Genomic DNA, 52900 nt, shown 5'->3' with positions numbered 1-52900 from the left:
AGACGGCGCGGTGGTTTCCAGGCACTCGGTCCCGGGCTGGCCGGTTAAGTGGCGGCCGATAGCCAGAGCAGACCCCGCGCGGGGCCCTGGGTGCTGCCTGCTGGCAGCGGGGCTCCTTCCAGACCCTTCTGAGGCGCGTGGTCCCTGCAGCGCTGGGGGTCTGAGTGCTCACGGGAGCCCAAAAAGGCTTCCTGCCCTGAATCCAAAGCCCCACAGCTGCGTCTTCCAGAACACTCTGCAGGGATGATGCAGGCAGTCGGGCCTTCCCCCAGGCTTGTTGCTCGCGGGTCTAGTGGGTTCCTTCTCCTCAGAGCCCACGCATCCACCAACGCCCCCGCCCCTGCGATGTCCAGACTCTCGGTGACTCCCGGCTGGCCCCACTGTGGGAGTCTGCCGATCCGGAACTTCCTGCGCTGAAGGGGCAGTTTCTTCTACAGTAAGTCCCCTACATGCCAACCTTCAAGTTGTGAACGTTCAAAGATGCGAACGTGTGTTCCCATGTCCAATCACGCAAGTGAGTCATGTGTCTGGCATACGTTGTCACGTGTGTGCATCCTCTGCCAGTGGTTGTGCTTTTGTGTACTTTACTGTACAGTACTGTATAGAGTACGGTAGTAAAGTGTCTTTATCTCAAGCCCAGGATGTCCAGAAGCAAGAGTAAAAGCAGCAGTGATGTAGCTGGTACTACTGTACTTTTCAAGGTACTGTACTGTAAGATTTTAAAAGTTTTCTTTATTTTTTGTTTGTTTTTTACGTATTATATGTGTGAAAAGTATAAACCTATTACAGTACAGTACTATATAGCCGATTGTGTTAGTTGGGTACCTAGGCTCACTTTGTTGGACGTACGAATAAATTGGACTTACGAACACGCTCTCGGAACAGAACTTGTTCATACGTAGGGGACTTACTATACTGTGTCTTTGAGACAAATTTCCCTGCGTCTTATTCTTTCTGGAAGTACCAGCAGTTTATTGCGAACCCGTGTGCTTGTCTGGTTTCCTCTGTTTTTTCTCCTTTGCATCTCGTCTTGGATACCATGCTCCACCCGGGCTGGCATCTTTGCTCTACCCCTTGACATGTCTGGTGCTGAGGACTGTGCCTGGCACACGAGAGTCACCGATTGTTTTGACTGTCTTTTCTTCTTTTTTTAAAAAATAAATTTATTTATTTGTTTTTGGCTGCGTTGGGTCTTCGTTGCTGCACACTGGCTTTCTCTAGTTGCAGCGAGTGGGGGCTACTCTTCGTTGCTGTGCGCGGGCTTCTCATGGCAGTGGCTTCTCTTGTTGCAGAGCATGGGCTCTAGGCACACGGGCTTCCGTAGTTGTGGCACGTGGGCTCTGTAGTTGTGGCACGTGGGCTCTGTAGTTGTGGCTCATGGGCTTAGTTGCTCCACGGCATGTGGGATCTTCCCGGAACAGGGATCGAACCCGTGTCCCCTGCATTGCCAGGTGGATTCTTAACCACTGCATCACCAGGGAAGTCCTTGACTGTCTTTTCTTGATGGTGTCTTTTGAAGAACAAAGGTTTTTCATTTTGATGAAGCATAATTTATTTTTCCTTTGGTTGTTTGTGCTTCAGGTGTCAAAGCTAAGAAATCATTGCCTAAATCCACGGTCACAAAATTTATACCTAAGATTCCTTTTATAGTTTTATAGTTTTAGTTTTATGTTTGGGTCTTTGATCTGTTTGGACCTAATCTTTGTATACGGTGTGAGGTGGGAACCAAGTTCTCTCTTCTGCACGTGGACGTCCATTCGTCTCGGCACCGTCTGTAAAGACACTGCTCTTTCCTCTAGCAAATGGTTTGGGCGCCCTTGTCAAAGATCAGTTGACCATAAATGTGAGGGTTCATTTCTGAACTATCAATAATGTTCCATTGGTTTCTATGTCTATTCTTATGCCAGTGACACACTGTCTTGATTCCTGTAGATTTGTAATAATTTTTGAAATTGATAAGTGTGAGTTCTCCCACTTAGTGCCTCTTTTATAAGGTTATTTTGGTTATCTGGGGCCCTTTGCAAATCCATATGAATTTTAAGATCAGCCTTTCCATTTCTGGAGGGGAAAAAAAAGCGGCTGGAATTTTGATAGGGATTGTAATGAATATGTAGATGAATTTGGGGAATGTTTCCATCTTAACAATACTAACTCTCCCAATCAATGAATGTGAGATGTCTGTATGTCTTCTTTAATTTCTTCCAGCAACGTTCTATAGTTTTCAGTGTATGACTCTTATACTTCTTTGCTTAAATTGATGCCTAAGTTTTTTATCCTTTTTGATGCTATTGTGAATAGAATTGTTTTCTTCATTTCACTTTCAGATTGTTTCTTGCTAGTGTATAGAAATACAACTGATTTTTGTGTATTGATCTTATATCTGCAATCTTGCTAAGCTCATTTATTAGCTCCAATATTTTTTGTACGGATTTATTTTGATTTTATATACAAAATCATGTCATCTGCAAACAGAGATAGTTTTACTTCTACTTTGTCAACCGGTTGCCTTTTGTTTCATTTTCTTGCCTAATTTTCCTGGCTAGAACCTCCAACACAATGTTGAATAGAAGTAACAGGAGTGGGCAACCTTGTCTTGTTCCTAATTTTAGGGGGAAAGCTTTCCTTTTTCTTTTCTTGCAATGACTTTATCTAGTTTTGGTATCAGGGTAATACTAGCCCTGTAGAATGAGTTGGGAAGTGTTCCCTCTTCTATTTTTTCAGAAGATTTAGAGAAGGATTGGTGTTAATTCTCCTTTAAATATTTTGTGAAATTCACTGGTGAAGCCATACGATCCTGGACTTTTCTTTATGGTAAGTTTTTTTTATTACTAATTCAATCTCTTTATTATAGGTCTATTCAGATTTTCTATTTCTTCTTCAGTCAGCATTGGTAGTTTGTGTCTTTCTAGGAATTTATCCATTTCATGTAGGTTATCTAATTTATTGGCATACTGTTGTTCATAGGATTCTCTTATAATTCTTTTTTATTTCTGAAAGGTCATTAGTAATGTCTCCTATTTCACTCCTGATTTTAGTAATTTGAATCTCCTCTTTTTTTTTTCTTGGTCTAGCTGGTCAATTTTCTTGATCTTTTCAAAGAACCAACTTTTGTTTTCATTGATTTTTCTCAATTTTTGAAATTCTCCATTTCATGTATTTCTGCTCTAATATTTATTTCCTTCTGCTTGATTTGGATTTAGTTTGCTCTCCTTTTTCTAGTTTCTTTAGGTGGACGGTTGGGTTACTGATTTGAGATCTTTTATTTATTTCCCTCTAAGTACTGCTTTGCTTCATCCCATAAGTTTGCATATGTTGTGTTTTCATTTTCATTTATCTCAAAAGTATTTTCTTAATTATAATGTGATTTTTTTCTTTGACCTATTGGTTACTAAGGAGTATAAGGTTTAATTTCAATGTATTTTTTAATTTCCCAAATGTCTTCCTGTTACTGATTTTTAATTTCATTCCGTTGTGGTGAGAGAACGTATTTTGCATGATCTCAATCATTTTAAGTTTACAGAGACATCTTGTCACGTGGTCTATTCTGGAGATGTTCCATGTGCTGAAGAGCACTGCTGTTGGGTGGCGTGTTCTCAGACGCCTGCTGGGCCGAGTCTACACTGGGTCTACAGAGTAGCTCACGTCCTGTGTTTCCTTTTGATCTGCTGTCTTGTTGCTTTATCCGTCATTGAAAACAGGCTATTGAAAGTTGACAGTCCCCAATGATTATTGTTGAATTGTCCATTTCACCCTTCATTTGTCTAGTTTGCTTCACGCATTTTGGGACTCTACTGTGAGATGCATATACTTTATAACGGTTATATCTTCTTGATGGATTCACCTGCTATCATTATAAAACGCCCTTCTCTGTCTCTTGTAACCATATGTGTCCTGAAGCCTCTTTTGCCTCATATGGTAGAGTCACTCTCACTTGCTTTTGTTTACCGTTTGGTTCATCTGGTTCATCCTTTTACTTCCACCTCTTTCTGTCTTTGAATGGAATGTCGGTCTTTTGCAGACAGCATGTAGTAAGATCAGGTTTTATTTTTGTCCACTCTGCCATTCACTGTCAGTTAATTGATATTTAATTCACATTGAATCTTTAATTGTAAGGTAGGCTCTGCCATTTGCTACTTGTTTTCACCTGTATTATATCTTTTTTGTTCCTCTATGCTGCCTCCCTTTGTGTTAAAGGGATATTTTCTAGTGTCTCATTTTAATTCACTTGTTGTTTCTTTTCTTTTTAAATTTTATTTATTTATTTATTTATTTATTTATTTATTTTTCGCTGCGTTGGGTCGTCATTGCTGCGCGTGGGCTTTCTCTAGTTGTGGCGAGCGGGGGCTACTCTTCGTTGCAGTGACCACTGGACAGGTCAAATAATGACAAGTTTCTGGGGACACTGCTTTGAAAGTGCTCGGCTCCATTCTGATCGCCCCAGTGGCGCTGGGTTGTTGGTTTTCACCATGAATCTGGGTTGTCAATTTTCAAGGCTACTACAGAGCTGGAGGGTGGGGCATGGGCCTAGGGCAAATTAAAACACCTCACAGCTTGGAGAGGATGCGGGGAACCTGGAACCCTTGTGCACTGTCAACAGGAATGTGAAATGGCGCAGCAGCTGTGGAAAACAATGTGGCTGTCCCTCAAAACATTAAAAACAGAGCTACCAACTATACTTCAACAAAAAAAATTTTTTAAAAAGAATTTCCATATGATTCAGCAATTCTACTTCTACCCAAAAGACTTGAAAGCAGGGTCCCGAAGAGATATTTGTGCCACCTTGTTCGGCAGCATTAGTCACAATAGCTAAGATGTGGACGTGTCCATTGTCAGATGAATGAATAAGCAAAATGTGGTAAATACGTACAGTGGATTATTATTCAGCCTTAAAAAGGAAGGGAATTCTATGAAGGAAGTCAAACACCAACAGTACCTTATGTGACTATTTGTATCAAGCATAAAAAGAGGCAAAAATAACTGATAAAGTTGGAAATTAGGCCAGTGTTCACTTTGGGGATGGTAGTGACTGGACGGTAACAAAAGAGGAGGCTTCATGTGTTCTTAAATTTCTGTTCCTTGATCCAATCACTGATTACATGAATGCCTTCCATTTCTGAAAATCCACTGAGCTACATGCAAGGAAAAATATCATTTTCTTTATGTACATTACACTTTGTAAACATTGACTTACAAGAAAAAAGAAAATTACAGGGATGTTAAAAAAACAAAGGAAGGAAATTCTGACACCTGCTACAACATGGATGAACCTAAGAACATTATGCTGAGTAAATAAGCCAGATAGATACAAAAGGACAAACACTGTATGATTCCACTCAGATCATGTCCCTAGAGTCGTCAAAATGACAGAGACAAAAAGTAGAGTGAGGGTTTCCGGGGCTGAGAGGAGGGGACAGGGAGCTATTGCTGGAAAGGGGCAGAGTTTCAGATTCAGAAGATGAACAGTCCTGTGGACGGATGGTGGTGACGGCGGCACAACGACGTGAACGTGCCTCATGCCACTGAGCTGTCGCTGAAAAATGGTTAAGATGGTAAAAAACAAAAACCTCAAAGCTGCTCTTCCAAGATTCAGCTAATTTTCTTGATTGAAAAACAGAAAACAAAAAACAGCTCTCCAAGGACTGCTGCAAGCTTCTGGTTAATTTCCAGAGTACAGAAAAAGTCGGTTCTGACCGTTTTTGCCTATTTTCTCGTTGCTGTTACAACGGACAGTGTTTTCAGAGGTCCGCACTCCGCCGTTTTTGCTGAGGTCCTGGCATCTTAACTGGGATGGAGACACAGCAAATTTTGCTGCACAGACAGTCCTGTGTTTCTGGAAGCCGGGCTGCTGAGCAGAGGAGGGAACGGTCATGTTTACAGCCAGATGGAGGCATATCTCCCCCCAGGCCTGTGGTCGGCGGCCACGGAGGCCTCCTCCATGAAGGTGAGGTTGGCGAGAGCCCTGGCTCCCCTGGCCCTTCTGCAAGCCAGGCTTGCTCGCAGGGGTGACACCCACAGAGGCCGAGCCAGTGGCAAGGCCCCCCACTGGGCCTCCCTGCACGAGCGCGGGGAGCCGGGTGCTGTTGGGGGGCTCAGCTCGCCCAGCACCCATCCTAGCACCTCCCGGACCCAGGGTTCCCTGACCTGACTCAGGCCCCACCAATCAGAAGTGCTAAGAGACCTGAACCCAGGATGGAGTGAGGTGGGAAGGGGGGAGGGAGGGAGGTCTCCGGGCAGGTGGGCAGCAGCTCACAGCTGCATTCCTCAGACTCTGGGCTGCAGGACTCCCGGGGCAAATCCCTGTCTGCTCGGGCAGACTTATTTCTCTGCAGGAGCCAAGACTGTAAACAAGGCAGGGCCGACCAGGCCTTCCGGGGGCCCTGTCAGGAGGGTCTCTCCCTGAGACCCAAGACGGGAAGAGGCCGGCCTGGAAAGAGCTCTCCAGATAGAGGGAGCCGCAGTGCAAAGGCCCTGGGGTACACGGGGAGGAGGTGCTGGGACAGGAGGGCAGGCGGGCGGGCAAGGGGCCAGCAGGGCGCTGAGAGGGCTCAGCCTCGGGGATGGGAAGCCCCTGTGTGCGGGCTGTGGCGTCTGGCAGGAACTTGGCCCTCGGTCAACGTCTGGTGAGGGGACAGACCAGCAAACAAACGCGTGCCTGTCAGCCGACCAGCCCCTGAGGAGCCAGACTCCACGCCAGGTCTGGGTGCTCCCAAGGAGACGGGCGTCCCCACGCCCAGGGCCCCACCTGAAAGAGCCCTTGTTACCCCGGCCCCAAGAGCCCTTTGGCCAGAATACAAATGGAAGGTCCCGCTGGAGCCCAATGCCCCTCGGGCCCCTTGGGTTCTGGGCCGTGGCAGGGCCCCAGCCCGGGGCACGGACATGACCACTGCGTCCCCGGCATCCCGTGTGCCTGGCCCGTCCTCAGCGGCTCACACAGGGACTCCTGCTAACTCCACGCCCCACCGGGGCCAGTTGGGGCAGCCCAGACCCCGCCCCAAGTCCCCCAGGACCAACACTCCGCTAGAAGACGCCTTTTAGAGCCGCCAGCCCCTGGGAGGACAGTGCCAGCGGCTCGTCCTGCGCTGTGCACTCATTTGAGCTACAGCGGCCCTGGGGCGGGGGTCTGGGGTCGGGGTGCCCGCTGCAGCCATCGGAGTCGTGGGTGGGCAGGGGATGCAGGCAGGCCTGTCAAGCGGGGCTTGGACAGGGCTCTGCCACTGGGGCAAGCGGGGAGGGGCAGCAGTCAGCGAGCGTGGCGTCTGCAGAGGCCTGGCCACGGCACAGCCCTGAGCCTCAGTCCCCCGAAGCCACCTCGGGGTGACTGACCATAGACTGACTTACGGGAGGGGACCCTGGCCTCAGTGTCGGCCAAAGAACCAAGCAGTCGCCGAAGAACAGAATTCCACCCACAAATGCACCCAGGTCCCCAGCCCCACAGCCTCGGGGAGCAGGGCTTCTGTCCGTTGGGGTCACTCCCATGTTCCCGGCGCTGAGACCCGGGAGGTGCTGGACATGTGTTTGCAAACGGATGACTTTACCCGGCGGGGGCACCTGTGTGCAGAGGAGCCTGCTGTCTGCAAGGCTGTCAAGTGCTGCCCAGATGCCACCTCACCTGGTGCCTGTGAGGGACGGGGCACCGCATCCTGGTTGGTGGAGGAGCCCGAGGGTCAGAGTGGTTTGCAGTGCGCCCGGGGCTCAGAGTGTAAGCTGACCCCCCGACTGGCCAGGCTGCCCCGCTGGAGACCCAGCCCAGGCCAAGGGGCCACAGGCTGCCGGCTCCCAAGCCTCCCTCCGCATCCCTCTCTGAGCAGGGCACCCCCTGCCCCGCTGTGTCCCAAGGACTCCTCAGGCATGCTCTCAGGGTCACTCCACCACCAAAGGAAGTGCTTCCCTGTTCACCCTCCCCCCGGCCCCTCCCAGGGGAGCCCTGAGCAAACAGAAGGTCCAGCCTTCAGTCCCCACTGGCCGCACGTCGAGTGGGGCCCCGGGAGGGCAGAGCTGTGGGTGTGAGGGGCTAGGAGGGGAGCCTCCTATAAAATGGGGCGAGCCCTGAGGCCACCCGCGGCCGCCGGACGGCGGGCCAGGGCTGCCCAAGCACGTCCTCACTTCCCGGCACGAAACGGCCCAGGCCCACCTCCCACTTTCTCTCCTCAAACCCGGATCAGCCACTTCTCCAAGGACAGGGTGTGAGCAAAGACACCCCTGCCCGTTCTGCACCCGCTTGCGAGGGTGTGGGGACGTCCCCAGAGGCCACGTGGCACATCCACGCGTGACGAGCCTTCTGAGCTCCAGCTGCGTCCCTGCACGGCTGGCCTCCTCGGAGCGACGGAGCACGACACGCACCTCGGAGCGACCACGGGGTGGCAGTGACCGTCCCATGTCTCCCAGGAAGCCAGACAGAAAGAGATCTGCACTCCCCGCTTTTTTCACAAAGGTTTTCTTTTTGAAAAAGAGTTGTTTTTCATAAAGCATTGCTATTTATGTAAATGTGCAATAGGTTTATTTTTGTTATTTTTAAGTGAATTGATAAGTATTCTGAACATTTCCATTAGGATCTCAAACATGGTGAGATCGATGGATGTCACCCACACAAACAGAAGCTCCTTGTGGGTCTCCGTGACTTTTCAGAGTGTAAGCGGTCCCGAGACCAAAGTGTTTGAGAACCACCGCGTTGGGCTCTGTCTGGAGCCTGAGGATCCGCAGTCTGAACGCGGTGTTTGCAGCCATTTCCCCGCGGTTGTGTTGTTTACTTGAAATACAGGTTAGATCATTTGTTTTTGTTTGCGTTCTATTCTTGTGGATTCTGTTTATTTTTCTTTTTTTTGGAATATGTAAAACATTAACATGGTTTCAAACATCAGAATGCTTCCTTTTAAGCTTTAAAGCTCCCTGGGCAGTTCTTACAAGCCAGACCACCCCACTGTCCTTGTCTTTCCCGGCTTCCAGACCCCGTGATGAGGGTTCTGGAAATGTTCTCCTGACAGTGAACAGAGATAAGAATCTGCTGGCATTTTCTTCCGTATGCCAGGCATCCTTGGAGCTCTTCCCCATGGAGGGAAGTTGGGGGGCCCGGGGTCACCTCCTGGCCCTTGGGGAAGGCGGCCTCATGGTTCCGACGCCCCTCGGGGGGACGGTCCAGATGCCCTGGCCACGGTGTGGACAGCACGGCTGCTCCATGCAGCTCTGTACGCGGGAAGAAGGCAGCTGTGTCCGCTGAACCCAGGGCCCCTGCTTCCCCGCCCGTTCCCAGCACTCGGATAGACGGACAGACGGACAGACGTCAGGCCGGACCATGGCCCCCACGTCCCACCCTGCCCTGAGGGCAGTGCACGCTGGCGGCCCTGGCCCAGCTCTCTTCCCAGCCGCTGGCTTTGGCACCCCCTCCGGGGAGACACCAGGGAAGGCCTGATGGGAAAGGAGAGAACTGGGGGGAGAGGGGGGTGGGCGGGAGGAAAAGACAAAGGAAGGGGTGCGGCGAGTGGCCGGCACCCGAGGGAGGAGTGACCTCAGCGCTGGAGCAGTGTCTGCTTGGCGTCAGAGCAGGCGGGCGGCCAGGCCAGCTCCAGCACTGAGGTCCCTTTCTCTCCCTCTCCCCCCCGCGTCCCATCTGCCGCTCGCTCTCCGGCGGCCGCGGTGGAGGACCTGGGGCCTCATTGGCCGGCTGGGTGCCGTCTGCAGCATAAATTGGAGCTCTGGGCTCTTGCTGGGACCTTCGGCTGCCCACAGCCTCCGGTTGCTCTTGCTGGGTGAGTACTGCGTGCACTGGCCCTGGCCCCGCAGCCGCGCTGGCCTCCTGGCGCTGCCCCCGCCCAGAAACCCGCAGCACCCCAAGAGGGGCAGCACCCCAAGAGGGAGGCCCATCTAGTCCGGGGCACGGCGACCCTCCTGGTTCCCGGGGTTCCCTCAGACGGCAGCGCCAGAGGTGTGTCCCTCGGGAAAGCTGCAGGGTGCTGAGCTGGCTGTGAGCTCCATGCCAGGTGTAACCGGCCAGGCACCCTGGGCTCCTGTAACCCAACCCAGTTTGGCTTTCCAGCCATGGGGTCAGGCCCAGCCGGAGCCTGGAGGGGGAACGTGGAGGGAGGTGCCCGGCGTCCTCGGGGGCCTGTAACCAGGGGCCGTGCGCAGGGCATCGGGGACCAGCGGTGCAGCATGTGGCCCCCCCTTCTTGTAGGTGATGGGAACCCTGAGATCGGCTGCCGCCTGGGGTGGAGCCCTCTGGGCCCTCCTCCTGGCCACACTTGGCTGCTCGGCCGGCCAGCCGCTGGGGGGAGAGCCCACGTGCACGGCCCAGCCCCTGGCCAAGTACAGCATCACCTTCACGGGCAAGTGGAGCCAGGCATCCTTCCCCAAGCAGTACCCGATGTTCCGCCCACCCGCGCAGTGGTCATCCCTGCTGGGTGAGTGCAGCCCCTGCCGTCCCGTGCCCGGCGGGCCTGGCGGTGACCCCCAGTGCTCGGGAGCGGACGGTCACCCGACCGTGGCCCCGCACTTCACAGTGTGGAGGGGACCTCACCCAATTCACTTCGGTGCAAGAGGTACTGGCTGAGTGCCTACTGTGTGCCAGCAGCAGTGTCCTGGGCTTCGGGGACGTGGCAGGGCAGGGTGGCCTGGGTCACGGGAAGGGCCGGCCGGTTGCCCGTCCTACCAGCGAGGCGCCGGGCAGTGTGAGGCACTGTGGGACATCCCGCCCGGCCCCACGAGGGGCGGGACGGCGTCCAGGCGTGGTGCTCACATGGGCGGGTGGTGCCCAGGGGCAGCACACAGCCCCGACTACAGCCTGTGGAGGAAGGGCCAGTATGTGAGCAATGGGCTGAGGGACTTCGCGGAGCGCGGCGAGGCCTGGGCGCTGATGCGGGAGATGGAAGCTGCCGGGGAGAAGCTGCAGAGCGTCCACGGCGTGTTCTCGGGCCCAGCCGTGCCCAGCGGCACCGGGCAGACGTCCGCGGAGTTTGAGGCCCACTCCAGGCACTCGCTCGTGAGTGGGGCGGCGTGGATGGTGGGCGGGCGGGCAGGAGCGGGGCGCGGGGGCTGCCGCTGAGCCCTCGGCCCCCAGGTGTCCTTCGTGGTCCGCATCGTCCCCAGCCCCGACTGGTTCGTGGGCGTCAACAGCCTGGACCTGTGTGACGGGGGCCGCTGGAGGGAGCAGGTGGCGGTGGACCTCCACCCTTACGATGCCGGGACCGACAGCGGCTTCACCTTCTCATCCCCCAAGTTCGCGACCGTCCCGCAGGACACGGTGACCGAGGTGAGGGGATGGCAGCTCTCTGGGCGGCGGCGCTCCCCGGGAGGGCAGCCGAGGCCTGGGGGCGGGGCTGGCCCTTCCTGACCCGTCTCCGGGCCGGGCCCCTCCTCCAGATCACGGCCTCCTCTCCCAGCCACCCCGCGAACTCCTTCTACTACCCGCGGCTTAAGTCCTTGCCTCCCATCGCTACGGTGACCCTGGCGCGGCTCCCGCAAAGCCCCAGGGCCTTCCCGCCCGCCCCGGGCCTGGGGGGCGGGGGCAACGAGGTCGCCGACAGCCTGCCAGGTGAGCCCAGCTCGCACCCCTCCGTAGCGCCCACGGCCACCCCCCACCCCCGCTTCACACGCGTGATCCTGGGTTGCAGGCGCTCGGGCTGGCGGGCAGCCGCGACATGCACCACTGGCTGCGTCGTAGCAGAAGCAGCACTTGGGTTTGGATGTCAGTCGGGGACTTGCTCAGACGTCACCTGGTCCCGAGCTCCCGCTCCAGCTCTTCCCTCTCACCCTTAGAATAACCCTCGAAAGTCAGTGCCCGCCCCAGAGGGAACGCCTGTGAAGTGACACCCACTGCCTTTACAGAGGCAACCCCGCCCCCGCGTGCGCCCCGCCCCCAGGGGCCATGGTCCAGGGCTGAGCCCTGCACCGCCGGCCCGCCCCACGCAGAGCACCCGTCGCCAGGCCACACAGCTGGGTTGGGTGGCCGCCTGGGGTGTGAGGACGGGTCAAACCGGGAGAGGCCGCTGGTGCTCAGAGGACGGGGCAGCGCCGTCGGGGCTGCGTGAACCCGCGTCTCTGAGCGACTTTAAAAGCAGGATGGGAGCATTTGGTTGGGGATGCTGGTTCTGAGAGATTTGGGATTTGGTTCATTCAACTCCAGACTGAAGAGTTAACTCTTGCCCAGCATTTTCAGCTGAAAGCCTTTCACACTTCTACAGCCCAGAAGTGAGTCGGAGAGGCCCCAGGCCCCGCCCGGTGTCCCCGCTGACCCCTGTGTGCCCTCCCGGCAGCGGGTCGGTGGGGGCGGCGCTGCCCGCGGGGGAGGGGCGAGCGGTGCGCCGGTGCCGGGCGAGCGAGGGGGCCGTCCCCCCAGTGTGGCCAGCTTTCCGAAGGGTCGGCGCCTGGAACAGCAGAGCAGGCGGTGGAGACCCTGCCGGTCTGTGCCCGCGTCAGAGAACGCTTCACGACAGGATCTCCGCTCTCCCCCCGCCCCACGCCCTCCCCCCCTCCCCCCCTCCCCCCCCACCCCGGAGAGCGGGGGTCCAGCCGGCATCGGGCTCTCAGGGCGGAAACCTTCACCCAGTCGCTCGGGGGTGGCTTTTCGGGGGTGTGCTTGGCGGCGGCGCCCTGGAGGCCGCTGGAAAGCGCGCTGATAAAATCAGGAGTTTCCTGGCCAAGTTCGGAGGCGGTCTCGGGCGAGGACCCCCTTCCTCTCCCGCAGCCCCGCCCCGCTCACCGTCCTCCTTGCGCCCCCAGCTCCGGAGACGCCGCTGGACTGCGAGGTGTCGCTGTGGTCGTCCTGGGGGCTGTGCGCAGGCCCGTGCGGGCAGCCCGGGGCCAAGAGCAGGACGCGCTACGTCCGTGCGCGGCCCGCCAACCACGGGGCGCCCTGCCCGGGGCTGGAGGAGGAGGCCCCGTGCGTCCCCGACAACTGCGTCTGACGCCGGGGCGTCCGAGCCCCCTGAGCCCCGCCGCCGGCGACCTCCGCGCAGAGACTGGCCCCCGGCCCGGCGGCCGCGCTGCACGAGAGCCACACCCAGGCCGTGAAATACCTCAGACCTGGTCGCCAGGCAGCCGCCCGGGGCCGCCGGGTCACCGGCGCGAGACCAACACCTGCCTCGTCGCGTTCCCATCCCAGCTCTTGAATAAAGATCAGCGTCTCCTGACACCCGGTGCTGTGGTCTGTGTGTCCTGGGCGGGCGCCGGGTGAAGGCGGGGCCGGCAGATGGGCCACCAGACTTCCCTGAGGAGCAGGTGTCACCCTGCGGGGAGGAGCCGGTGGACCACGGCACACACACACGCGGCACACACGCGGCACACACACACACACACGGCAACACACACACGGCACACACACGGCACACACACGGCACACACGGCACACACACACACGGCACACACACGGCACACACGACACACACACACACGGCACACACACGGCACACACGACACACACACACACGGCACACACGACACACACACACGGCACAGACGCGGCACACACGGCACAGACGCGGCACACACGGCACACACACGGCACACACACACGGCACACGCGGCACACACGCGGCACACACGGCACGCACGGCACGCACACGGCACACACGCGGCGCACGCGGCACACCCGCGGCACACACGGCACATGGGGTATTCAGAGGACCAGCAGTACCGCCCCCCCAGGCCTCTGACCATCGAGGCCCCTGACCTCGCAGGGGGGCCCTGAGGCCTCACTCTTGACCTGCCCTAACCCTTGTCTGAGGTCGGGGTTCACGACCTCATCCTGCTGGCGTGGATCCCGGCTGGTCCCTCAGGGGACTGCCTGCTCCCTTGACGCCCCCAGACCACTCTTTCTCCTGCTTGGCCTCCTTAGAATCAGACCCCACGGCCGCCCACCGCCCAGCGCCACGCCCTCTGCCTGCTCCTGCCGATTCTCGGACCCTTTCTCTCCCACGTGGAGACCCACTCGCCCACCCTCTCCATCCCCTTAGGGTCACCTCGTCCGCCTGAAGGTCGCTCTGGGCGGCCCTCCAGGCTCCCCACAGCCTCGGTCCTCCCTCAAGTCAGCACAGGTGACCCTCCGTGTCCCGTCCAAGCGGCTGGCTCAGGCCCGCCCCCCAGCTCCGCGCACCTGCCGTGGGGTCTCCATCACCAGTCTCCCCTCTGTGCCCCTCGTCCCTCTGCACCAGCAGACGTGCTCCTCCTTCCACCCGAGGACACGGTTCTCTCGTGCCCGCCCCCGCCGGGTTGAAGACACGCCTGGAAAGGGCTCTCGCGCTTCCCGCCAGCGCCTACCCCTCCTCGCAGCCGCCCCCCTCTCCCTGCTGTCCAGGGCCCTGTCTGCCCATCCCTGCACCTGGGGGCCCGTGACTTTGCTCCTGTTCCTTGCCCCGCATGTGCCCTTGACCCCCAGGCCCCCGCCCCATCCCCCCACTGGCCTCTGTCTCCTCTGATGGCGCCCCTCTCCTCTCTGACACCCCTCCCTACGAGCTCGACCTCGGACCCCCCCACCCATCCTCTCCACAACAGATTTCTATCCCCCACGGTCACCTTGACCCTTGACCTCAGGGAGGAAGGAGTGAAAACAGCCGCCCCCCGTCAGGGGTTGGAAGCCCAGCGGAAGCCCGGCTCGAGAGACGGCACGTGTGCTAGAAGGAGACTCGTGTGCCCGAGGTTCCCAGCAGACGTGCTCCGTGGACTTATGGGCACAGGGTCTTCGGGCACAGCACTCCCCAATGGGGGTGCCAGCCCGCACCCCACCAGGCGCCGCACCCGCATCCCGCATCCCTGGCTCCCTGCACGTCACTGGAGCGCCACCCGGGCCAGATTCCTGGGAGTCCAGGGGCACAGACGTTCCTGCCCCCGGGCAGCAGCTGCCCCGCAGGCACCCAGCAAGCGGCCCTGGGGTGCAGGGCAGGGGCGGGGTGACTTCGAGTGATTGAGAAGCTTGATTTGCTTCATCTATTTGGCAGGAGTCCTGACACTGAGCACCGGACAGAGGAGATGGCCTTGTTTTGCAGAGGGCGGCCACTGGCGAGCAGTGGTGCAGGAGCCAGACTCCACCCTGAGCAGCCCCTCTGACCTCTGAACCCTCTGCCTGGTGTCTGAGGCGCTCGCAGCGGCAGCCCCAGCATGGGAGCCAGTACACAGCCGGCCCTGCGAGAGCACAGCCTCCGGCACGGGGCTCTGCACAGAGGACACGATTCCCGAACGCACCCCGACGCTCGCCGGGGCGTGCGGTCTGAGACCACAGCAAAGGTCTGAAAACCCCAATTAGCATCCTGAGGCAGCAAGAAGAAATAAGCATAGGTGCTCCCTGCAGACCCCACTGTGGACTCCAGACTCAAAATCCCCACTTTGACATGAACTCAAATCAAACCCACCGAACACGGGGAAATGACACCCCTAAATTGGAGGAGACATCAAGCTCCAAAATCAGACCACAAAGCCATTGACATTGGGATGATCACGTATGAGATGCAGTGAAGTAGGTTGACTGTGTCATCCACACCTGAGCTCAAAACTCAAGTGTACCATTGAACCGAGCATGTAACACAATTACAGATTTAAACCTGAATCAACTGGCTAAACGCTCTGGTCAAATGAGAGACTGTAGGCTGGACTCACAAACCATGTGCCATTTACAGGACAGGGGACATCCTGTGGGAACACTGAAAGGCTGGGGAAAGATAGTGGGGGGCACCCTGGGACACCCATGTCCACCTCCCCCTCCTTCTGGAGCACAGGCTTGGGTGGGGCCTTGGGGGGAGGGGAGTGTCGTCTTCGGGGCCAGAACACCTACTGCCCATGTGGGAGCACAAGTCAACAGGGAGGTGCCTTTGCAGAAGCCTCCCGGGCCAGCGCCGGAGGACAGCACCCTGGAGCGTGCCCAGGACTTAGAGCGGACTCAGAAACAGGTTTGGTGTGTTCAGGAACGAGACGTGAAGGAAGCACGTGATGAAAGCAAACCTGTAAAGGAATCCTGCGTTAGGTGATGCTCAGGCTCTGAGGAAGAGGGGCTGGGGCGCTGCTGCTGCTGGTGCTGGTGATGTGGGTGTGGGGCTGGTGGTGCTGGTGGCGCTGGTGTTGGCGGTGGTGGTGGTGGCGCTGGTGTTGGCGGTGGTGCTGGTGGCGCTGGTGTTGGCGGTGGTGCTGGTGTTGGCGGTGGTGGTGTTGGTACTGGTGGTGGTGGTACTGGTGGTGGTGGCGGTGGTGATGGTGGTGGTGGTGTTGGTACTGGTGGTGGTGGTACTGGTGGTGGTGGCGGTGGTGATGGTGGTGGTGGTGTTGGTACTGGTGGTGGTGGCGGTGGTGGTGGTGGTGCTGGTGTTAGCGGTGGTGCTGGTGGCGCTGGTGTTAGCGGTGGCGGTGGTGGTGGCGGTGGTGGTGGTGGTGTTGGTACTGGTGGTACTGGTGGTGGTGGTACTGGTGGTGACGGCGGAGGTGACGTTGGTGGTGGTAGTGCTGGTGGTGATGCAGGTGGCGGTGCTGATGGTACAAGACGCTCTCTCAGGAAGGTGGCTGGGGACGCCCTCCTGACAAGCCCCTCCAAGCAGAGCTCTGAAGGAGGGAGGGAAAGCCTTGCAGAGATATGGCAATGAGTGTCCGGGCAGAGGAACAGCGAGAGGCAGAGGACACAGCCAGGGGGCCTGTGTGGCCGGCACGGATTGCGGGGGCAGCCCGGCGGGCGGCCGGGGCGGACGGGCTGTGAGCTTCTGCTCCTGGTGAGGTGAAGAGTGGATGGGACGTCACAGGGGGGCTTTGAGTAGAGAAATCACTCATCAGTGCATGTTATAAATGGTCGTCTGGTCATTTTGAGAGCAGAGTGTAGGGGGGCAAAGGCAGAAAAAGAGAGAGTTAGGGGCCACTGCACTAACCCAGAGAAGAGGGAGGTTTGGGCCACAAGGATATGGTGGAAGTGGTTGGAAGTTAATGAATTCCAGGCTGACTTTGATGTAAAGGCAATAACGGTACTCACAGACTGGAGGCTAACAGTACGTCCCCCGGTCGGCTACGTCGGCCCATCCTACCTCGGAGCATTAAGTTCAGGAAGGTCTTGGCCTGGCTGGGTCGGCCCGGGGATGGGGGGCACCAGTGCGGACAGGCTCCCTCCTGAGGCTCCTATGGGTTCTGCAGTGCATCACATGTCAAATAGATGAGGGACACTGGGCCAAGCAAAGTGATCCCAGCATCTATGCTAATGCCTGAAGGCCCCTCACATGGGCTAGAAATGCGTCTGCTGGGATTTCAGGGGGCTGCTGGCTGGGCCCCGTGGGTGGCCGGACACAGAGCCAGCCCACTGCAAAGGAGGCAGAAGTGGTCAGAATGTCCACTGCTGGAGAAGGAAGGGGAGATCATGAGAAAGCAGGCAGGTAACAGGGATGGGGTGAGCAGTTGGTGGCACTGGGGGGAGAAAGGCAGAGGGTAGGACATTGAGAAGTGACGGGAGGGGTCTTCCTGGCAGAGATGGTGGGCTGAAAACTCACACCTAACTCTATTCCCACCCAAACCCCACTGTTTAGATGGCATAACCCAGATGCCTGCCGTGGGTGCTAGGTCTGCTCATACACCCTGAGGAGACTTCTTCCACCACCACTGCACAGCTAGACCCCGCACTCTGGATGGAAACACCACTTGAGACACTGCCCTTTTCATAAGAGGTAGGAGAGAACTGTCACCTCCTCGTCCACTTCTACAAATAAGCAAACAAAAAACTGAACGGGGCCTGGAGCAAAGAGGAGCTGGGGTTAAGCCGCATTAAGTAAGCGCATGAGCGGCGGGGTGAGGGCTCCCTGAGGGCTGCGGCTGCGCTTAGGTCAGCGGCAGGATGTGGAAGACAAACAGTCCCCTGCACCAAGTTCAGCCCTCCAGGTCAGCAGCAGCCCCTTGAATAAGGGAAGAGCAGAAATTAATCTCTCTGTAGAAAGCTTTCCCAGCTCCCACCAATCAAAACCAAGCGGTGAGTACAACACAAAAATCACCAATTAAACGAGAAAACAAGCCACTAAAATTGAAGGTCAGCAGAAAAAGACCCAAGATCACAGATAATGAAATTGTCAGAAATAAAATATAGAACAATGACAACAAAAAATGACCAATTAACACGGGATAATTAGAAACAAACAGATAAATCTGGAAAGGAAAAACTGTGTGGAATGACAAGTCCTCAGTGGGTTGAAGAGCTGAGCTAGGCATAGCTGGAGAAAGAATTAGTGAACTGGAAGATATATCACCCAGAATGCAGCACATAGAGACAAAGAGATGGAAATATTCAAAAAGATATGGGATATAAAGTTATAAAATGTTTTAAGTTAAACACTCTGAAGGATATAATAGGGATAATAGAGAAGAGATAATATTTAAAGAAAAAACAGTACAAAAGTTACAGAACTGGCTAAAATAAAAAACACCTTTTAGACCATATGCTTTCGTATTTAAGAACCAGTGCTATTCTGTCCAACGGACACAGGAAACAAGAGACAGGGAAGATGGCAGAATAGGAGGCACCTGTGAGGTGAGACTCCATCTCCCACCCAGACAACAACTGCAGGGGCAGAACCCTCTGATGTAACCATCTGGGAACTCTGGAGTCTGCTGATGGCTTCCAGGGGAAGCCTTGGATGGTAAACTGCAGTTCATTTCAGTCAATTTCAGCTCTTAGCACCGTAGAAGCTACCCACCCCCCCTCCCCCAGCCAGGAGGCCTGAGGCCAGGAGGCCATGCACCTGTTTCTGGAGCAGCCTGCTCACAGCCTGCAGGAACTGGTGGGGCAAAAAAGACCCTGTACAGATATTGGGGGCCTCTGCTCTGATCACTGATTGCTGCTTCTGATCACAGAGGTGCAGATGAACAGGCCGGCGGCCATTGTTGTTGCACCTCCCCCATTATTGCAAGACCCTCCCCCTCGAGCTGAAGTGACTTCCAGAGGACTTAAAGGGTTGGCAACCTTCCCCACCCCTTCATTTTTTACTTTTTCTCCCTTTTGGGAACCAAACATTAAAGACAAGGACATTAAAAAACAACTGCAAATGCAGGGAAAATTATTGATAGAAACTGACCATGCACGCCCAGAAATGACCTGAGAAGACCTTAGGTTTACACCTTAGGCTGGTCCTCAGCACAGAGACAGCCTACAACTACGAACAACAACAATAACACCAAACAGCAAACTCTGGGGAAGGGGGAAAATCTTATTTCCAGAATTACCACATTATTAGATCCGACTGTCCAGTGTTCAACAAAAAAAAATAATCACAAGGCATACAAATAAATAGGAAAAGTATGGCCTACACAAAGGAAAAAAATAAATCAACAGAAACTGTTCCTGAAAAAAGATCTAATGGCAAACACACTGGACAAAGACTTTAAAACAACTGTCTTAAAGATGTTCAAAGAAGTAAAGGAAGATATGGAGAAAATCAAGAAAGCAATGTGTAAACAAAATGGAAATACCAATAAAGAGATGGAAAACCCATAAAGAAACCAAAAAGAAATTCTGGAGCTGAAAAGCATAATAACTGAAATTTAAAATCCACCAGAGGGATTCAAAGGCAGATTTTAGCAGGTAGAAGAATCAGTAAACTTAAAGCTAAGACAATGGAAATTATCAGGTTTGAAAAATAGAATGAAAAAGATGAAAGAAGAGTGAACAGAGCCTAAGGGATGTGCGGGACACCATCAAGCAGAGCAGTATACACACTTGGGAGTCCCAGAAGGAGAAGAAAAAGGAAAGGGCAGAGAGAATATCTGAACAAATAATGGCTGAAAACCTCTGAAATTTGATAAAAGACATCAATACAAAAATCCAAAAAGCTCAATGAATTCCAAGTAAAATGAACTCAAAGAGACCCCAACTAATACATATTATAATCAAAAGACAAAGAATCTTGAAAGCAGCAAGAGAAGCAACTGTCACATACAAGGGATCCTTAATAAGACTGTCATCGGACTTGCTCTCAGTGACTTTGGGGGCCAGAAGACCAATGTATTAAAAGCGCCAAAAGAAAAAAAAAAGCTATCAACCAAGAATCCAATATCTGGCAAAACTGTCCTTCAAAAGTGAGGGAGAAATTAAGATATTCCCAGAAAAACAAAAGCTGAGGGGGTTCATGACTACTAGACCTGCCCTGCAAGAAATATCCTTCAGGTGAAATGAAAGGACATCAAAGCTGTATGGAGAAAGAAAGATCCCAGTAAAGATAAATACATGAGCAATTATAAAAGCTAGTATCATTATAACAATGGTTTGCAACTGCAATTTCATTTCCTACATTATTTAAGAGACTAATACATTTAAAGAAAAAAATTATTAGTGTAAAATCTAGTAATACTATAACTTTGGTTTGTAACAACAAATCTTGTTTTCTACATAATAGAAATAAGAGACTAATGCATTTAAAATAATTATGAGTTTATGTTTTGGGGCATACAATGCATAAAAGTGTAATTTTGTGGGACTTCCCTGGCAGTCCAGTGGTTAAGACTCTGTGCTTCCACTGCAGGGGGCACAGGTTTGATCCCTGGTCAGGGAACTTAGATCCCGCATGCTGCATGGCATGGCCAAAAAAAATAATAATAAAAATAAAATTTCAAAATGTAATTTTGTGACATCAAAAACTGAAAGGGATGGGAAGAGTGCTGTAAAGGAGCAGAGTTTTTGTATGTTTTTGAAGTTAAGCTGGTATAAATTCAAATTAGAGTGTTATAACTTTAGGATTTAAATGTAATCCCTGTGATAACCACAAAGAAAATAGATATAAAATACACACAAAAAGAAATGAGAAAGGAATGTAAACATTCCTCCACAGAAAAATCAACTAATCACACAAAAAAGAGAGTAATGCAGGAAATCAGGGCCAAAAAAAGCCTCTAAGGCATATAGAAAACAAACAGAAAAATGACAGTAGTCCCTCACTATCAGTAATTACTTTACATTTAAATGAATTAATTTTTCTCATTGAAAGATGCAGATTGGCAGAATGGATAAAAACACATGATCCAACTTTATGCTGTCTGCAAGAGACCCACTTTAAATCCAAAGACACAAATAGAGTGAAACTGAAAGGATGGAAAAAGACATTCCTTGCAAAAGACATTCCTTCCTGATTTCCTGCATTACTGTCTTTTCTGTGTGTTTAGTTGATTTTTCTGTTGAGGAGTGTTTACATTCCTTTCTCATTTCTTTTTTTGTGTACTTTATATCTATCTTCTTTGTGGTTATCACAAGGATTACATTTAAATCCTAAAGAGAGCAGGGGTGGCTATACTAATATCATATAAAACAAATTTTAAATCAAAAATCGTTGTAAGAAACTAAGAAGGACATTATATATTAATACAATTTTCAATACAACAAGAAAATATAGGGACTTCCCTGGTGGTCCAGTGGTTAAGACTCTGTGCTTCCACTGCAGGGGGCGTGGGTTCGATCCCTGGTCAGGGAACTTAGATCCCGCATGCCACGTGGTGCAGCCAAAAAATCTTTTTTAAAAAAAAGAATAAAAAAAGGAAAATATAACAATTATAAACATTTACACACCTAATGACAGAATATCAAAATATATGAAGAAAAAACTGACAAAATTGAAGGGAGAAATAGACAGTTTTACAATAATAGTTGGAGACTTCAATACCCCACTCACAATAATGGACAGAACAACCAGACAGAAGAGAAGTAAGGAAACAGAGGACTTAACCAACACCATAAACCAACTAGATCTAACAGACATGCACAGAACACTCTACCCAATAACAACAGTATACACAATCTTCTCAAGCGCACATGGGACCCTTTACAGGACAGACCATATGTTAGGCCACATATTAAGTCTCAATGGATTTTAAAAGGTGATATCGTATAAAATATCTTCTCCAACCACAACAGGATGAAGTTAGAAATCAACAGCAGAAGTAAAACTGGAACATTCACAACTTTGTGGAAATTAAACAACACACTCTTAAACCAATGGATTAAAGAGGAAATCACAAGGAAATTAGAAAATACTTAGAAAGGAATGAAAACAAAAACACAACATACCAAAACATATGGGATGCAGTGAAAATAGTGCTAGGGGGGTGGGGGTGGGGTTATAGCTATAAACACATTAAAAAACAGGAAAGATCTCAAGTCATCAATCTACCTTTACAATCTAAGGAACTAGAAGAAGAAGAAAAAACTACACCCAAAGCTAGCAGAAGGAAGGAAATAATAAAGATTAGAGTAGAGATAAACAAAATACAGAATAGAAAAACAACAGAGAAAAATCAATGAAACCAAAAGCTTGTTCTTTGAAAATATCAAAAAAATTGACAAACCTTTATCTATATGGACTAAGAAAAGAAGAGAGAAGACTCAACTTACTAAATCAGAAAGTAAGAACATTAAAATCAATACTACAGAATAAAAAGGATTACAAGAATACTATGAATAACTGTACACCAATAAATTAGATAATTTAGCTGAAATGGACAAATTCCTGGAAATACAAAACCTACCAGGACTGGATCATGGAGAAATAGAAAATCTGAGTAAAACTATAACTAGTAAGGAGATTGAATCAGTTGTAATAATAATAATAAATCTCTTGACAAAGAAACTGGACCTGATGGCTTCACTGGTGAATTCTACCAAACATTTAATGAGGAACTAATACCAATCCTTCTCAAACTTTCCAAAAAAATTTAAGAGGAGGGGACACTTCCTAGCTCATTCTTTGAGGCCATTATTACCCTGATCCAAAGCCAAACAAAGACACTACAAGAAAACTACAGACCAATATCCTTTATGAACACCGATGCAAAAACCGTCAATAAAATATTTGCAAACTGAATTCAGCAGCATATTAAAAGGATTACACACCACAACAAAGTGGGATTTATTCCTTGAATGCAAGGATGGTTCAACATATGGAAATCAATCAATGTATTGAATATTATGACACATCAATAGAATGAAGGCAAAAAAAAAAACACATGATCATCTCAAGTGATACAGAAAAACCATTTGACAAATTTCAAATTGATGCAGAAAAGCATCTGACAAAATTTCATGATAAAAACATTCAAAAAACTGGAAATAGAAGGAAATTACCTCAACATAATAAAACTCATTTATGAAAAACTCACCACAAGCATCATACTCAATGGTGAAAGAAAAAAGCATTTCCTCTAAGATCAGGAACAAAGCAAGGATGCCCACTTTCATCACTTCTATTCAACATAGTACTGGACGTTCCAGCCAGAGCAATTAGATAAGAAAAAGAAATAAAAGGCAACTAAATTGGAAAGGAAGAAATAAAATTATCTCTGTTTGCATATGTTCTTAAATGTAAGAAATCCTAAAGATCCCACCAAAAATCTGTCAGACCTAATAAATGAATTCAGCAAAGTACCAGGACACAAAGTCAACACACAAAAATCAGTTGCATTTCTATTCATGAACATTGAAAAGTCTGAAAAGAAACTTACAAAAACAATTACATTTATAGCAGCCTCAAAAAGAAGAAAATACTTAGGAATCAATTTAACCAAGGAGGTAAAAGAGAAAACTATAAAATATTGCCAAAAGAAATTAAAGAAGACATAAATAAATGGAAACACATTCTATGTTCATGGATTGAAAGACTTAAAGTTGTGAGAATGCCAAAACTACCCAAAGCAATCTAAAGATTCAATGTAATCCCTATCAAAATCTCAATGATGTTTTTTCAGAAATAGAAAAACCCATCCTAAAATTCATATGGAATCTCAAGGAAACTCAAATAGTCCAAACAATCTTTGAAAAGAAGACCAAAACTGGAGGACTTAAACTTCGGGATTTCAAAACTTACTACAAAGCTACAGTAATCAAAACAATTTGGTATTGGCATAAAGGCAGGGATATAGACCAATGGAATAGAATAGAGGGCCCCAAAATAAACTCTCGCATATATGGTGAAATGATTTTGACAAGGGTGCCAAGACCATTCAATGGGGAAAGGACAGTCTTTTCAACAAATGATTCTGAGAAAATTGGATATCCATATGTAAAAGAACGATGTTGGACCCTTATCTATACCATATACAAAAATTAACTCAAAATGTATCAAGAATCTATATATAAGACCTAAAACAATAAAACTCTTAGATGAAAACATAGTAGAAAAGCTTCATGACATTGGATTTGGCAATGATCTCTTGAATATGATACCAAAGACAGAGGCAACAACAACAAAAAATAGACAAATTGAACTTCATGAAAATTTAAAAATTTTATGCATCAAAAGACACTAGCAACAGAATAAAAAACCATATATCTGATAAGGGATTAATATCCTGAATATATAGAGAACTCCTAAAACTCAACAACAACAAAAACAAACACCACGATTCAAAAATGGGTAAATGACTTGAATAGACATTTCTACAAAGAAGATATCAAATGGACGATAAGCACATGAAAAGATACTCAACTAATTATTAGGGAGACGCAAATCAAAACTACAGTGAGATACCACTTCACACCCAATAGGAGAGCTACTATCAAAAAACAGAAAAAAATGAGTGTTGGCCAGGATGTAGAGAAGTTGGGACCCTTGCACATTGCTGGCGGGAATGTAAAATGGTACGGCCACTGTGGAGAACAGTATGGCGGTTCCTCGAAATGTTAAAAGTAGAACTACCCTATGATCCAGCAATTCCACTTCTGGGTATACACCCAAAAGAATTCAAAGCAGCCTCAAAGAGATATGTGTACACCCATGTTCATAGCAACATTAGTCACAATAGCTAAGATGTGGAAGCAACCCAAGTGTCCACTGATGCATGAATGGATTAACAAAATGTGCTACATCCATAAAATGGCTTAAGAAGGAAAGAAATTCTGCAATATGCTACAACATGGATGAACCTCAAGGGCATCATGCTAAGTGAAATAAACCAGTCACAAAAAGACAAACACAGCATGATTCCACTTATCTGAGCTACTCATAGCAGTCAGAATCATAGAGACAGAAAGTAGAAGAGTGGTTGCTAGGGGCTGGGCAGAGGGGGGAAAGGAGAGTTACTGTTTAATAGGCTTCAGCTTCATGAGATGAAAAGGATTATGGAGATGCAAAGTGGTGATGGTTTCACAACAGTGTAAATGTATTTAATACCACTGAACTGTACACTTAATATTGGTTAAGAAAGTAAATTTTGTTATGTGTAATTTACCACACACACAAAAAAAGGACATAGGAGCCAAACTGAAGGGACTGCCAGTGGCCAAATGTGGGGTCATCTGAGCATCCAGAAGAATAACGACTGCAATATATCGGGAAAGCATTAAATATGTAACAACTCATGAGTTCATGATGATACATGACGGAAGCCCCATCGGTCACCACAGGAGGTTACTGAGGCACCGGTGTCTTACTTTGGAAGTTGATAATTACAGGGGAAGAATCAAGCATGCAGCCTGCCTCTGCTGTGCAGACTGTACTTCAGGGTAACCAGCTAGTTGATGAGGGAACGTTCAGGAGCTTGTCCGAGGTCGCACAGAAGGTACGTGCAGAGAAGGCATTCCAGATGGGCCCACGTCTAGGCTGTGAACACCACACCGTAGCACTTCTCAAAGGGAAAGCATGGTGGTTGCTATGGTCTAAATGAGTCCCATCAAAGTTCATATGCTGGAACCCTAACGCCCAACATGATGGTGTTACGAGGTCGGCCCTGGGATGTGATTAGGTCACGGATGGGACCAGTGCCTCACAGGAGGCCCCACAGAGCCCCTTCACCCATTCTGTCACATGAGGACACAGTGTGAGTGTGGCCCTCTGCAGCCCGGAAGCAGGCCCTCACCAGAACCCAACCAACCTCCAGAACCGTGAGAAACAAACGTCTATTGTCTGTGCACTGCGCGGTCTGTGGTGTTTGGTTGTAGCAGCCCAAACAGACTACGCCAGTGGTCAGGGAGGGACATGGCATGGAGGACACGGGTCAACAGGAAGGGAAAGGCTGAAGCCCCCGATAGAGCAAGGTCCCTGACGACAAGGAGAAGGAGGGCTCCAGTGCCAGGAGGGTTGGGGGCACGGTCACAGGTGGAGACAGAGACAGAGGACCTGTGCCTGGTGGCCACTGCCTCGCACTAGGAATGCACCCAGCAGTCACCCCATCCAGTGCCAGAAAGGCCACCGTGCGCATCTTGTACTGAAGGCCTACTGTGTGCCTGGCACAGAGCTAGGACCTCCTACTACCGGCCTCACCTAGGCCCAACCACATTGCTGTGAGGTCAGTGCTACCACTAGCTCCCTGCTTTACAGATGACAACCCTGGGGTCTGCTGGCCTGTCTGTGTTCTCACAGCTAAAAAGCAGGTCAGTGAAACAACCCAGCCATAGGAGCCTAATCTCTTAATCCAAAAGCAATGCTGCATTTTCCCCCTGTTTTTCTACTTGTTTCAAGAGTGTTCATAATTACTTGCTGAAGCATTCTTTTGACAGCACACTCACATTTTAAAAAAATGAGTGTGTGCAAAAGCTGATGAAATCCATGTAAGGTCTGTAGTCTAGTTAACTGCACTCTGCCAATGTCAAAATCCTGGTTTCCGTGATGGCTGTGCAGTCCGTTGGTCATGTAAGATGTTACCGCTGCGGGGATCTGGGTGATGGGTACGATTTCTGCAACTTTTTGTGAGTCTATAAATATTTCAAAATAAAAGGTTTAAAAAGAAAACATTGCATGCCAGAGCTGAAAGAACATAATAAATCACACTGGGCGACTTTAACTGTTTTTTTTTTAATGAGAAAACGGAGACTCAGAGAGTCGTTTGGGGTGAGGACTCTGTTAGACTACGGCTCTCACCCCTTCCCAGGCCCGGCGGACTTGTGTTTCTCTCCCCCACGAAGCAGCCTTCACTCCCTCCTCCCCCCACCTCCCGCCAAGCAGTGGAAGCGACCAGAGAATGGCCATTTGAATTTGGTCACTCCCGCACAGCTCAGGCCATCTCTGGGCCTCTGCCAGGTGCGGCGCTTCAGGGTGTCCAAGGCTTGTCCCTTGGCCTCACTGTCTTTCATTCCATTGGAACATTTCAAAATCCTTAAAAGGAACCGATCCAAAGGAATTCTGATGTCATCACACTTGGCAAGGTCCCAGGGTTCAGGCGTCTTTTATCTTGTTCTCTGGGACCTGCTGCAATCACCCGCCCAAGTGTAGCCACCATATGTCACTTCTCACAAAAATCAATTTACAAAGCTATCCAAAGAAATGTAAGCACTCAGTAAGCAATATCAGCTGCAACTGATCCATTTCAAAAGAAGTAGAACCAGGAGTGGCAAAAGCAACAGAAATGCAAATGTTAACATTTCTTTTGAGTTTTTGTTTTTCACTTTCAACTGCTTTTTATTTCCACGTAGGGGAACGAGAGGAGAAATGCATAATAGAAGACATTCCAAGTGACACCTTGATAACAGGTGGGTTAGATGAACTCTGTTGAATGTTGAACTCAAGATGTCATCTCATGGTGGTGTCGTGCTAACCTCTTTGTTTCTAACATCTTTATTGGACGTGCTAACCTCTTGCTGTGTATGCTCTTTGGCAGAGAGCTTCACGCTGTGCGCTTTTCTCTTGAGACACGTTAGCAAATTATGCAGAACTGGCTTGAAAACAGCCTTAAGAGTGAATTGCATAATTCGTAAAACAGGAAACCCAAACACAAGACCACAGGATCCAAGCTTGATTTGTTTTTCCAGTTGTCAGGTTACCTTAAGTAAAACAATCTCTGATGCCGTTAATCATGCTAATTGTGGTTGAATTCTCAAAAGATAAGTGAGGTCTCTAGACTGGTCCAGTTACACAAGACAAAACAGCAGAAGTCAGTGTGTCTTCTGAACTTCAGCTTCCAGAGGCTGATTTAATCATCAGCCCACCACTTACATGTGCCAAATACTATAATAGCAAACCCTCGATACAATTCTTAAACATTTCCTTTAAAGGTCCTTTTTATAAAAAATTTCATTGCACATTTACTCTCTGCCTTTTGTTCCCTGTGTGCTGCAAGCCCCTGAGTCTACAGCCAGGACCTTAGCTCAGCCCATCTGCTCTGAGCGTGAATACATTCCCGACCGCTGTGGGCTCTGCACGCTTAGGCTGCCTGCACCCCGAATAACTCTGTTTCCACTCCCTGTCTCACTGAACTATCACTAAACCTTCGCTGCCTGTCAAATCCCTGACTTTCACTTAGTGATACTTGATCATAAATGCATGTGTCAAACCCTGCCTGGTTAAGAAGTGTCAATCCAGAATACGCTATATTTAATGTTTAGATCACCGTTAAAATGGAAAAACAAATGTTAAAGTTTCTGTGGATCTGTGGGGACCTGAGACCATGCCTGGTGGCCCAAGTCCAGGAAGAGTACACGGCAGCTATGCCTTTTCTCTTCACATCTCTGAGTTCCTACGAAGTCCGATGAAACCCACCATCTCGAACGTCCAAGAGAGATGAGCTCAGAGCCAGTCATTTAGTCAAATCTACCTAAAAGTGTGTTTTTGCTTCTCGGGACTAAAAGTAGGCGGCCACCTTCCCCAGGCAGAGGCCGCGCAGGGCACCGCACGAGGACAGAGGTGTGCCGGCCATCGCCGTCATCGCCAGCAGCTGGGTGACTTTCAGCCTCGTCCCCTTATCCATGAGCTGGAGGCAGCACCTGCCTGGAGCACCTGGCAGCCCCGACCAGCTGCAGGCGTGTGTCCCACTTTCTCCCAGCCTCTTGGACTCTGTTTCCAACCTGTCAACTCAGCCTCCCAGGGTCTGTCCGAAGGTACCAGAGAAGCAGGTGTGGCCCTGATTCTGGCTCCAACCCCTCCCTGAAAGGAAGGAAATCCCTGAGAAGCAGAGGAGAGCCTGGAATCCCTCTGCTGGAGGCTGCAAGGGAGACAAAGCCACCTGCGCACCTGTGAACCGTGCCAGCGCAGGGCACTGCAGCCAAGCGCAGGACCAGAAATCCTTGCTCTGTAAACTTGCTTGGAAACTTCAAATACATGGTGTACTTTTATACTGTTTCTCTTAGTTCCTCGTAGCAATGCTCTTTAACGATAAATTCCAGGTTGTTTTGAATGAACACAGGGGGCGAGGTTTTAGGAGGAGAGGGACGAGAGGGACGAGGGAGCTCTGGGGGGCTGTGGGGTAAGGGACCGCCGCCGGCCCGACGAGCTTTACAACCACCTACTTGCTGATCCTTGGAAACACTTTTTTTTAAAATAAATTTATTTATTTTTGGCTGCGTTGGGTCTTCATTGCTGTGCACAGGCTTTCTCTAGTTGCGGCGAGCAGGGGCTACTCTTCGTTGCAGTGCGCAGGCTTCTCATTGCGGTGGCTTCTCTTGTTGCGGAGCACGGGCTCTAGGCGCATGGGCTTCAGTAGACGCAGCACGCGGGCTCAGTAGTTGTGGCTCGCGGGCTCTAGAGCGCAGGCTCAGTAGTTGTGGTGCACGGGCTTAGTTGCTCTGCAGCATGTGGGATCTTCCCGGACCAGGGCTCGACCCGTGTCCCCTGCATTGGCAGGCGGATTCTTAACCACTGCACCACCAGGGAAGTGCGGAGACACTTTTTAAACAAGGCTGTCAGTTCTTATAAAAGGCAGGCGCTGAGAGAAGGTGAGAAGTGCCGTGGAGCACAGTGATCACGTGGGAGACTGTTCATTAAAAGGAAAAGAATTAGAATTCAGAAGCAATGAAATCTCGCTCCTGGTCGCTCCCTTTCAAAGGGTCCTTGGATATGACTCTTGCACTCGGCCAAAGTCTCCAGGGTTCTGTAGTTCTTTTTCTTCAGAGTGCAAACCTTCAGCAAGACCAGGAGATGGAGGAGGAAGGAGCAAAGCTGAACGAGGATCATCGCTCATCACCGCACCTCGGGGGGTCAAGGGCTGGGTGCCTGCTGAAGCCCCCCGCCGAGCCAAGGAGTCAAGCGCAAGTGGTTCATTAAGGGGGCGTCCCCCAGGAGAAGGAGGGAGAGAGGCCAGGCGAGGGGAGCCTCCAGGTGAGGCCAGGCTCAGACTGAGCCCGGGGAGCTCGGGAACGTGAGCCAGCACTGCAGATGCCCACCCAGTGCCCCCACCGCCGAGAGGACACCTGGGAGTGAGGCTGGGGACCCAGACAGACCTTCAGACCCCTCGTTCGGGCAGCATCATTCATAACAGCCAAAGGAGGCAGTGACCCGTGTCCATCAACAAACGGATGCATGAACAAAATGTGGTCCATGGCACAGTGGAATATTATTCAGTCATGAAAAGGAGTGAAATGAATAAAAATGAAATTCGGAACCCACTGTAGCATGCAACAGGACAGATGCTGTGTGGTTCCACTTGTATGAGGCCCCTAGAGGAGTCAGATTCAAAACTCAAAAAGTAGGAGTGGCTTCCCTGGTGGCACAGTGGTTGAGAATCTGCCTGCCAATGCAGGAGACACGGGTTCGAGCCCTGGTCTGGGAGGATCCCACATGCCGCGGAGCAACTAGGCCCGTGAGCCACAACTACTGAGCCTGCGTGTCTGGAGCCTGTGCTCCGCAACAAGAGAGGCCACGACAGTGAGAGGCCCGCGCACCGCGATGAAGAGTGGACCCCGCTTGCCGCAACTAGAGAAAGCCCTCGCACAGAAACGAAGACCCAACACAGCCATAAATAAATTAATTAATTAATTAAAAAAAAAAAAAGTAGGAGTGATGTGACCAGGAGCTAGAGGGGGAGGGGAAAGGCAGCTATTGCTTAAACAGGTGCAGAGTTTCTGTTTAGTGGAGAAGTTCTGGAAACGGATGGGGATGGCTGCACAGCAACATGAACATCCTTAATGCCATCGATTTGCACACTTTAAAATGCTTACAATGTTAAATTTTGTTATATATGTTTTACCACAATTCTAAAAAATTAAAAATTAGTTGGCTAGGAAGCCCCCCAGAGTTTTCCCACCTCCCAGCAAAGGAGCTGGCGGCCGGGCCCCACCCCACACGCCGGCTCTGACGCTCTGGACCCCTCCCAGGCCCCGCTCCAGCCTCGGGGCGCACAAGCCACGAGAGTCACGGCCGCTCTTTCTGCCGCCTCAGAGGCGCCAACGTCTCTGGGCGCCCCGCCTGCCCCAGGCCCTCCCTCTGCAGACACCCCCGGTTTCTACGGACACGGGTTCGGGAGACGTGTCTGCATGTCCGGCCTCTCCTTGGTGACACAACTTTGACACCCAGAACGAGTGTGCAACTAAGATGCACACCTCTGCACGGAAGGGACCAGCGCGGAGGACCATCCATGGGAGGGAGACACGAGCTGAAGAGCAGCAGACACTTCACAGGAGGGGGAACCCAAACAGCCAGGAGCGGGTGGAAAGGCGCTTGACTCCGTGCCCACCAGGCAACACAAAGCCCATGAGAAGCCGCCACGCACCCACCAGTGAGAAAACCGAGTGTGCCAGTAGGTGTGCACCACCACCCCCGCTCCAGGCTGCAGACTTCACCCCCAACACGGTGCCCCCCCAAGATGAACACAGGCCCCGTCCACAAGCTGGGCAAATGCAGGACATGCCCAACAGAAATGCACACACGTGCTCAGCTACACAAGAATCTTCAGAGAGGCACGACCCGAAATGGCCCCAACCAGGCCCGTCCAGTGCCCATCCACGGACAGATGGAAAATAAAGTCATCCGTTCACATAACGAGACCCTGAGCAGCAGCAAGGGCCGGTCTACACCTGCACGTAACACGGACAAGTCCCCAACGCACGCTGACGGTGTTCCCAAGAGGACACGTACTGTATGAAGTACAAAGACACAAAAACGCTGTGTCTTCACAAGTCAGAGGGCTGGTGGCCTCCGGGGATGGATGCTGAGGGGCACGGGGGTGTTTGGGATGTCAGCAATGTTTTGGCTGGTGATTTGGTGGCAATTACTCATTGACTGTACCCTGATGGGGTGTGTGGCGTAGGAAGTGTGTGCTCACGTCCAGTCAGTGACATGTCACCTCCTGCGCTCCCTCCACACAGAAAGAATCTCAAAAAGGCTCACAGGTCAGAGGGAAACCAAGGTGCTCGGGGAGCTTGGAGCATCTGGAAGAGGCCACTCTGTATTCACGGCGACTCTTGGAAGCAACTGCTTTCTATGCCCAGGTTGCACCCGGGTCAACAGGATGGGCTGGCTTTGAACCCCCTCCTGCCAGGCGGCCCATCCCAGTTCCTTCACTCATTCCTCAGACACTGCGGGGCCAGTTTGTCTGTAGAGCTCTGTGCTCAGCACTGGACAAACGACACTGGATCTTTCTTCAGCTCTCTGAATAGACCTCAATTAGGTTACAGAAGAACATTTAAGGACAAAGAAACATGGTCACAAAAAAACCGGGTGGAAAAATCAAATCAGAGATGTACAGTATGATTTCATTTTTTTATAAAATATACAATGTGTACTTACAGGGAAAAGGTTAGAAGGATAATACTGAATACCAAAGACTTCTGCAGGGGATTTTTACTTTCTAAAATTCCTACAAGAGATGCATTTTACTTTTCTAGTATCAACTCAGATGGCCCTCAGTTCCAGCCTCAAGGACTCACAGGCTGCTGCAGAAGGCACAGCCGCCTCAGGGGTCGCAGGACGAGCTGAGGGCCTGAACAGGGGCGCACACAGTGTCCCAGGGAGGCAGCTGGCCTCCTATGGCACGCGGCTCACGCCTGCCACCCGACAGCTCCCAGCCAGGGTCACTGAGTGGAGCCCCCAGGAGGAAGGGCCCCTGGGGAGCTAGGTCAGCGCAGAAGTTCTGCCAGAACTACACCTGGGGTTTAACACGCGCACCACACAGCCCGGGGCTGTGTGCAGAGCAGGGGTGGAGTTTGTGATGAGGGGCCGAGCGCTGAGTTGGGAACCGAGCCTGCGGAGTTTTCATCCTGGCTCAGCCTTTTATTTTCTGGGTGGTGTTAGACAAGTCCCGTAGCCTCGGCTGTAAAGGTGGGTATTATTATACCGACTTTCCAGGGTTGTAGGCCCTAATGGGCGTTGACATCAAAAGCCCAATAATAACGTAAGGAATAATTCATCAAGTGCTTGCATAGCGCTTACAACGTGCTAAGTGCTGCATTAAGCCGTTTACAAATACTAACTGGGTCTTCACACCCCAAGTGATATACACCGTTGTTATCCTGATGAGAAACACGTCAGGCAGCCTGGCCCGCTCTGGGTGCCCGTCACATGGACTGTCCTGTCCACGCTGGGAGGACCGCCAGGCCCAGTCACCCGCGAGCAGTGCTACTCTTCTGCCACCTGGTGGTAGCCATCGGGCATAACACCTCCCTCTGGGCCAGGAACACCGGCGCTGTAACCAGGGGCCACGGGTGCGCATCCGTTCAAAATCCTTTATCGAACACGTACAAATCCTTAGCGAGCTCTGCCCTCGCTCAGTCCGGGCCCAGGCGGCCCACAGAGGAAGACGCCGCACGTCCCCGGACTCCAGCCCCTCCCAGAATGCGGGGCGGGGCGGGGCGGGGCGGGGCGGGGGGGGGCGGCACTGGGGCAGTTGCACGCGGACAAGAGGGCAGATGGTGAGTGTGGGGAGAGTGACAAGAGCAGAGCCCTAGAGGACAGGGAGGGGGAGGCAGAGGGCGGTGAGCTGCCGGGGTGAGGGTGCTCGTGGTGGAAGACGGAGACGCTGAGTGCGTCCACGTGGGCAAGGCAAGCCCCGGACGGGGGAGGGGCTGGAAGAGGCTCCCGAGGAGACCCGTCGTCTCGGAGGACGGGAGCCCACGCGGGCATTTCCAGGTGGCCGTCCGCCTGTCTGGCTGTGTGCTTTCCTCCAGGAACGTTCGGCTGCTTCAGGAAAGGTGCCGCGTCAGGTTTAGGGCTTTGTTACCTAACTTGGTGAAAATTCCACGTGCACTTGAAAAGAAATGTGTACCCTGCTGTTTGGGGGCCATTCCAAAAATGCCAAGCAGGCCCTGCTGGTGGACGGTGCGAGTCAGCTCTCCCACGTCCACTAGCCCTGTCCACGGCCGAGGAGCGCTGACGACCCATGGGGTGGACTCGTCCACGTCTCCTTTCAGCAGTTTTACTTCATGTGTTTTGAAACTGTTGATGCATTTAGGATGGTTATGTCTTCATATTGAATTGACCCCTTTATCATTATGTTAAGGCCCCTCTCTGTCCTTGGTAATTTCCTTTGCTGTGGAGTCTACTTTATCTGATATTTAGAGTCACGTGAGCTTTCTTTTGACTGTCGTAATGATACGTCTTTTCTATCCTTTTACTTTTAACTTACCTATAGCATTATATCCAAAGTGATTTTCTCAAAGACCTAACAGTTGGTTCATTTTTTAAAAAATCCATTCTGACAATCTTTGTCTTATCTCCGTTTATACCATTTACATGTAATGTAATTATTGATACGTCAGGATTTAGGTCTGCTGTTTTATTTTTTGTTTTCTTTTTGCTCCCTTTGGGTTTTGTTCCCATTTTCTATTTTGTATCTTCCTGTGGGTCACTTGAGTGTTTTGTAATCCATTTTGTGTTATCTATAGTATTTTTCACTGTATCTCTTTGTATAGTTTTTATTAGTGGTTGCTCTAGGGATTACAATACACATACTTACCACAGTCTACAAGGATCAATATTTTACCATATCGAGAGGAATATAGAAACCTTATGACCATGTAAGTCCCTCTGCCCCCCACCCTGTAATATAGTTGTTGTAAATATTATGTCTACATACTTTGAGAACAACATCAGGCAATGTTGAATTTTTTTTTACCTTCAACTGTCAAACAACTTTTTTTTAAAGGGGAAGAGAATACTCTATTGTGGTTTCCCCAGTGTTGACTTCCCCATTGTTCTCCCTTCATTCCTGCTATTCCAAGTTTCCGTCTTACCGTTTTCTGTCTGAAGAAGCTCCTTTAGCAATTGTTTTACAGTAGGTGTTCTAGTGGAAAAATCCTCTTAGTTTTCCTTGACCTTAAGAATATTTTGCCTTCATTCTGAAGGGTATTTTTGGTGGATGTAGATTTGACAATTCTTTTTCTTTCAACACTTGGAAATGTGCCCCTTCCTTCTGGCCTCCATGTTTCTGATGAGAAGTCTGCTGTTACTCAAATTGTTTTCCCCCATCAGTAATGCAGTGTTTCTCTCTGGCTATTTTTCATAGGTTTCCCCCCCCCCCCCCCCCGCCTTTGGTTTTGAGAAATTTAATCATGATGTATCTGGTGGTAGATTTGGAGAAGTCTGGCCTTGTAGGGTTCACTTAGCTTCTTGAGTATGTAGGCTTATCTCTTTCACCCAGTTTGGGAAGTCTTTAGCCATCATTTCTTCCAGTGTTTACTCAGCCTTACACTCTTTCTCCTTTCTTCTGGGACTTGCAAATTATAGACCTTTGATTATTGTCCCACAGGTTCGTGAGACTGTTTGAGTTTTTTTTTTTTTTTCAATCTATTTTCTCTCCATTGACCAGATTTGATTATTTCTATTGATCTATAGTTTTTTTTGTTTGTTTGTGGTTTTCTTTGTTGGTTTTTTTTTTTGGCCATGCCATGCGGCATGTGGGATCTTAGTTCCCCGACCAGGAATGGAACCCACGCCCCCTGCAGTGGAAGCACGGAGTCTTAATCACTGGACCACCAGGGAAGTCTCCATTGATCTAGTTTCAAGTTCACTGACTCCTCTGTCATCTCTATTCTTTTATTGAGTCCATTTGGTTATTTTTCAATTTCAAATATCATATTTTTCCTGTTCTAATGTGTCCATTTATTTATTTTTATATCTCTTTTCCTGAGACTCTCTACTTTTCCATTTAAGGGTGTTCAGACTCCTTGTTGATGCATTTTTATGATGACTTTAAAATTCTTGTCAGATAATTTCAATGTCTATGTCATTTTGGTGTGTCTACTAGCTGTCTTTTCTCATTCAAGTTGAGGCTTTCTTGGTTCTTGACATGGTGCGTAATTTTGTAATGTATCCTGGACATTTTGAGTATTATAACTCTGGTTCCTATTTAAATATTCTATTTTAACAAGTAGTCAACCCATTTAGTTTCAGCTCACACATCCTAACCTTATTTTTCTGAGACTCTGCACTACTATTCTGGCCTACCCTGCTTGCGTACTACCCAGAGGCCAGTCTGAAACCTGGGTGTTTTCCACACCATGGTTGGCTTCTCAAAGCTTTTGCTGTACTTATTCTGGTTGGTCTCATGTATAGGCTGCTTAGGGGTGTGCCCAGGACACCCCATACACAGATTTAAAAACCGCCTTCTCCAGCTCCCGCCTCTCTGTAATCCTCCCCATCTCTGCCTCTTCATTGTCCTTCACTAAGTGCAGGTCAGGCATCGCCACAGGTCTTCACCCCAATCCCCACATGAAGCAGCCCGTGGAGAGGGTGCCGTTTCTTTCACAGGGTTCGTCTGGAGTAGGGCGGGTGTAGTCAAAGGGGTTCCATCCTGTTGGGTCACCCTATTCCAGATCCTTTTGCACGAGAGAGCAGGCTTCTCCTGAGTGGGTTTTCTTTCCTCCTCCCTGTCTCTCTTTCAGTTTGGTGGGGACTGCTGTTTGCACCAGCACCCAGGCCAGGATATGGGGGTGGGGGGCAAACAGGGAACTCACAGCTGAGTCACACTTTGAGTCCTTGGCAGTCACCTTCCTTTCTCCACCTTTCAGAGTCTTCTGATAGTTGCTTTAGACATTTTGCCCAGGGTTTTTAGTTGTAATTAGCGGGAGAAATAGAGTGGAATGGGCTTACTCCATCTTTTTCTGGCATCACCAATGACAACTTTTTTAAAGATCCTCTTCAGCTGGAACATTCTAAACAGTCTATAATGTACACTATACAGAGTTAACAAACTTGTGGAGACAAGACAACCAGGACTGCTCAGTGAGGCCTAAACTGAAGTCACTCCAAAGTGTAGGCAGGGCTCAGGGGCGTTGCTGCCCGCCCGTCCCAGGAAACGCGCTCTCTCCCCAGGGCTGCCCGTGTGGTCGTGTCCAGGGTGAGATTCCCGTCAGGGATGCGTCTCCCTCTGCCTCCCAGGGAGTCAGTGTGGTTCTGGGCTTCGGGATCAAACCACCTCGGTTCCAATTCTGCTCCTACAGCTTATTCACTGTGTGACTTTGGGCTGTGACTCTGACACTCAGTTTCCACCTTGTAAAATAGGGACAATACAGAATCCAACACTTTTTACAACCTCTGCCACTAGCACCTGGTCCAAGCCACCTAGACTATGACGACAGCCTCCCTTTTTCCACTCCTGATCCTTTTTCATTCCTTACTCCATGCGAAAAAAATTTTTAAATGAAAACCACATCATTTCACTCACCCGCCCAATTGCTTCCCCCCAATTTTTTTTTGGGGGGGGAATAGGGTCTTTTTTTTTGAATTTATTTTTGTCTGTGTTGGGTCTTTGTTGCTGCGCACAGGCTTTCTCTAGTTGTGGTGAGCGGGGGCTACTCTTTGTTGCGGAGCGCGGGCTTCTCATTGCGGTGGCTTCTCTTGTTGTGGAGCACGGGCTCTAGGCACATGAGCTTCCGTAGTTGTAGCACGCGGGCTCAGTAGTTGTGGCTCGCAGGCTCTAGAGCACAGGCTCAGTAGTTGTGGTGCACGGGCTTAGTTGCTCTGCAGCATGTGGGATCTTCCCGGACCAGGGCTCGAACCCATGTCCTCTGCATTGGCACGCGGATTCTTAACCACTGTGCCACCAAAGAAGACTTTACCCAAAATTTTAAAAAGGATTTGTAGACCATCCACGATCTGGCCCCTGTTACCCCTTCAGCCTCATCTCCTGTGATTTTCTTCCTGTTAACTTCACTCCAGCACTCTGCTGTTCCTTGAACACTCCAAGCATTCTCCTGCCCCAGGACCTTTGCATGTCCTCCTGCATGGAACGATCTTTCCCCAGTGGAGGGAGCATCACGAGGTAGTACGAAAAAAGGCACTACACTGCCTAGATTGAATCTTGACTCTGCTACTTGCTAGGTACGTGACCTTGGGCAAATTACTTTATGCTTCGGTGTCATTACATGTAAAATCATCATAAAATAGTATCTACCTACATAGCGCTGTTGTCATGAAAATTCAGATTACATGTGTAAATTTCTTAGAACGGTGCTTGGCACACAATTAGCACTGAATGTGATGTATAGATAGATATGGATGTAATCTGCATATATGTGATAAACAAATATTATTAAAGCGGATATATTTTTACTCCCCTATCCTTTCAGGTCTTTGCTCAAATGTCAGAGAAGCCTTCATTGACTTCCCCACATAATGCTTCCAAGTCCCCTACGACTCCTACCCTGTCTGTTGCTTCTTCTTGTAGCATATTTAACATCTTCAGCATTATATATTTACTAGTTGTGTGTTTCTCCATGGGAACGAAGACATTGTCTATTTTGTTCACTGTGTCCTCAGCTCCTAAAACAGTGCTATCCCCTTGGGAGGTGTTTGTTATACACCTGTCAAATGACCTGTCAACTGTAAAAATACAGTTGACCCTTGAACAACACAGGTTGAACTGCGCAGGTCCACTTACACGTGGGATTTTTTCAATAGTAAATACTACACTACTACATGATTCACGGCTGCTTGAATCGGGGGATATGCAACCACGGATACAGAGGGCCACCTATAAGTTATACGTGGATTTCCAACTGCTTGGAGGGTCGGTGCCCCATCCCCTGTGTTTTTCAAGAGTCCACGCTGCTATCCTCGGAGCACATTAAATAAGCTGATGCACATTAAGTGCTTAGGACAGTACCTGGCACATCAGGTATTGTTAGCTACTTTCAATAAATGTTAGCCCTTTTTTCATTCCCCACTTAACTTTCAAGGGCACAAGGGGGAAGTTAAGCCACATGACACTTATCACATCCTAAAGGGATCAAGTGGGAGACTCTCCCAGTGATGCGAACTTTAGCAGGAACATCTGGATGCAGCAAAAGGAAGGATGCGATATGAATACACCTGTTCTTTAGGAAGGAACTGCGCCAGAAGCAAGTAGGTTAAGCTACAGGAGGAAGAAGTGGAAGGCAGGAGATCTGAGGGGGAGATGCTGGGAAGGCCTCTCAGGCCCGACCCACAGGAATTTTACATTCCTGGTGCAAAGCTTTCATAGGCTACTTTTTATTATTTTCAACAGTCCTCACAACTCTGAGGCTTAGGAGCGATGTGTATTATGCCCATTTTTCTGAATAGAATGCTGAGGCTTGGAGTGGTGAAGCGACTTATAAACAAGAGTGAGAACAGGACCAAGAACTCTGTGTTGCAGAATCTTCCTTCTCTGCTACATAAGCTAATCACCAAAATATAAGCTGTTCAAAATAACAGTATTTTGTGATTTGGATAATTTGAAAAATTCATTTATCAGTAATCATATATAACTATTTCTTAACTTATTTTATAATAAATGTCTTAGGGACTTCCCTGGCGGTCCCGTGGTTAAGACTTCGCCTTCCAATGCAGGGGGAGTGGGTTCGATCCCTGGTCAGGGAGCTAAGATTCCCACATGCCTCGTGGCCAAAAAACCAAAACGTAAGACAGAAGCAATATTGTAACAAATTTAATAAAAACTTTTAAAAAATAAATAAAAATAAATTTCTTATATTTTTGAAACAGGTACTTTCAAGATACAACGGTGGGACTTGGGCAGACACGATTTCCTTGAATCTGCTCCTGGTTTGGGAATGTTTGTGACTGTTACAACTTACAGTGATGAGGTAAAACACACTTTTTGTCTTGCTACTGAAATTTTTTATTTTCTAAAAAGTCATGTGTCATGTACACCCACAAACTTTAAGTCTCCACACAGCACTCACTATCCAGCATTTCATTTTTAATGTGTGTAGCCCTGACAGCGGCACTGCACCAAGACACAGAAAGTGCCTGCCTTCAATGAGCCTACAGTCTAGCTGAGGAACAGAGACTCCTTAACATACAAGGTAGGAACAATACAAAGGGCAGGCCTCGCACTCATCATCCTGAGGTTTTGTTGGTCTTGCTGGGCAGAGGGAACCCACAGGGCCAATGCATCCCTCTGGCCGTGCAGGGCCAGGCTTCACCTGCTCTGCAGGTGCCGCAGCCTCACCCAGACACGAGGGTCAGATAGGCCGCCTCTCCCTCCTCCTATCTGGTGGGGTGTCTGTAGGAATGCTGCCTCTGGGTCTGTCTGGCCTCACAGGGCGCCTCCTCACTGGGAGCTGCAGAGTAGAAAAGGCGCCACGGTCAAAAGGGAAGAATGTGGATCTTGGAGTCGGAGCCAGGTGTAAGTGTAGATGGTCATCTACAAGCTGAACCTTGAGTGGTTACTTGACTGCTTTAACCCTCCATTTTCTCCTCTGTCCAACGGTCGCAGCAGATGTTGTTCCCCGCCGCGCCAGCTCAGGGTACTGTGACCTGCTCCGTCCAGTAATTCAAGCGTGACTGCAGGAACTACTTCCCTTTGGACTTGCTGTCCTGGGGATGTGCCCATGACGTAGCAGGATGGTGGTGGAGCAGAGCCTCACAGAACAGACAGGCACCTCTCCAGCTAGCAAGGAGAGGGTACTTGATGTAGACAGGTCCAGTTTCCAGTCCTCATGAGGGCTGCGCTCAAGCCAGACACTGTGACGCCCCCGCTCACGTGGAGACCAGGAGACTCCATTCCAACTGGACCGCTGGACACCTGATTGCTGCCCGCTGTAGCAGCCTTCTCCTGGTACACCGGGCACCTCCGTGACAACAGTTCCACTGGGGCCATTTTCCGAATTCTCGTACAGCTACCCTCTCCTCCTGACACACCTGCCTCCTTTGCTTCCTGCCCAGTTAAACCAAAACACAATTCTCTGTTGTCCTTCCCTCTAACCTTTCATGACTGATCTGGAAATGTCTCCATAGCTTGTTAAACCCAGAACCCAAATTTTAGTTGGACAAAACACCTTCACAGAAAAACCTGTTCACTGTTTTTAAGACAGAGCTGTTTCATTCTCCAAAAAACACATTTACTTGAAACAATACCCCCTTCTAGATGGGAGGAGAAGTGTTTTCATTCTGCAAACATCCAACAGATATTTGCCACGGGCCTAGGAGAGAGAGAAAATTCTCACCCCAAAGGCCTGATTTTCAGGAAGGCTCTCTCCCTTTGGAAGTAAGAGGACCAGACACAGCTCTGGTTTAACATTCCTAACAAGCTAAGATCCTCTTTGAAGATCCTGAACAGCACCCCGACAAGGACTCGGACTGCTCCTACCCGGGTCGATGTGCCTGGATGCAGGGTACTCTCGGATGCTAACCTGAACACATGTCCCTTCCTATGGCAGGTGACTGGCAGGCCAAGGGGTAACATGGCTGGTAGGGTAGGCAGGGCAGACAATGACAATATACATGCACCATTCAAACTATGCATTTTGTATTCCACTGTCCATTATTCCGTGTCCAATATTCCTATTCCATTTTGTAGAAGAGAAAACTGTGGTCCTGAGAGGTAAAATGACTTATACAAGATCACATCATCGGCAAGTGGAAACACTGAGGTCTAAATTCAAGCATGTCTTTTTCCAACACACCAAACTAACAGGCATTGCTGACTGACGTGTTTGCTGACTTGAACATTCACTGGAAGCAGACTATGTAGAACCCTGACACAACACTAAGGCTCAGAAATTGAATTTAACAGGTGATGAGTCATCACTGGATATTTTTCCAGGGAAGAGTGCTCTGCTATTCATAAAAAGTTAGCAATCAATTGCAAAATCTGATTCTTGAATGCAGTTTTATTTAACAAAGTTTCCCTATCAACACTCCGTTAAGTGAAATTAAGTACATGGCAAGATCCTTTAATTTTCTCCAAATCAAAATTGAAAGATTTAAAAAAAGAATCTTGGTTGCATTTTTCTATGTGTAATACATACCTGTTTTTAAAGTGATTTAATAGACTATCTTTTCGAGCAGTTTTAGGTTCACAGCAAAATTCTGCATAAAGTACAGAGTTCTCGTATGCCTTCTGCCCCCACGTGAACAGAGCCTCTTCCACTAGCAGAACTGGAATGGCACAGCTGTTACAACTGATGACCTGCACTGACATATCATAGTCATTCAAAGCCCATGGTTCACATTAGGATTCCTTCTTGGCGTTGTACATTCTATGGATTTGACAAATGTGTAATGACATGTATCCATCATCATAGTATCAACACATAGTAGTTTCACTCCCATAAAAATCTTCTGGAACCCGTCTATTCATCCCTCCCCCCTCCCTAACCTTTGGCAACCACTGATCCTTTTACTGTCTCCACAGTTTTGACTTTTCCAAAATGGCATACAGCCGGAGTCGTACAGCAGGCAGCCTTTTCAGAGTGGCCTCTTTCACTTAGGAATATGCACTTAAGTTTCCTCCGTGTCTTTTCATGGCTTGATAACTCATTTCTTTTTAGCACTGAACAATATTCCATTGTCAGGAATGTATACCATGGTTTACTGATCCATTCACATGCAGTGGGACATCTTAGTAGCTTCCAAATTTTGGCTATTATAAACAAAGCTGCTGTAAACTTTGTGTGCAGGTTTTCATGTGGACATAAGTTTCCATCTTATTTGGGTAAATAAATAGTACGACTGCAGAACTGTATGGTAAAAGTATGTTTAGTTTTGTAAGAAACCACCAAACTGTCTCCCAAAGTGGCTGCACCATTCTGCGTTCCCACCAGCAGTGACAAGAGTTCCTGTTGCTCCACATCCTCGCCAGCATTTAGTGTTGTCAGTGTTTTGGATTTTTGCCATTCCCATAGGTGTGAAGTATCTCATTGTTGTTTTTAATCTGCAATTCCCTAATGACATACGATGGGGAGCGTCTTTTCATGTGCTTATCTGCCATCTATAGGTCTTCTTTGGTGAGTTGTCTGTTCAGATCTTTTGCCCATTTTTCAATTAATTTGTTCATTTTCTTGTTGTTTTCAGAATTCTTTGTATATTTTGGATAACAGTACTTTATCAGATACGTCTTTTACAAATAGTTTCTCCCAGTCTGTGGCTTATCCTTTCATTCTCTTGACAGAGAGACAGACAGCTCTCTCTTCTGCAGAGCAGTTTTCAATTTTAATGAAATTCAACGTTTAATGTTAAACATTAATGTTAAATGTTTAATGAAGTTTAATTTTAATGAAGTCCAGCTTCTCAATTCTTTCTTTCATGGATCGTGCTCTTGGTGTTGTACCTAAAAAGTCATAACTAAATCCACGGTCTTCTAGACTTTCTATGTCACCTTCTAATAGTTTTATAGTTTTGCATTTTACATTTAGACCTATGCTCCATTTTAAGTTAATTTTGTAAAAGGTGTAAGGTCTGTGTCTACATTCATTTCTTTGTAGATGGATGTCCAGTTGTTCCAGCACTATTTGTTGGAAAGACTACCTTTTTCCATGGTATTGCCTTTGCTCCTTTGTCAAAGATCAGTGGGTCTATATTTGCATGGGTCTGTTTCTGGGCTCTCTGATTCATTGATCTATTTGTCTGTTCTTTCACCAATACCACACTATCTTGGTTACTGTAGCATTATAGTAAGTCTTTTTTTAAATTAATTTTTATTGGAGTATAGTTGCTTTACAATGTTGTTAGTTTCTAATATACAGCAAAATGGATCAGCTATACATACACATATAGCTCCTCTTTTTTGGATTTCCTTCCCATTTAGGTCACCACAGTGCATTAAGTAGAGTTCCCTCTGCTATACAGTTATAGTAAGTCTTGAAATCAGGAATGTCAGTCCCCTGACTTTATTCTTATCCTTCAATATTGTGTTGGCTATTCTGGATCTTTTGCCTCTCCATAGAAACTTTAGAATCAGCCTGAAGATATTCACAAAATAACCTGCTGACACTCTGACTGGGATTGTGTCAAATCTATAGATTAAGTTGGGAGGAACTGACTTTTTCACAATACCGAGTCTTCCTGGCATGAACACAGAATCTCTCTCCATGTATTTTATCTTCTCTGATTTCTTTCATTACAGTTTTTTAGTTTTCCTCATATATCTCTTAAACATATTTTGTTTTATTTATACCTAAGTATTTCATTTGGGGGAGATGCTAATGTAAATGGTATTGTTTTTGATTTCACATTCCACTTGTTCACTGCTGATATAGAGAAATTGATTAACATATTAACCTTGTATCCTGCAACCCTGCTATAATCATTAGTTCCAGTAAGTTTTCTGTTTATTATTTTGAATTTTCTACATAGACAATCCTGTTATCTGTGAACAAACACAGCTTTATTTCTTCCTTCCCAACCTGTATACCATTTGTTTTCTTTTCTTCTCTTACTGCATTAGCTAGGAATTGAATGACGCTGAAAAGGAATAGTGAGGGACTTCCCTGGTGGTCCAGTGGTTAAGAATCCACCTTCCAATGCAGGGGACACGGGTTTGGTTGGGGAACTAAGATCCCACATGCCGTGGGGCAACTAAGCCCGCGTGCCACAACTAGTGAGCCTGCATGCCACAACTAGAGCCCATGCACCCTGGAGCCCGAGTGCCGCAACTACTGAGCCCACGCACTCTGAAGCCCACATGCCACATCTAGAGAGAAGGCCACGTGCCGCAATGAAGATCCCACGTGCCACAACTAAGACCCAAAAACAGCCAAAAATAAAATAAATAAATAATAAAAAAGAAAAGGAATAGTGAGAGAGGAAATCCTAGCCTTGTTTCTGATCTTAGTGGGAAAGCCTCTAGTTTTTCACTATGAAGTATGTTAGCTGTAAGGTTTTTATAGATTTTTTTAATCAAATTGACAAAGTTCCCCTATTCTCAGTTTGCTGAGAGTTTTTGCCACGAATGGATGGTGGATTTTGTCAAATGCCTTTTCTACATCTATTGTTATGATCAAGTGATCTTCTTTAACCTGTTGATGTGATGAATTACATTAATTGATTTTAAAATGTTGAACTAGCCTTGCATATCTGGAATAAATCTGACTTGGTCATGGTGCGTAATTCTTTTTATACATTGTTGGATTCAATTTGCTAATATTTTGTTGAGGATATTTGTATCTATGTCCATGAGAGATAATGGTCCATAGTTTTCTTGTGTCTTTCTCTGGTTTTGGTATTAGTCTAATGTTGGCCTCAGAAAATGATTTAGAAAGTATTCTCTCTACTTCTGGAAGAGATTGTAGAGAATTGGTCTGATTTCCTACTTAAATCTTTGGTAGAATTCACCAGTGAACCCATCTTGGCCTGGTGCTTTCTGCTTGGAAAGTTATTATCGATTCAATTTCTTTACTAGATATCAGCCTATCCAGATCGCCTATTTATTTTTGTGTGAGTTTTCACAAATTGCGCCTTTCAAGGAATTGGTCTATTTCATCCAGGTTACCAAGTTTGTGAGCACAGAGTTGTTCATCGTATTCCTCTACTACCCTATTGATGTCCATGAGACCTGTAGTAAGACTCCTCTTTCATTTCTGATATTATTAACTTGGGTCTTCCTTTTTTCTTAGCCTACCTAGAGGTTTATTGATTTTATTGATCTTTTCAAAGAACCAGCTTTTTGTTTTATTGATTTGCTCTACTTATTTCCTGTTTTCATTGATTTCTGCATTAGCTTTTATTAGCACGGATCTTATTTCTCTTCTTATGCTTATTTTGGATTTAGTTTGCTCTTCTTTTTCTAGTTTCCTAGGCTTAGATGATTAATTTTAGATCTTTCTTTTTAATATATGTGTTCAATGTTATAAATTTCCCTGTAAATACTTCTCTCACTGTATCCCCCAAATTTTGATTAAGTTGTATTTTCATTTTAATTCAGTTCAAAATATTTTTTGAGATTTTTAAATTGTGGTAAAATACACATAACATGAAATTCATCATCTTAACCATTACTAAGTGCACAATTCAGTAGTATTAAATATATTCATAATGTTGTATAATCATCATCCTCATAACTCTTTAAATCTTGTAAAACTGAAACTCTATACTCATTTAACAATAACTCCCCTATGACTTTAACTACTCTAAATACCTCATATAAGTTGAATCATACAGTGTTTGTCTTTTTGTGATTGGTTTACTTCACTTAGCATAATTTCCACAACGTTCATCCATGTTGTAGCATGTGTCAGGATTTGCTTCCTTTTTAAGGCTGAATAATATTCCACTGTATGTATATACCACATTTTGCTTATTCATTCATCTGTCAATGGACACTTGTGTTGCTTCCACATTTTAGCTATTGTGAATAATGCTGCCATGAACATGGGTGTACAAATATCCTGATACCCTGCTTTGAATTCTTTTGGGTATATATCCAGAAGTGGAATTACTGGATCATATGATAATTCTATTTTCATATTTTTGAGGAGCCACCATAATGTTTTCCACAGCAGCTGCACCATTTTACATTCCCACCAACAATGCACAAGGGTTGAAATTTTTCCACATCCTTGCCAGTACGTTTTTTTGTTTGTTTGTTTGTTGTATAGCAGCCATTCTAATGTATGTGAGGTAGTGCCTCATTGTAGTTTTGATTTGCATTTCCCTAATGATCAGTGAAGTTGAGCATCTTTTCATGTGCTTGTTGGCTTTTTCTGGTTGTTTGGGTTTTTTTAAGCACTTTGAGTGTATCCGCCCACTGCCTCTGGTCTCCAAAGTTTCTGATGAGAAATCTGCTGTTAATCTTATTGAGAATCCCTTCTATATGATGACATCAAAAATCCCTGACATTTGGAGGACATGGTCCTTTTTGCCTACCCTGGCTTCTAAAAGATGCGTGCAAGCTGCTCCAGGAACACCTGTGCAGCTACCTGCCATGTGGCTGGCAGAGGGTTGGGGGGTGGAAGGTAGGTAGCTACTACTGTTCTAAGAGCTGATATTGACCAAAATTAACCACAATTTACCATCCAAGTCTTCCCCTGGAAGTTGCAAGCCTTCAATAGACTCCAGAGTTCCAAAACAGTTCCATCAGACAGATTCTTCCAGTGTAATTGTTGCCTAGAGACAGATTCCTGGTGCTTCCTATTCTACCATCTTCCCAGAATTCTCTTCCAATTCAAAATACTGTTACTTTCTCTTGAGATTTCTTCCTTGACTCATGTGTTATTTAGAGGTATGCTGTTTAATCTGTAAATATTTGGGGACTTTCCAGCTATCTTTTTGTTATTGATTTCTACTTTAATTCCATTATGGTCTAAGAGCATACATTGTATGGTTTCTATTATTTTAAATGTGTTAAGGTGTGTTTTATGGCCCAGAATGTGGTCTATCTTGGTGAGTGTTCCATGTGAGCTTGAAAAGAATGTGTATTCTGCTTTGTTGGATGAAGTAGTCTACAGGTATTGATTATATCCAGTTGGTTGATGGTGCCATTGAGTTCAACTGTGTCCTTACTGATCTGCTGCTGGATCTGCCCACTTCTGATAGAGGAGTATCCAAGTCTCCAACTATAATACTAAATTCTTCTATTTATCCTTGCAGTTCTATCAGTTTTTGCTTCATGTATTTTGACACTCTGTTGTTAGATGCATACACATTAAGGTTTGTCTTCTTGGAGAAATGACCTCTTTATTACTATGTAATGCTCCATTATGTAATTATCCCTGATAATTTTCCTTGTTTTGAAGTCTACTCTGTCTGAAGTTAATATAACTATTCCAGCTTTCTTTTTTTTTTTTTTTTAATTTTTTTTTTTTTAATAAATTTATTTATTTATTTATGGCTGTGTTGGTTCTTCGTTTCTGTGTGAGGGCTTTCTCTAGTTGCGGCGAGCGGGGGCCACTCTTCATCGCGGTGCGCGGGCCTCTCACTGTCACGGCCTCTCGTTGCGGAGCACGGCTCCAGACGCGCAGGCTCAGTAGTTGTGGCGCACGGGCTTAGTTGCTCCGCGGCATGTGGGATCCTCCCAGACCAGGGCTCGAACCCGTGTCCCCTAGCATCGGCAGGCAGACTCTCAACCACTGCGCCACCAGGGAAGCCCCCAGCTTTCTTTTGATTAAGGTTAGCTGAAAGTTGACATATACATCTTTCTCCATCCCTTAACTTTTTTAATTAAAGATTTTTTTGCTGTAGACCATTTTTAAAGTCTATTAAATCTCTTACAATATTGCTTATGTTTTGGATTTTTGGCCATGATGTGGGATCTTAGTTCCCCAACCAAGGGATCCAACCCGCACCTCCTGCATTGGAAGGCAAAGTCTTAACCACTGGACAGCAAGGGAAGTCCCTCCATCCCTTAACTTTTAATATATATGTGTCTTTATATTTAAAGAGGGGTTCTTGTAGACAATACATAGTCGGGTTTTTTTTTTTTTTTTTTGGATCCACTCTGACAATCTGTTTTAATTGGTGCATTCAGACCACTGACATTCAAAGTGACTGTTGATATAGCTGAGTTAATATTCATCATATTTATTACTTTTCTAGTTATCGCCCTTGTTATTTGTTCCTATTTTTGTTTTCCACTCTTTTTCTGTCTCTTGTGGTTTTAATTATTTTACGATTCCATTTTATCTCCTTTCATAGTTATACTTCTTTTAACTTTTTGTCAGTGGTTGCCCTAGAGTTTGCAATATACATTTACAACTACTCCAAGTCCACTTTTGAATATCACCATATCACTTCACAGGTAGTACAAGTACCTTATAATAACAAAGTAATCCTAATTCTTATCTCCCATCCCTTGCATCTCTGCTGTTGCTAATTTCATTTATATATAAACTATAATCATCAAATACATTGCTGCTATTATTTTGAAAGACATATCTATTAACTCAGTTAATAAGAAAAATAAAAGTTTTAATTTTACCTTCACTTATTCCTTCTCTAATGCTTTCCAATCTTCACGTAGATCCGAGTTTCTGACCAATATCATTATCCTTCTCTCTGAATAACTTTTAACATTCCTTGTAAGACAGGTCTATCAGGGACAAATTCCCTCAACTTTTGTTTGAGAAAATCTTTCTCTTTTACTTTTGAAGGAGAATTCTGCAGGATACAGAATTCTAGGTTGGTGAGTTTTTTTCTCTCAACACATTAAATGTTTACTCTCTCCTTGCTTGCATGGTTTCTGAGGAGAAGTCGGGTGTAATTCTTATCTTTGCTCCTCTATAAATAAGGCTTCTTTCTAGATTTCCTCTTTATCTTTGATATTTGCAGTTTTAATATGATATGCCTAGGTGTAGTTTTATTGGCATTTATCCTGCTTGGTGTTCTCTAGGCTTCCCGGCTCTGTGGCTTGGTGTCTGACACTAATTTGAAATTCTCAGTCTTTATTTAAATATTTCTTCTGTTACTTTCTCTTTCTTCTCCTTCTGGTATTCCCATTATGTGTATGTTACACCTTTAATAGTTGTCCTGTAGTCCTTGGATATTGTTCCTTTTTTCCCCAGTCTTTTTTTGCTTTGTAGTTTTGAAAGTTTCTGTTGACATATCCTCGAGCTCAGAGAGTCTTTCCTCAGTCCTGTCCAGTCTACTAATGAGCCTATCAAAGGCACTCTTTATTTCTGCTACAGTGTTTTTGATCTCTGGCATTTCTTTTTATTCTTTCACAGAATTTTGATCTTTCTACTCACACTACCCATTTGTTCTTGCATGTTGTCTACTTTTTCCATTAGAGACCATAGACTATTAATCATAGGTTTTCTAAATTCCTTATATGATCATTCCAATATCCCTGCCATATCTGAATCTGGTTTTGAGGCTTGTTTTGTCTCTTCAAACTGTGTTTTTTGCCTTTGAGTATGTCTTATTATTTTTCTGTTGTTGTTGAAAGTTGGACGTGATGTGCTGGGTAAAAGGAACCCGTACTGGTTCCCACAGAGGTTTCTGCTCAGGTAAGTTGTGACTCTTTGTATTTGCTTGCCTCTCCAATTTTGGTGGCAGCAGTTTACCCTGTGACCTCAATTCTCTGACAGATCTAAGAACTGATTTTCTTTCTATGCAGCTTTTTACTTGTTAAGGCAGAGGGACAACTTCCAAGCTCCTTATATGCCAGACTTGAAGTCCTATAACTGTTTTTAAAATGCCAAACAATATAGAAATGTACTAAACAGAAAAGTCAAAGTTCCCCAACAAATATAACTGCCTAATAACTTGGTATATATTCTTTAAAATCTTCTTCTAAGCACGTGTAGTTTTACAAATGATACTTTTTACAAAAATAGGATCCTATACAGACTATCCCTGAATATTGTGGACACCTTTAATATAGACATGGGTGTAATAGTCTCTTTTACTGCTACCTAGCATTTCTTCATTTGGCTTTGCCTAAATTTAATCAATCCACACTAAAAGGTATTAGTTATTTCAAAACGCAAATTTTTAAATAAATAACATCACACTGAATATCCTTTTACATGTAACTGTCCATTTGGGCATTCCCATAGCATAAATTTCTACAGGTAGCACTGCTGGGTGAATGGTTTTATACACTTGGCCAAAGCACTCTCTGAAATGGTTGTTCAATTTACATTCCCAAAACAGTGTTTAGAGATAGTATTTCTCCATACTATCCCCGCCCCAGGTACTTTTAAGTCTTTGCCAATCTGAAAACCAACAAGGAATATCTTACTGTGGTTTGTATTTTTTTGATCACCAGCAAGACTGAATATTTTTCATGTTATTGGCCATTTGATTTCTTCTTTAAGAATTGCACAATTTTCACTAGATTACATGGGGCTGATTTTTTTTTTTAATGGGAAGTAGAGAATAATAAACTTAAACTATGGAAATCCTCAATCCTAGGTATTACTGTCAAAGTTATATGGCCCACAAGGAACATTCTATTTCACTTCACATTCACCTGGCGAACACATCATTTGCTTAGAATCTAATTCTACAAGGCTTGTGTCATTTGGAGGGAGTAAGCTGGTAAGTATGTGCCTCCGTGTACTTGTTGATGAGCAGAGTCAGCACTACTCAGGCGTGACAATGATATGCAGAACCATTATACCCAGATCTCAGCACAGCAACCAAAGAGGGAGCTGGAGAGCTTGGAAGGGGTTCAAAGGAGAGCCATGGAGTTGATTAAAGGGCTTGAAAAATGAGAACTGGGAGGGAAGCTTAAGAGAACTGTGATTATTCAGGCTTGAAAACAATTGAAGGCTGAAGGGTGAATTAATAATGGAATTCCAATAAATAAAACTCTTACATGGTAGATGGTGATTGACTATTTTCTAAATGTGCTGAGAACAGATGAAGAGAATTTGTACTTTAGCATCAGAAATTTAGTTATATGTAAAGAACATTCTCCTGAGAGTAATCAACTTCTCTCAGGGCCAAAGGCTCTTGCCTAACACTCTATAGTTAATATAAGTACTCTTTCAGGTCAGCAGGTACTATTTAATGCATTATTATTACAAAGAAAAACTACTGAGTATAACAGGGAATAGAGTGGCGGTGAAGAGAAATAGAGAGCTCGAGAATGAAGGAGTGTTTGCTCTCAAAAAGGGAGAGTGGAGAAAAAGGAAGGAATGGGAGGACACAAGGAGGGAAAAAGCAAAGAAGAAGAGTGAGCCATGTTAAAAACATGTTTCTTCCTTTTTACTGTTTGCACAGCGGATCCACTTAGATATTCGAGTTGGAGAACATGACCTTGATGCAGCCATTGCTCAAGCAAAGGACAAAGTTAATGAAGTTAGCTTCAAGCTTGAACATCTAATTGAGCAAATGGAGCAAGTAGTCAAAGAACAAAACTATCAAAGGGTCAGTTTGCCTATTCAGCTTATGCTCCCTCTTCCTGCCCAGTACGTGATTCTCCACAAAGCCCCCGAACCAAGGAAAGAGTAAACTGCCTGTTTCCCGGGCTTTCTCTGAGCTAGGACTGCGTGGACATGCAGGGGATGGGGGGACAGTGCTCTCTCACTGTTCGCTGGACCGTGAGCTCCTCTAGGAAGGCGACTGTGGCTCACTCGCCTCTGGGGTGTGAGCTTACAGAATGAATAAATAAGCGTTTCCAAACACACCCCACATAGCCGCAGAGTCTCAGTGTGCCCACTTTCTAAATCACTATTTTGTTCTTGTGAAATGATGTGTTTCCTGGGTCACTGTGCTCAGTGGACCCTGGTCAGACGTGGGCTCAAATCTGCCCCCCCACTCACTAACCTTCTGTCGTCTCTAAGCTTCTGTTTCTTTATCTGGAAAATAAAATGAGCACAGTGCCCAGCTTAAAGTAAAGTAAGAACCTGAATGATGAACATCTATCAATTAGGTAATGTTCACTTTGTTTGATGGTAACAAATAAAACATATAAAGTAATAGATCAAATACCTGATATTTTACACCAAAACACAAAAGTGTGTTTTATAAGGTTGACTCTTCTTCCTTGTCTTTGACTAACAACACCCCTTGGCTTAGAAAATGATACTGCACTTTGGCATAAGAGATTACCTGGGTGACATTAAGTACCTTGAATGCATACAGCACCTTCCCCTCAAATTCATGCATGAAGTACCTTAAGAAACTTAACCTGCCTACTTCTCTTCTGCATAGGACCGTGAAGAAGAATTTCGAATGACCAGTGAAGATACAAACAGCAACGTTTTATGGTGGGCCTTTGCACAAACACTAATCTTTATCTCAGTTGGAATTTTCCAAATAAAGTACCTTAAAGACTTCTTTATAGCTAAGAAACTTGTTTAAAAATATTAATAAAGGCAAATAACTACCTTCTACCTTGCATGTTTGAGTTAATATCAAAATATATTCATAAGCGTGCATAACTTTTCTGATTTCAAAGACATCAGAGGTTGGAATTGATGTTATATCATTGTAACACTGATATAATGTCACTTTAACAATGTGGCTTCTGAGTTTGATAAAATAAATACATGATCCAGTTCTTATTTTAAACTTGGTATAGGTCAGCACTGTCCAACGGAAATAAAATGTGAGCTATATATGTAAATTTTAAGTTTTCTGGTTGCCACATTAAAAAAGTTTTTTTTTAAAGAGTAAAATTAACCCTAGTGACCTATATTTAACCCAATGGATCAAATATATTACCATATTAACATGTAATCAATACATAATTATTAATG

The 52900-nt window shown here is 47.3% G+C and overlaps 1 protein-coding gene and 1 long non-coding RNA gene across 3 annotated transcripts; both read left to right on the top strand.

The window, feature by feature from the left end:
- Window positions 1-9535: 9535 nt before the first annotated feature.
- Window positions 9536-13116, top strand: SPON2 (spondin 2). 2 transcript variants are annotated; one of them, XM_061191870.1, is made up of 6 exons: window positions 9536-9743; window positions 10169-10394; window positions 10749-10972; window positions 11210-11242; window positions 11353-11524; window positions 12712-13116. In XM_061191870.1, the coding sequence occupies exons 2-6, from the start codon at window positions 10172-10174 to the stop codon at window positions 12894-12896; spliced, it is 837 nt and encodes a 278-aa protein (XP_061047853.1). In that variant the 5' UTR covers window positions 9536-9743; window positions 10169-10171; the 3' UTR covers window positions 12897-13116. The 2 variants fall into 2 exon arrangements, with proteins under 2 accessions (XP_061047853.1, XP_061047852.1); XM_061191869.1 differs by having other exon boundaries at window positions 11051-11242.
- A 26420-nt stretch (window positions 13117-39536) lies between these two features.
- On the top strand, window positions 39537-51546 carry LOC133092531 (uncharacterized). The gene is made up of 3 exons (XR_009701064.1): window positions 39537-39616; window positions 50607-50732; window positions 51420-51546. It is a non-coding gene; the product is annotated as an uncharacterized LOC133092531 (long non-coding RNA).
- Window positions 51547-52900: the final 1354 nt, after the last annotated feature.

Source organism: Eubalaena glacialis, chromosome 5 (genome assembly GCF_028564815.1).
Source record: "Eubalaena glacialis isolate mEubGla1 chromosome 5, mEubGla1.1.hap2.+ XY, whole genome shotgun sequence".
Taxonomy (NCBI): Eukaryota; Metazoa; Chordata; class Mammalia; order Artiodactyla; family Balaenidae; genus Eubalaena; species Eubalaena glacialis.
This window is presented reverse-complemented; position numbering and strand designations above follow the sequence as displayed.

Bases quoted from the DNA above. Each gene is read 5' to 3' on its own strand.
- SPON2 (XM_061191869.1), top strand. From the start codon at position 10,172: ATGGGAACCCTGAGATCGGCTGCCGCCTGGGGTGGAGCCCTCTGGGCC. The intron at 10,395-10,748 runs GTGAGTGCAGCC...GGTGGTGCCCAG, and splicing joins GCAGTGGTCATCCCTGCTGG to GGGCAGCACACAGCCCCGAC. The intron at 11,525-12,711 runs GTGAGCCCAGCT...TTGCGCCCCCAG, and splicing joins GGTCGCCGACAGCCTGCCAG to CTCCGGAGACGCCGCTGGAC.